General features: G+C 40.4%; 1 protein-coding gene across 1 annotated transcript; it reads left to right on the top strand.

Annotated features, from left to right (window-relative positions):
• On the top strand, positions 30,487 to 52,073 carry RND3 (Rho family GTPase 3). The gene is made up of 5 exons (XM_005676159.3): positions 30,487 to 30,904; positions 31,409 to 31,496; positions 44,267 to 44,376; positions 48,056 to 48,190; positions 50,028 to 52,073. The coding sequence occupies exons 1-5, from the start codon at positions 30,755 to 30,757 to the stop codon at positions 50,277 to 50,279; spliced, it is 735 nt and encodes a 244-aa protein (XP_005676216.1). The 5' UTR covers positions 30,487 to 30,754; the 3' UTR covers positions 50,280 to 52,073.

Here is a 72,089-nt window from a genome sequence, read left to right as displayed (position 1 = left end):
AGTATTCTACCTTAATTGGAATAGCTTAAGAAACAAAGATAAAAGTCAGATTTGCCTTGAAATAGTATGTGCTTTTTTAAGCCCTGGGTCACTATGGCCACCACAAATACAAAGTCAGAAGATCATGAATCATACATGAATGAATGCCAAATATTTTTTCTCCACCTGAGGAGATATGTGAAAGGATAATAGTAGCTTATAAAGTACACCATATGCCCTGTGTAAACCTAGTAATATGTTAAAATATTTAATTGTGAAAAAAAATACCAGAAGGTAAAAAAGAAAAAAGCTTATTTCTTCTACTCCAAAAAACTAAAGTAAAAAAGTCAAAACAGGATACCATAAAAAAAAAAAAAGCAGACATTTCATTTGATCTAAAGAAATGGAACAAACCTACAAATGTGGAAGAATTTCAACTTTTGCAAATGTAAGAAGGAGTGCAGAGTTGTTGAGAAAGAATTTTTGGCATGCCAAATACAAGCAGGGCTTTTTGCCCTATCTTGTGACTTGTTCATCACTCATTCAAAAGCTATTCACTGTTTAACTTCACTGAAAATCCAAGAGGGCTTTACATTGATCTGTACAGTGAAAACCCAATCACCAAAGCTTTTTAAAATCTAATTTTTATGCTGCCGCTGCATCTGTCAGGGTTTTTAATTCAAGGAGCTGTAGCAAAAATATACTCTGGAGGAATTACCCTGCCATATTAGCCCCTATTAATAATGACGACCCTTTAGCTGGCTGATCTGGTGACCTTTAACATATTCTCTACAATATAATCTTTTACATGAACAACTTCCAAATATTGACACCACCATTAATAATAATGTTTGTAGGATAAAAGAAAACCTTGCAACACTGAATTCAGATAACCTGGGTTATACTTCAATTTCCCTCACTTTTCCTTCCCTTTTATGTAGATAATGCCTAAAAGCATATTTCCTAAATTCCAAGCCAGTTTTTTAAGTCAGTGAATCAAATTGCTCAAATTCACACAGTCATTTAATGGTCAGTAACAACTTCTGAAACCTATTTCTTCATCTGTAAAATTAGAAGACTGACTTGATTGATCTTAAAAATCCTTCCCAGATTTACAGTTCTTGTTCTAACAGCAAAAGAAAAACAGAAAAGCTTCAAACAAAGTTGGACGGGAAGTTAATATTTGTAATGTCACACGGAGAGATTAGCTCAGCAATTTCCATTAATAGGAGTCATATGGTGAAATTCCCCAGAGCTATTTGGAAACAAATCTCTGATTGCTTAGAACTGTAGGTAGAGCCAAGATACCTTGATTCTTTGTTGTTATTATTAAAAAAAATTCAAAGTATTCAGAGGTTATGCCCTTTCTTAGGGTGGAGTACCAGAGATACATTGGAGATTATGTTTAAAGTTATGGTTTTCAGATGAATATTGAAGAAGGACTGAACCGAGTAGGAGATGGAACGGAGAAGGATCAGAAACGCTGTAAAGGTCACCGAACTGGGCTATGAATTGGCATGTGAAAAGTATTTCAATACCTCTGGTTCCTTGTTGGTTCTTTTCAATGTACTTAACATTCAAACTGATGAAAGAGGTATTGAGATGTTATGAGCAGTTGCATTAATCATTTTATCTTGAGTTTTGTCGTGGGATAGCTGATGCAAAGTCGAAGGGGATTTGGGGGACTGGGTGCTATCAAAAGAAGTTTTCAAAGACTGAAAAGAAGCATTCTAACATGTTTCCTCCATGAAAAGTGGGAATGTTTGGGTGGAGGGTGTGGGGAGAAAGTGTTAATTTTCCTTTAACATGTGTTTAAAAATTGTTCCTGGAAATTAATGCTAGATGGTTCACATGTCTATAAATATGAAGGATTTCAGATTATTAAAAATAGGACTCAAAATATTAGAATGAATACTTAAAAAAGGAAGTAGTTTTATGTTTCATCTTCATATGATTCATTCTTGAATTGTTCTTTAAAAATACTCAAATGGCTTAATGCTGATAAGACACACAAATTTTGAATAATTTACTTATTAAAATTTTTGAGAATAAAAATGTAAAGTCTGCTAAAAAGTTGAAAATTATATTTAATTCATATACTATTAGTATATACAATGAGGCTTCCCTGGTGGCTCAGATGGTAAAGCATCTGCCTGCAATGTGGGAGACCCGGGTTCGATCTCTGGGTCCAGAAGATCCCCTGGAGAAGGAAATGGCAACCCACTCCAGTACTCTTGCCTGGAAAACTCCATGGATGGAGTAGCCTGGTAGGCTACAGTTCATGGGGTCACAAAGAGTCAGACACAACTGAGTGATTTCACTTTCTTTCACTTTAGTATATAATAAGAATTCAACTGTCAAGGCAAACTGATGTGTGTAAAAAAGAATTCATAGAAATAACAACTAACTCTGAGTTCTCTGATAGTCCATGCTGCTGCTGCTGCTGCTGCTGCTGCTAAGTTGCTTCAGTCATGTCTGACTCTGTGCGACCCCATAAACAGCAGCCCACCAGGCTCCCCCGTCCCTGAGATTCTCCAGGCAAGAACACTGGAGTGGGTTGCCATTTCCTTCTCCAATGCATGAAAGTGAAAAGTGAAAGTGAAGTCGCTCAGTCGTGTCCGACTCCTAGTGACCCCATGGACTGCAGCCTATCAGACTCCTCTGTCCATGGGATTTTCCAGGCAAGAGTCCATAGTTAGTTTTAAATATTCTTTTTCCCCTGTCTCCAACAAATACTTTAAAAAAAACCTATTATAGTAGAATTGCTTATTAATAGGTCTATCTGCTCCTTGTACTGGATGATCTTCATAGTTAAAGGTTGTCTTTCTACCTTAGTGTCGTCTGTGATTATTTGGCTCAATGGCCATTCAATAAGAGTTTACTCAGTAGTTTGGTACTGTTTTACTTTTAATCTAGACAAAAAGAAGCTCAAACAAATACATGATCTTACCCAAGTCTTTAATGCCCTGGATGGTAACATTGGGACATTTATGAATAAGAAACTTAAATGAAAACAAATGACAGTTTGGAAAAAAATACTTGCATCATATATAATCAGGGAAATATTTCTAAGAGACAAAGAACACAAAATCACAAGAAAAACACAAACAGCTAAGTAGGATGATAATAATAATGTAAATGTATGAATAAAAATACACATGGCTAATAAACACATGAAGATCAGCTCCACTAAGTTATCAGAAAGTCAGATTAAAACAATAGTGAACTATCATATTTGCCTGTTTCATGAAACATAATTTTTAAAGGTTACTAATATCAGTGGCTGGTAAAAATGTGGGGAAATGACCTCAGATATTTTTAGTGGGAGTGTAGAATAGTACAGCCCATTTGAGGGAAGGGCGTTTTCAATTTCTCATCTAGTAAAATTTAAAACACATGTGTTCTTTGAACCAGCAATTTCACAATTTGGAATTTATCTTAGAAAAATACTGGTACAAAGAAGCACATGTCTGAATGTTTCTGGCAGCATTTGTTGTATTAGGGAAAAATTGAAAGCAATCTAAATATCTATTAATAAGGTGCAGGTTAAATAAATTGTGGCTTGTCCATCTGCAGAAATCTCTACAGTCATAAAAAAAAACTAAGTGTATTAACAAGGAAGTATATCTATGACAGTGTGTGTGAAAAAGCAAGCTGTGAAGACATATATACGGTATGATTTTTTTTTGGTAAAATATATAATCACGATAAAAACTACACACACTAAAGTTTGAGAAGATGCACAGTGCTAATGGTTAATGACCAGTGGGCATTTTACTTTATACTCTTGCACTGACTGATATTGCAACTGGATAATTTTTTTAAGCACATGTTTTTAAACTGTGAAATGTAGAAGGAGGACTTTTTGTGTTTAGAGTAAAATTTGTAATGTGTACATACACTTCTTTTTCTTAAGTATTTCTAGTGAAGGTAACACATGAGTATGCTTTAAAAATCAAATAATACAGGAGGGCTTTATATATCAGTGTGGATAGTTTTGACTGCAAGTAACAAAAGCCTTGAATCAACCGACTGAAAAAATAAGGTGAGTATTAGCTGACATTACAGTATGTCAAAGGAAGTTAGTCTTCAAGGTTAATCCAGTTGCTCACAGGTGTCATGAAGAACCTGTGTTCTTTCCAATTCATCTCATACTCAGATTCACCTCACTTAAGGCTTCACCGGCCCTGCGTCTCACCCAGATAAGGCAACATCATCAGGAAGAGAATATAGCATATGTTCTTATAGTTCCCTCTAAGGAGTGAGGGGCACTTTTCTCAAAAACGCCCCCTCCTGCCCCCGAGGAGCCTCCCTTTCCCTTTCCACTGGGCGCATACCCAGCAAAGGAAATGTGATTATCCTTGGAGTTTAGATAGAACTGAGTACAAATGAAATCAGGGTTGTCTCAGGAAGGAAAAAGCAGCAAATATATTTGGGATAGCCAACCAACAATGTCAGTTACAGTGTAGTATGAAGAGGATTAACCCTAGCTCCATCACTCATCCTTCTGTAGTCCCTCTCCTGCTGCTGCTGAGTCTCTTCAGTCGTGTCCAACTCTGTGCGACCCCACAGACGGCAGCCCACCAGGCTCCCCCGTCCCTGGGATTCTCCAGGCAAGAACACTGGAGTGGGTCGCCATCTCCTACTCCAATGCATGAAAGTGAACAGTGAAAGTGAAGTCGCTCAGCTGTGTCCGACTCCCAGCGACCCCATGGACTGCAGCCTTCCAGGCTCCTCCATCCATGGGATTCTCCAGGCAAGACTACTGGAGTGGGGTGCCATCGCCTTCTCCAAGTCCCTCTCCTAGAAACCACTTTTTTTTAAGCCAATTTTCTTTCTTTTTTAAGATTTCTTTTGGGATGTGGATCATTTTTTAAAGCTTTTATTGAATTTATTGCAATATTGCTTCTGTTTTATGTTTTAGTGTTTTGGCCATGAGGCATGTGGGATCTTAGCCCCCTAACCAGGGATTGAACCTGCACCCCCTGTGTTGGGAGATGAAGTCTTAACCACTGGACCACCACAGAAGTTCCCTAGAGACCACTTTCAACACCTTTATTCTTTGGATAATTATTCCTGTATCTTTAAATAATATACTGCTATATCTTGATTTATGAGTTTTAGAGTGTATCTATGAAATTTAACAACACCTTCATCACTAATGCAGTCTCCTAACAAACATAATTGTGTTATTTTTACTTCCCTGAAACAGAACCTTTGTAACTCTAAAGGGAAAAAAGGATACACAATTTGCTTGAGCTCATGCTTTTCTTTTTTCTTGGTCCATTTCCCCATTTTGCTGATAAATATCTTCAAAAACTCCTGAGAAAGTTTGGGAGGTTGAGTCTCTAAAGAGTTTATTCTGACACCATGTTTATTTGATAGGCTGGCTTGTAAATCACATTTCCAGCCTCAAAGGTTAGTTTTGTTGTTGTTTAGCCTTCAGGGTGGCTGTTGATAATATGGATGCAAGTTATTCTCTTGATTTTGAACATGAAATATATATCTATGCATATATGTGTATTTTCTCTGGACGCTTTAAAGATTTCTCTCTGTGGGCAATGTTCTGAAATTTCACAAGAATATCACTGATTATGTGTTTTTCATTCATTTTGTATAAATGTTATTGAGCCCTTTCAATCTGAAAGTCCATGTGCTGCAATAAGAAATGCTCTTTTGTTACTTTAAAAAAAATAATATTTCTTTATTTATTTTATTTTTGGCTGTGCTGGGTCTTCGTTTCTGTGCACAGGCTTTGGCAAGCTGGGGCTGCTCTTCGTTGCTGTGCACGGATTTCTCACTGTGATGGCTTCTCTCATTGCGGAGCACAGGCGCTATGTGCGTAGACTGCAGTGTTGTGACTTATGGGCTCTAGAACTTGGGCTCAGTAATTGTGGCCCGTGAGCTTCGTTGCTGCAGGGCATGTGGAATCTTCCTGGATCAGGGATTGAAATCATGCCCCCTGAGTCGGCAGGCAGATTCTTATCCACTGCTCCACAGGGAAGTCCCTTCTGTTACTTCTTTGATAATAGGCCTTCTTAACTAAGTTTACTTTTCTTTCTTTTTGAAACATTCTTTAGACAAGACATTTACTAGATGGGTTGTTTTTTAAAAAATCTTTTCACATACTTTCTTGTAGTGTTTTGACTTTATTTTTTGAAAGAATTTATTTATCTTCTTCTTCTAAGTCGCTTCAGTCGTGTCCGACTCTGTGCGACCCCATAGACGGCAGCCCACCAGGCTCCCCCGTCCCTGGGATTCTCCAGGCAAGAACACTGGAGTGGGTTGCCATTTCCTTCCCCAATGCATGAAGGTGAAAAGTGAGAGTGAATTCACTCAGTCGTGTCCGACTCTTAGCGACCCCATGGACTGCAGCCCACCAGGCTCCTCCGTCCATGGGATTTTCCAGGCAAGAGTACTGGAGTGGGGTGCCATATACTTTCCTATAAACATTTTAATTTTTGTTTTTTTAATTTCAGGAATAATTTTTTTTCTAATTCCAGGAGCTCTTTTTTCCCCTTTGTTCTTTTTTCATATTGTTTTACTTTTTCATGGATGTAATATGCTCGAGTCTACCTAAGGATGCCATTTAGAGAATTTTTCATTCTCTTCAGTTTCCTGAATTCTCTTATTTTTCTCTAAAGTTAAGCTTTTTCTTTATTTCTTTCTCTTTCATTTTGCAGGCTTTCTACAAATCCCTGTTTCTCAGTTGCCTTATCATATTCATGAAAAAGGCAACGTACAATTTTACTCTGAGCTTGAGTTTAAAGATAGGAATCCTCAACAAGCAGTGTTCTCCCAGGGGGAGCTGGCAGGCAAGGGACTCTCAGAGTTTGATGCCCTTAAACAGCAGCATGCAGAGAGTCTTCTGGTTTGGACTGTCAACTGCTACTCCATCAGCCCTAATTTCTACCACTTACTTCAGCTTCTTTACGGAAGAGTGCTTTGGTTCCAGTGGTCGTGGTGGCAGGGACAGTGATGGTGGGTAGATACCTTGATGCCAGGCATTCTGTTAATGGAGATCAACTTGGTGTGCTCAGAATTTAATTTCTCTGTTGTTAGTCCCACAACCTTTACCTTCAATAGCATCTGCCATTCCCAAGTCCTGATCCTTTTCAGGGTCATAAGTCCTTCCACATGAACTCATGGCTGTGTGTTCACTGACAAGCTTCATCATTCACCAGCCATTCATCCCACATTTGTTTCCCCCAAATCTGAAAATCTCACCTGCCGATGCTCACCTCCTCCCAACCTCCTAGCCACCATTTTCCTATTGTTACAGGATTTTATCATCCTTCAATTGATTTCAGTTCAGTTGCTCAGTCGTGTCAGACTATTTGTGACCCCATGGACTGCAGCATGCCAGGCCTCCCTGTCCCTCACCAACTCCTGGAGTTTACCCAAGCTCATGTCCATTGAGTCAGTGATAACATCCAACCATCTCATCCTCTGTCGTTGCCTTCTCCTCTTGCCTTCAAACTTTCCCAGCATCAGGGTCTTTTCAAATGAGTCAGTTCTTCCCATCAGGTGGCCAAAGTATTAGAGTTTAAGCTTCAGCATCAGTCCTTCCAATGAATATTCAGGACCTGACTTCCTTTAGGATTGACTGGTTTGATCTCCTTGCAGTCCAAGGGACTCTCAAGGGTCTTCTCCAACAACACAGTTCAAATGCATTAGTTCTTTGGTGCTCAGCTTTCTTTATAGTCCAATTCTCACATCCATACATGACTACTGGAAAAACCATAGCCTTGACTAGATGGACCTTTGTTGGCAAAGTAATGTCTCTACCTTTTAATATGCTGTCTAGGTTGGGCATAGCTTTTCTGCCAAGGAGCAAGCGTCTTTTAATTTCATGGTTGCAGTCACCATCTGCAGTGATTTTGGAGCCCCCAAAATATAGTCTCTCATTGTTTCCATTATTTCCCCATCTATTTGCTATGAAGTAACAGGATCAGATGCCATGATCTTAGTTTTCAGAATGTCAAGGTTAAGAGAACTTTTTCGCTCTCCTCTTTCACTTTCATCAAGAGGCTCTTTAGTGGAAAAATAACTCCATAAAGAATGAAGAGACAGAGCCAAAGCAAAAACAACACCCAATTGTGGATGTGATGGGTGATGGAAGTAAAGTCCAATGCAGTAGAGAGCATTATTGCATAGGAACCTGGAATGTTAGGTCCCTGAATCAAGGCAAATGGAAGTGGTCAAACAGCGGATGGACTGGTTGGATCTCCTTGCAGTCCAAGGGACTCTCAAGAGTCTTCTCAAACACCACAGTTCAAAAGCATCAATTCTTCGGTGCTCAGCTTTCTTCACAGTCCAACTCTCACATCCATACATGACCATTGAAAAACCATAGCCCTGACTAGACGGACCTTTGTTGGCAAAGTAATGTCTCTGCTCTTCAATATGCTATCTAAGTTGGTCATAACTTTTCTTCCAAGGAGTAAGTGTCTTTTAATTTCATGGCTGCAATCACCATCTGCAGTGACTTTGGAGCTCCCCCAAAAAAGTCTGACACTGTTTCCCCATCTATTTGCCACGAAGTGATGGGACTAGATGCCATGATCTTCGTTTTCTGACTGTTGAGCTTTAAGCCAACTTCTTCACTCTCCACTTTCACTTTCATCAAGAGGCTTTTCATTCCTCTTCACTTTCTGCCATAAGGGTGGTGTCATCTGCATATCTGAGGTTATTGATATTTCTCCCAGCAATCTTGATTCTAGCTTGTGTTTTATCCAATCCAGCATTTCTCATGATGTACTCTGCATGTCCATTCTGAAGGAGATCAGCCCTGGGATTTCTTTGGAAGGAATGATGCTAAAGCTGAAACTCCAGTACTTTGGCCACCTCATGCGAAGAGTTGACTCATCGGAAAAGACTCTGATGCTGGGAGGGATTGGGGGCAGAAGGAGAAGGGGACGACAGAGGATGAGATGGCTGGATAGCATCACTGACTCGATGGACGTGAGTCTGAGTGAACTCTGGGAGTTGGTGATGGACAGGGAGGCCTGGTGTGCTGCAATTCATGGGGTCACAAAGAGTCAGAGATGACTGAGAGACTGAACTGAACTGAAACAGGAGATGGCAAGAGTGAACATCAACATTTTAGCAATCAGTGAACTAAAATGGACTGGAATGGGTGAATTTAACTCAGATGACCATTGTATCTACTTCCGTGGGCAAGAATCCCTTAGAAGAAATGGAGTAGCCATCATAGTCAACAAAAGAGTCTGAAATGCAGTACTTGGATGCAATCTCAAAAACAACAGAATGATATCTGTTTGTTTCCAAGGCAAACCATACAATATCATGGTAATCCAAGCCTACGCCCCATCCAGTATTGCTGAAGAATCTGAATTGAATGGTTCTATGAAGATTCCCTGGTGGCTCAGAGGTTAAAGCGTCTGCCTGGAATGTGGGAGACCTGGGTTTGATCCCTGGGTCAGGAAGATCCCCTGGAGAAGGAAATGGCAACCCACTCCAGTACTCTTGCCTGGAGAATCCCATGGAGGGAGGAGCCTGGTGTGCTACAGTCCATGGGGTCACAAAGAGTCGGACACGACTGAGCGACTTCACTTTCACTTTCATGAAGACCTACAAGACCTTCTAGAACTATCACCCCAAAAAAGATGTCCTTTTCATTATAGGGGACTGGAATGCAAAAGTAGGAAGTCAGGAAATACCTGGAGTAACAGGCATATTTGGCCTTGGAGTACAAAACAAAGCAGGTCAAAGGCTAACAGCGTTTTGCCAAGAGAACACACTGATCATAACAAACACCCTCTTCAAACAACAAAGAGAAGACTCTACACATGGACATCACCCAGATAGTCAATACCCAAATCAGATTCATTATATTCTTTGCAGCCAAAGATGGAGAAGCTCTATTCAGTCAGCACAAACAATACTGGGAGCTGACTGTGGCTCAGATGATGAACTCCTTATTGCCAAATTCAGACTTAAGTTGAAGAAAGTAGGGAAAACAAGTAGACCATTCATGTATGACCTAATTAAAATCTCCTACAATTATACAGTGGAAGTGAGAAATGGATTCAAGGGATTAGATCTGATAGAGTGCCTGAAGAACTATGAACAGAGGTTCATGACATTGTACAGGAGGCAGTGATCAAGACCATTCCCAAGAAAAAGAAATTCAAAAAGGCAAAATGGTTGTTTGAGGAGGCCTTACAAATAGCTGAGAAAAGAAGAGAAGCGAAATGCAAAGGAGAAGAGGAAAGATATTCCCATCTGAATGCAGAGTTCCAAAGAATAGCAAGGAGAGATAAGAAAGCCTTCCTCAGAGATCAATGCAAAGAAAAAGAGGAAAAGAATAGAATGGGAAAGACTAGAGATCTCTTCAAGTAAATTAGAGACACCAAGGGAACATTTCATGCAAAGATGGGCAAAATAAAGGACAGAAATGGTATGGACCTAACAGAAGCAGAAGATATTAAGAAGAGGTGGCAAGAATACACAGAAGAACTGTACAAAAAGGATCTTCATGACCCAGATAATCATGAAGGTATGATCACTCACCTAGAGCCAGATATCCTGGAATGTGAAGTCAAGTGGGCCTAAGGAAGCATCACTATGAACAAAGCTAGTGGAGGTGATGGAATTCTAGTTGAGCTATTTCAAATCTTAAAAGATGATATGAAAATGCTGCACTCAATATGCCACCAAATTTGGAAAACTCAGCAGTGGCCACAGGACTGGAAAAGGTCAGTTTTCATTCCAGTCCCAGAGAAAGGAAATGCCAAAGAATGCTCAAACTACTGCACAATTGCACTCATCTCACATGCTAGCAAAGTAGTGCTCAAAATTCTTCAAGCCAGGTTTCAACAGTACATGAACTGTGAACTTCTAGATGTTCAATCTGGATTTAGAAAAAGCAGAGCAACCAGAGATCAAATGGCCAACTACTCTTGGATCATCAAAAAAACAAGAGTTCCAGAAAAACATCTTCTTCAGCTTTATTGACTATGCCAAAACTTTTGACTGTGTGGATCACCACAAACTGTGGAAAATTCTGAGAGAGATGGGAATACCAGACTACCTGACCTGCCTCCTGAGAAATCTGTATGCAGGTCAGGAAGAAATAGTTAGAACTGGACATGGAACAACAGACTGGTTCCAAATCATGAAAGGAGTATGTCAGGACTGTTTATTGTCACCCTGCTTATGTAACTCATATGTAGAGTATATCATGTGAAATGCTGGGCTGGATGAAGTACAAGCTGGAATCAAGATTGCTGGGAGAAATATCAATAACCTCAGATATGCAGATGGCACTACCCTTATGGCAGAAAGCAAAGAAGAACTAAAGAGCCAACCACCACCTACACAACCATATTGAGAGATCACAGCTTTCAAGATGTTCTTTTGGTCACTGGCATATATAGGATGTATGATGGTATTGTGTGAATAGCTCTTGGCTGGAAGAGTCGGAAATAGTCTCATTTCCGTACTAATAAACCACACCACTGTGGATTTTTGTTTCCTTACCTGTAAAGGGACAGAGTCAGAGGTGATGCCATTTCTACCATTCTTTTCAACTCTATGGCTGGTGTTTCTATAACCCTGACTATGTTACCAAATGGTATCATTTGAGACTTAATAAACATTACTGTAGAAGTGTTTTCTGAGCATGTTGCTGTGGATTTGCAATGCCCTGCCCTTAGTGGGATGGGCTTCATCAAGAATTTTCCTAGGGCACCAAATTAAGTCTAATAATACTTAATAGCAAGGACTCTTACCTAATTGGGACAGTCATGCTCACTTAACTGAGATGCCTCTAGGTGATTGCGTGTTGTATCTACAGAACCGGAGGTGACGGGAGACTGGTGATGCTTTGGGCCTCTTCAAATAATTCTGTTAGTGCCAAGTCAGCAGAGCAGGGTAGAGAAAGCAAACTCTTCTCCAGAAGAGTCATCTTTCCTCTTTGGGAAGAATCAATTCTCCCAGGAGGATTACCCATCAGTTCTCCGGTAAAAATCAATTAGTAAGGGGCACTCTGACTTCCTCATTGATAGGCTGGTCTGGTATGTCGAGTGCTCGAGATAGGTATGTACCACAGCAGATAGTGTCTGCCAGAGAGAGTCTTATAATCTACATTACAAGACAAACCCACATAAAGATGGGAGGCAGGAGCTGAATCTGAGGCTGAGTTAAAGGAAAGGCTTGAAACATACACAAATAGGCACACACGCCTATTAGTCAAATGTTTTAAAAGGCATGAGATTATAGATTCTTCTTTACAATCTTCATAACATAACAGAAATGCTGAATTTAATGCCTGATTGTTTTTAACCATTAGTCATCTGTGCCTTAAAATTGAATGATGTCTCTGTTTCTTTGGCTTAAGTTTTGTTGCCATTGTATCATAAAAATCTTGATTTTTGTTTCCAACATAGTTCATTTTAACTCCTCCACTTGGCCTATAAGACAATATTTTCCTTATAAATAGCAGTTAGGGAAATTTTATAATGTAGAACTTTTTCATTATAAGACCTAAAAGAAAGCATGGTTACATTTTTCTCATGTGTTTGGACACACGGGCCTAGGAATGGTGAACTGATTTCCTGCTGTGGAGATTTTGACTTTCTTTGATATGTACTGATTCTATGTAATAGTGAACATGTCCTAGGACAGTCTTGATACTCCCTGAGTGTTGAATAGTCCACACATGACATTTGTTCCTAATCCAAATAATCCCAAATCACATGTCTCATATAATCACTGCAGTTGCCTATAGCAGACTCACACTCATGACTTTTTTCAGAGGGGTGGAGCCTCTAGATACTTCATTTAACAAAGTTAAAGGTGTAAGTTTAATTATTGCTTTTCAGCAGTTTACATTACATTTGGGCTCAGTAACATAGTTGAGATTTCTTCCACCCAAAGCAGGAATGCTCCATGCCCTTGATTTAACCTCCTCTGAACTAGGCGCTCACCTACACTGTTATTAGCAAAAGTAGTTTACAACTCACTGCTCATGTAGGAACTTACTTCTCTCTACCTGTCTTGCTGAGACACTGAGGCTGGGGCAAGAGACAAGTGGAAGTTAAGCAAACTAACATGCTGAAGTCAGGTGGATTTCAACACCCCAAAGACACCTGAGTGACTTTCTAGCAAGGACAAGCTTTTATTTAGGATGCTTCTTTCCTTTCCTTTGGTACCTTCTCACCCTCATGTCTGATCTGTACTGAGCAGTGAATTGACGTCTTTCACTACAATGGAACTCGATAATTTTGGATATATTAATAAAAATAAAATATTTACTATCTTTAAAGAATCTATGATTTTGATTTAAAATTTTTAATTATTTTGCCCTTGTTATAAAATCTTAAGTTTATGAGACAATGCATGTTTGTTTCATAGTAATTTAAAATACTTTATGTGACATTGGAAAGTTGTCTCTATTTGGAAAGCAGAGCAATTATGTCAGCAGACACCCAATCAATGACAAATGCTGTTTATTAGATAACTGCTAAGAATACATTTTGTAAATTAACCCGTGTAATACTTTATCAGTATTCTGGTCTCTCTGATGATTGCTAAACATGCCAACAACTTCAAGTGTTAAATAAATTGCTTCAGTCCAGAGTCGATATCTTTCTCTTTGTGGCTATATATTATTACATTATTTATTCTCCTAAATAAGGTCATCTTATGACCCATAGAATTCCTAGGAATCTCTAACTCACTTTGAAATTCAGATTTATTGGATAAATTCTTAAGGTCAAAGTTCTGCCACCGCTTCACAGGCACAATAATTTCTTCAACTATAGGTTCGGGTTACACCTTAAATGCAGAAGAGTTCTACATTTATTTTTGGAATTTAAAAGAACCTGGATAGGAGCAAGGATTGTGGATGAGTTACTGAGGAAAGAAAAGTTTAGCGAGAGTCCGAAGGCTGGTCGAGGTTGCAGAAGTGCCTCGGCTAACTTATTTGTTTGTGATTCTCTTTAGACTTTAGTTTCATGAGTTTTACAATGGGGGTGCTATACTGAGTCTCTCTGGCCACATGTGTGTGTTAGTCACTCAGTTGTGTCTAAATCTTTGGGACCCCATGGACTGTAGCCTGACAGGCTCCTCCGTCCATGGAATTCTGCAGGCAAGAATACTAGAGTGGGTTGCCATTCCTTCTCAGGGGATCTTCCCAGGGGATCTTCCTGACCCAGGAATTAAACCCAGGTTTCCTGCATTGCAGGCAGATTCTTTACGTCTGAGCCACCAGGGAAGCTCTGACCATATAATAGGATGTTAATTCCTTTTGCTTTCCATGTAGATTCTCTAAAGACTACAAAACTATGGAGATCTTCTGAACCCAACAACTGGTGATGTAAGAAGGTCATTTTCAGATTTATGAAATATCAAAAGTCTACCAAAGTCAAGCAGAGATACAAAAGTACTTTACCTTTAAGAAATCTAGCAAAGGTTAAAAAAAAACAAATCACATTTAAATAATCGCCTTTTTCATTAAAAAGAAATTTAATTTCTTTTCAAAATTAAGACAATGCCAGTAAATCTCCATATTTATTCTCTACTTTGGACTACATTGTGCCCCCCAAACTCACATGTTGACTCCTAACACCCATTGTGACTATATTTGGAGATAGACTCTTAAGGAGGTAACTAAATTTAAATGAGGTCACAAAGTTGGGCCGCTAGTCTGCTAGAACTGAGGAATTTATAAGAGGAAGAAGTCTCTCTCTCTCTGCCTGTCTCCTTTTTCTCTCTCTCTGTCTCCATGCACACAGAGGAGGCCATGTAAGGATACAGCAAGAAGATGACCATCTACAAACTAGAAAGAAACATCTCACCATAAATGGAAACCATTCAAACCTTGATCTTGGACTTTCTAGCCTCTAGAGCTATCAGAAAATAAATTTTTATAGTTCAAGACATGTAGTCTTTTTTTATGGCAGCCCAAGCTAAGACATTCTCCATGCTTATTAAAAGTACAGAGAAATGAATAAAATATGTCACAGAGGTCCACAGGAGTCCTCAAAATAGTTCTCTAGTGCTATTCTTTGCAAACATTTGACTATCTGGAAATCATGGCATCTAACACTAAGAAAACCCCACTCTACTGGGTTGCAAAAGGAAAGGTCTGACCCTGGGATCACCCTAGTTAATATTCAGGCAATGTATACCACAGGCTTCCCAGGTGGCACTAATGGTAAAGAACCTGCCTGTCGATGCAGGAGACAAAAGAGACACGGATTCGATCCCTGGTGTCAAGAGGATCCCCTGGAGAAGGAGATGGCAACTCATTTCAGTATTCTTGCCCGGAGAATTCCACAGAAGAGAAGCCTGGCAAGCTACAGACCATCGGGTCACAAAGAGTCAGACATAACTGACTGACTTAGCACAACACAATGTATACCACATGTGTAATTTTAAACTAAACAATGGCAAAGTCTATCTATTTACAGACACTCAAGATGATCTCTTAAGATTCATTCTGTCCAAGATAGAGAAGGGTACAGGTGTTCCCTCCAGGGTGGAGAATACTATGGGGTATCCTGTGGGGCTGCAATATCATCACTACCGGCTTTCTTGGATTTGTAGGGGTTGTTCTGCCTTCTTTCAGAGTGAATGAGTATAGGGACAAGTAAAAAAAAATAATAATAATAATACATAAGTCAGAGATGAATGTTACTAGAATCTAAAGAATGTAATTGAGACACCATCCACAAGCACAGAGAAGCTTAAGTATAATTGACTTATCTATAGAGCTCATTCACAGGAAGTAAATGAAGTCCAGAGGAGGATTATTTGAGCGTTTCTTGTTGACCAGAGCTAAATTATTTGTTTTTAAGTGGCAAGAGAATGGGGGCTTCCCAGGTGGCTCAGTGGTAAAAAATCCACTTGCCAATGCAGGAGACATGGATTTGTTCCCTGGGTTGGGAAGATCCCCTGGAGTGGGGCATGGCAATGACGCCAGCTCTCTCCAATTTCACCATTCAATCTCTTACCCAGTCCACTACCCATAAGTCCTCTCTCTGTGGAGAATATGATTGGGCTTAAATAATGTATGCCACAGATTCCACAGGATAGCAAAATATATTATAATATCCAATAACGGGTGCATATTACTTGATGGAAAAACAACATGAATTATGAGATATTTATAAAAACACCAAAACCATTCCAAATTACTGGGTGTTATAGAGTAATTGTTTTTCTTCCTTTGTAAATTATCTGGGATGAGGACAAGTCAAATGATCTCCACATGTGTTCTAGAGAAATAAACAAACTTATTTACTTTCCTTGACTGGTTCTCATTTTGTTATCTCCTATAGAGGTGCATTATTTTTCTTTAATGATTTGGCTGTGTGGCCATTGTCAAAATCACTTGTAAACACTCTTCCATAATGGAAAAGAATCAACCTTGAAATAAACTAAAACAGCTATTTTTCCTTGACTGAAAGTACTGCCTAAGCAAGAATTTTAATTTACTTTCAGCTATCAAAGATATTGTTTTAATTGTAGCACAGAAGAGCAAAGTAACAACAAAAATCAACCTCTGAATTTCTAAGAGGATCATTAAGGTTGTTCCAAGTCTATATGTCTGAAATTATATAATACAGATTTTATTGTTATTTGAACTTTCCATTTAAAAAGCATTGGCCCTATAAGCAAAACCCACCACAGATAATGACTTTTAATTGTAGTTTTTCACATGGTTTGTAGTATCCATTCAAACCTCATGGTAAATGGATATCTGGGTTTTTATTTCCCCAGTAAGCTAGTAGCGAATTACAGTTTTGAACAGTTCATAACTTAACATTTTTAATTTTGACATAGTATTCATGAAGAATTCCATTTGCTGCTGACAAGTAGCGTTGTACTGTCCAATAGGTCTTGAGAATACATTTTGGTCAGCCAAGGGCATGCTTGTAAACTGTCTTACCTAGCACCACAGCCCTTTTCATTTACAGTAAACATAAAGTGGCGAACTTACAGTAAAGGCTCAGCAGGGAGGTGGCTCACTCTGGAAATGGAACTGGATGATACTAAGAACAAGAATGTGTCATTGGTTTCAAGTTGTATTTCTCTTTCCTGGAGTAAGATCTTGCAAGAGAATAATAAAGAGGCACAAAGTAAGGGCAAATAAAAATGATCTCATATGGAAGTTTAGGGATCTTAAACAAGATCCTCCCATCTGTAGAGGTGACCATTCTAGACAGGTGAAACAGATCCTACTTTTTAAAAAACCAAACCTCTGGGGAAGAAATACCATGAGTCACCATACTAATAAAGTAATGGTTCTCGCTATGCGTTTCCTAAATCCCTTCCATAGTACTTCATTGTACATATTCTTTTCTTTAGTCACCCATGGGGATTAAGCCCCTGGTTAAAGGAGACCAAGAGTGTCTGGTCATCATTTTTTAAATAAGAAATTTTCATAGGCTTATGATAGGTATTGTACATAAACATTTTCTTCTCTATAATGAATAATCTCACTTCCTTGCACTTCCTTCTTCTATAATGAATAACCTCACTTTCCTCATCTCCTCTGATTTCAAAATCCCATGTTCATTTGTGAGCTAGAAGAAGCAATAGGCAAAGGATTAAAAGTTAGGGCTCTAGTTACAGTCCTGCCACATATTATGCCTTTGGATGAAACACTTCAACCTTTCTGAGTTTCATCATTAATAAAGTGTTGGACTTTTGGACAGATTTATCTCTGAGTCTAGCTCTAAAATCAAAGTCCTGATACTTCCCAGAAATCGAGCTAGTTCTTCCAGGTTAATTAGCGAATTTAGAACTGGACACAGCATGCTGATGTTAAATATGGAAGTTAGATCACCGTATGACTTGCTTTATTATTATTTCTGAATCTTAGTCTCACAATAGTATTTGTAAGTTGTTGGGCTTCAGTGGTAAGAGAATCATGTGATTATTCATGTTAACCTCAAGACTTTTTCCTGCTAATTTTGTTCATCCTTATTAGCTTTGAAAATATGTTTAGTTTTGTTTTTAAGGGTATCAGCTGAAGATTTACCTAAATAACAATCATTTTGTTTGCTACTGATTATTCCTCCAACATATTATTTCATTATTATAACCTGGGAAACCATGGACTAGTGAACCTTTCCACCTGACAGTGCATCATTTGCTCCCTTAATTATATTTCTCACAAATCACTAAGGAAAATATTTAGCAGTATCAGAGCTGGTGCTGGTCCCAGACAATTGCCACCAGTATTGACTCTGATCCTCTGATAAGTTCTTTCTGCATAGTAACCATAAGTTGTGTGACTCATCCTGAGCCTATGTTCCCAACTGACTTATTTTCCTCTCCCTGTTTATTTGATTATGTTTAGCATGTATACATTCTATTGATATACTTCCTTTGACAGACAGAAAATCAGTCCAAGTTGATAGGATGAATCCTAGGAACCTGCTTAGGTAATATATGACAAAAAGAAACTTAGCATGGCAGGAACATGAAAAAATAAAAGCAACCCCAAAATCATAGCCCAATTGAACTCTATCATTTACTATATTAAATGTAAATGGGATAAGCTCTCCAGGTAAAAACGGAATTATCAGAATAGAAAATAATACAAACCCAACTGTATGCTGACAATATATAGCACACTTTAAATACAGAGTCATAAATAGTTTTAAAATAAAAAGATACGGAGAAAAAACCACCGTCCAGACACTAATCAAAAGAAAGCCACTTTGACTGTATTTATGTCAAAATAGGCTTCAAATAGGAAGTATTACCCAAGATAAAGAAGGATATTTTATAATAATAAAAATTGAATTTGTAAAAAATACTAATATGGCAGTTTTGAATATAATACAGCTAATAACAAAGCTTCAAAGTAAATGAAACACAAATTGACAGAAACATTTAGGGAAATAGATAATCACAATCATCATGGGAAACTTTAACAGCCAACTGTCTGCAGTTGATAAAACAATAAATATTTAAAAAGCCAATAGCAATACATAAGATTTGAATGGCACTGACAACAAGTTACCTAATAGACTTTTCTAGAACACCACGTCTGACAGATGCAGAATATACATTTTCTTCAAGCATATGTGAATATTAAACACAGAGACAATATGCGGTCTATTAAAGGCTTTCAATATACTTAAAAGGATTGAAACCAGAGTATTTTATCTCACCCTAACAGAATTATATTAGAAATCAATAACAAAAAGATATCAATAAATTCCTCCAAATATTTGGATATTAGCAAATATTTCTAAATGATTCATCAGCCAAAGAAGAAGTCACAAGAAAATTTAGAAAATATTTTGAATGGAACAATAAAAACATACAACACGTTGAAATTTGTAAGTTGCAGCTAAGAGTACTTAAAAGGAAGGTCATAGCTTTAAATACCTATATTAGAAAAACAAAAAAATCTCTATAATTAATTATCTACTCTTTCACCTAAAATTATAGAAAAACAAATTAAGCCCCAAGTAAGCAGAAGAAAGGACATAATAAAGGTAAGAGCAGAAATCAATGAAATGAATCTCAAATAATAATAAAGTTAACATTTGGAAGAATTGAATATTGGTTCTTTCAAAAAAATTAATACAATTGAAACCTCTATCAAAAATTAATCAAAAACAAAAGATAGGGAAAAAATACCAAAATTAAGAATGAAAGAAGGCCTAGCCCCATTGATCCTATAGACATTAGAAGAATAATATGAAAAAACTATGAACAGCTCTGTGCCAACAATTTCAACAGTATAGATAAAGTAGATAAATTCCTTGAAAATGGTATTTCCAAAATGGATACAAGAAGAAATATATAACCTGAATAAGAGTATCTGTGTTATAGAAATTGAATTTTTAGCCCTACGTTGGGAGCCAAGGGCTATAGGCTGATGGAAGGCGGGCAATGGGGATGTGGTTCTTCCCACTAATCTAAAATACAATCTGAGTCATAGGCCATGCACTGTAAAGCTGTTCAAGATCTCAGACATCATCTAGGTCAGCTCTCTAGTTTTACAGGCGGAGAAATTGACATCCAGAGAGGTTAAATATTTGCCCATGATCACCAGGCTAGTTAGTGGTAATCAAAATATCCATATTTCTAACACTATGTGAAATCACTATATGGGGATATCTCTCACACTTACAGTTACCCGCTGTTTTCAGAGTTCAAAAGTGAGTGGCCCATTGGCGCATACGTTCTTCAATCTCCCTCAATCCCTTTAAGACTTCATCTGATAGACACTGGAAGCAGCTTTAGAACAGAAGGGAAAGTGCATAACTATGCCCAAGTCCATGAGGGCTGGCTCATGACTGAGAAAGAGAGTTTTATGACAAGGAACTGCATTTCAGTGTCTTCCAGTCACTCCTCCATAGAGGTTTTAAGACCAGAGTGAGGAATGCAGTGCATCATTGAATTGAACCATGAGGTGAATACAACCGTTCATTTGCATTGAGTTTAAACATAGTAATTTCATTGGGCTTAAAAAAACCCAACAATGTGAGGGTCATTTATATTTTCAAGATGTAAGCAAAATTTTACCCTCCAAAATATAACCTCATTGTTTTTACTCCTGTGTAATTTTAGAAAACCTAGAGACCATGTTTTTCTCCTAGATTTCTTTGGAAGGCTGGGTCCACCATCTGATGATCTGTTTATATTTTAATGCTGGCTTTCCTCATGGTAATAAACAGTGTCACAGGGCTGTGTGGAGGGGAATAGTGAGTACTGGGAGCCTGGAATTACCCAAATCATTGACCCTCAGAAGGACTTCCTCTCTTATCCTTGCACCAGACATTCTGGACTATTACAGAACAAGATTTTCTGTTTCCAGAGTTTCCCTCGTCATTCACCTCGATGTGTTTCAGAGTCCTGCAAGAATTTCTGCCAGCACCAGTCAGTTTAGGACGCCTCAGGAGGTCACACAGTCCATGGACGGCTCAGTAGATGAGCTCCAGAGAACTGCAAAGTCTGCTGATTCTCTTTCCTCCAAATCTTTTGACCTGACTTCCAGGCCCTCTGACTGAGAAGTGTAGGCCAGGCAGGATTCCCCAAGACTGCTGAAAATACGGAGAACTCAGCAGGGGAGGTGGGGAGTAACACTGTGAATCTGTGTATGTATATGAAAGGCATCATTTCTGGAACGTTTCCAGGATATATTAATTGGGCAACAGCTAGTCAGCTTTTTGGGAAAATGAATCAAAGTTGAATGCCTTTCATTGTACATTATAATAAATAAGCCTCTCTTTAGGATGCTAATACTAGCCTATCTTTCTAGTTCTTGTTTTTTAATAAAAATAAATACATTCATATTTTCCATAATTTTCTTCTTTTCTCATCATGGCAAGATTTATGATGTATTTTGAAATTTGGTTTTGAATGTCTGTTTTAATTATATATGAACTACCATAAGTGCCCTGGTTCCAATGTGTTAAGAGACTTTAGCGATCTTGTCTAATATGAATCTAGACATCTATGTAGGACTTGATGACAAGGGGGACTCCTGAGAATAGTCATTGGATTGATTCCATAGCATCGCTGTGACAGTGTAGAAGCACCATGGGGCATTTTCAGAAGCAGCATGGAGGCTATAAGCCAGAACAAAGTGCACTGGCATAAATCCTCAGTAAATATTTATTAAGATCAATGGCTACATACAATGTGCTGATGGTAGCCTTTTGCTCTCAGTTATATTTAAGATGAATTACATTATTGATGTATTAGGACCTCCTCTTTGCCTTTAAAGCACAGGACAGGACTCTTTTTTTCCAAGACAACTTACATATCTTTCTAGTTACCAGACACTGCACCAGTGCTTGCTCATAATGCTTGCTTATTCTTTTAACCTATAGCCAGTCTGTAGTGGTTTGGTGACAATGATGTGACCCACAGAGAAGTCTTGGTTAAGTGCCAGAATCAGATAGCTGTGAATCATTTGACCTTTACTCATGTGGACAGTTTGAAGGCACTAATAGTTCATAATCACATTCAACAGCTCTCAATGAGTAATAGCTAGCAATGGTAAAAAGTAGTGCCTCTTAGAGAGGATTCCTTAAAGATCAGGGGGAAGAAGGAGGACCCAGAGGACCCTCAAGATTAGATGTTTATAGAAGGCAAGATTCTTGTTGGCCAGAGGTAAAGGAATAATCTTCTTCTCCCTTATATATGTTTTCAAAAATTGGTGGTTGCAAGACTTTATCTGAACCTTCATTGTCTTAGATATTCTTGAATACTATTTTGGGTACATTTTCCAGAATGCCCTCTTCCCTCAAAGTGGTTTCCTTCAAAGGAAAGAATAAGATTTGGGGTTTTAACTTACACCTTGGAAGTAAAGAATATTTAACTGAAAGCGTCTTTTAGGAAAAGAACATAAGATATATTGAATAATTCAATGAAAGCAAATGAAATAATTTTTCTCCATTTCTGCAACAAAAAGGAAGAGAGAATTTATATTGTCATATTTTTTACAGTCTTTAACAGTCATAAACTCTTTGATAAGTACTGTGTGCTGCGTGCTGTGAGGTCGCTTCAGTTATGTCTGACTCTTTGCGACCCCATGGACTGTAGCCTACCAGGCTCCTTTGTCCATTGGATTTCCAAGGCAAGAATACTGGAGTGGGTTGCCATTTTCTACTCCAAGGGATCTTCCCGACCCAGGGATCAAACCCATGTCTCCTGTGTCTCCTGTGGATTCTTTACCACTGAGTTTATGATCTGAAGTACTAAATCCACTCTGCTGAAGTCAAATCAGTTGTCAAAAGGAAACATCTTTCTTTTTTTTTTGTGTGTGTGTAATAAAGTTTTATTAAAATATAAAAGAGATAGAGAAAGCTTCTGACATAGATATCAGAAGAAGGCAGAAAGAGTGCCCCCCTTCCCCGCTAGTCTTTTTTTTTGTTGTTGTTCATTATATTTCTTTCTTTTTTTTTTAATTTTTTATTTTTTTTTTAATTTTTTAAATTTTAAAATCTTTAATTCTTACATGCGTTCCCAAACATGAACCCCCCTCCCACCTCCCTCCCCACAACATCTCTCTGGGTCATCCCCATGCACCAGCCCCAAGCATGCTGCACCCTACGTCAGACATGGACTGGCGATTCAATTCTTACATGACAGTATACATGTTAGAATTCCCATTCTCCCAAATCATCCCGCCCTCTCCCTCTCCCTCTGAGTCCAAAATTCCGTTATACACATCTGTGTCTTTTTTCCTGTCTTGCATACAGGGTCGTCATTGCCATCTTCCTAAATTCCATATATATGTGTTAGTATACTGTATTGGTGTTTTTCTTTCTGGCTTACTTCACTCTGTATAATTGGCTCCAGTTTCATCCATCTCATCAGAACTGATTCAAATGAATTCTTTTTAACGGCTGAGTAATACTCCATTGTGTATATTTACCACAGCTTTCTTATCCATTCATCTGCTGATGGACATCTAGGTTGTTTCCATGTCCTGGCTATTATAAACAGTGCTGCGATGAACATTGGGGTACATGTGTCTCTTTCAATTCTGGTTTCCTCAGTGTGTATGCCCAGCAATGGGATTGCTGGGTCATAAGGTAGTTCTATTTGCAATTTTTTAAGGAATCTCCACACTGTTCTCCATAGTGGCTGTACTAGTTTGCATTCCCACCAACAGTGTAGGAGGGTTCCAAAAGGAAACATCTTTCATTCCTAAAAACCTGGTCTGGAGTGGTGATCCTCAAATTCTGGGTCTAGATCACTGCTGCTGCTGCTAAGTCACTTCAGTAGTGTCCGACTCTGTGCGACCCCATAGAGGGCAGCCCACCAGGCTCCCCCGTCCCTTGGGTTCTCCAGGCAAGAACACTGGAGTGGGTTGCCATTTCCTTCGCCAATGCAGGAAAGTGGAAAGTGAAAATTGAAAGTGACGTCGCTCAGTCCTGTCCAACTCTTAGCGACCCCATGGACTACAGCCCACCAGGCTCCTCTGTCCATGGGGCTCCTCTGTCCTCTCCTCTCCAGGCAAGAGTACTGGAGTGGGGTGCCATTGCCTTCTCCTAGTGATCCATTATAATCTTTGTTCATGGATCATGCATGATTCAAATTCTATTACAATCCCATCTAAAGCATTCAACTTTTAAATAAATATTACAGACTGAGAAACAGACCCAGACATCTTTTCATAGGTTTGTCATCAAAATTGTTGCCATTCAACTACTAGTTCTAGGCACAGAAAACATCTGTGGATTTTATTTGTTGACTAGTTGGTTTTATTTACCAAAATAGTAACCTTCTGCCCAAACATAAATTGAGAGCTTCTGGTCAGCAAACTGAGGTTATTTAACTTGAAAATCTACTCTGTTTTTGTCTTTCCATAAGTTAATGACTCCTTTCAAGTTGCTCTAGCCAATTATTTCCCATTTCCTCACTTTGAGCTCAGAAATAATAAAAGAGTGGTTACTAAGCGTTTTGTTTATAAGTTTGATCTAACAACAACTGCCTTTTCAGTAAACAAACACTAACCTCAGTGAAGTTTTCACATTTCCTTTGTTAAAGTATTTCAACATAAGGGACAAGAATGTCCACAAAGGATTTTTCCAGAAATTTGATAAGTCATCTGTGACTCCATCTTTTTAGTCTTGGATTAAAATATTGAATGCCCCTTGACCATAGGCATAACCTTAAGGAACTCAGTTCTGTGTATCTCATCAGACTGGCAACGAAGCTCTGGTCATGTCTGAAAGATGGCCTGATTACTGTTCAGTAATATTCTTTGCTTTTCTTCGACTACTCTTGGAACACTGAAAACGGTATATCTTTCGAATACACTACGTTTTTCAAAGACAACCATTTATAAAGAACACATTCTTTTAAAGTTTTTTCTTAGGGAAGTTCCTTAAATAGTTTTCATATTGCACTGACAAACTGATAAAGAGTATATTTGCATGTTTAGTAGTATCAATGAGTCTTATCATCCTGTGTTGATTCTTTGAATGTTAATCTTTTGTTCTAGCCCCAGGAGATCCTGAATTATAAAAGAAATGTCATCAAGAATCAATGACACTGAAGCTTGGAAGGAGCAGTCGGAAAGAGCTATGTGTGCCTTATAATATACAGAACCAAAATTGTGTGACCTGGGTTTCTGAAGAATGCAACAAATTCTTTGTGTAATTCTTTTCTGTAAACAGAGAAAAGGATGATCAGCTGGGCAATGGCTTATTCCACATTCACACAGCTGTGTCATTTCCTGTCAGTTAAAGGGTGAGGGCTAAGTCCACACAGCAGCAGTAAATCGTATTAGCAGCCTGATTAATGAGGAAAATCAGGACCAAATTCTGCAACCTGGGCCAGAGTACCCTTACCAAACAGCCTACACAGCTTATTGCAATGCCCTTGATGGAACAATCAGCCATAATTTTGAAATAAAAGATTCCTTTCCAAGAGGACAAATTCTTCCCAAACAACAAGTTCAGTCCATTGACTTATCAACCTTCTTTCTTCAATTCTTCTTTCTCCAATAATAATAAAATAATCATAATAATAATAATTGCCTCCTATTTGGCTGATGTTACATAAGACTAGCTGAGTGACCATCTCCAAAAAGGGACTGCTGTGAAAGTGGCACCCTTCAGCACACAGCAGGTCACAATTTTTACACCCTGCTATTTTTTTATATTAAACTTCATGTATCTGAAACTACTTCATATCCACCATCGTTCAAAATTCTCAAACAGAATGCCTATGACCCATACTCATATTTTCTGACAAAATGTCTCTGAAGACATCCTGAACGTTTTCTTGTTCTTAAGTCATCTCTTGACTCTGTTGACTGTAAGAGACCTGGGCTTCCTCCTCAGGACACACTTGCTCCTTCAAACCCTCCTGCTGGCATTTTAGGAAAGGCAGGCAACCACGAATAAACAATTAGGATTATGCCTTTATATTCCACTGTGAGCTCAGATCTCCATAAATACACTGGACCTGAACAGGGAGGCAGAGGGGTTGCCTGATGTGTTTCTAAAGAAGAATGTTCAAAAGTAGAGAGCACATGAGTTTCTTAGCAGCCTTCTTGCAGGACTTAAAGGAAGCAGATAATATCATCGCCTTGTAGGGATGAAACTAAGGGGAAAAATTCAGTGTTTGCTCAAGGTCAGACAGTTCATTCGTTTAGCCAGGGCTAAAAGCCAGTGTCCTGACTTGTAGTCCAGTGCTCATAGAAAGAATATAGAGCTATTGTTGTTTATCAGGTCTACACCATCCCTAGATGGCTATTCTCTCTCAATTAGCCCTCTCTCCAGGCCTGGAATCAACACTTTTTGTGTTAGATGGGATGTAGTATGAGAGGGGCTGCTTCTGTGTAATATGTAAAGAGCTCACCAGAGAGGAAAGAATTCTTAAGTTCAAAATTCTTAACTGAATTTTGAATTCAGCTTGAATTTGAGGGCAACTGAATGCTGAATGTACATGATGTATTGAATATTAACCAATCCATATTGAAACGTTTGCCATTTTTTCTCTTCTCTTGAACTTAGGGGTTAATTAGAGAAAGGAGAGAGGAATAGGAAACAAGAAGAATAACAAAAGATAGGACATTAGGTAATGCATGATTCCCTAGATAGGGAATGTCTTCCAAATGAGTGCTTTCCTTAGGGAAAACCTTTCACTGCAGTCTAAAATTTTAGTCTTTCCTAGGACTTTAGGTGGCGCTAGTGGTAAAGAACCTGCCTGTCGATGCAAGAAACATAATGAGATGTAGGTTCAATCCCTGGGTCAGGAAGATCCCCTAGAGGAGGGCATGGCAACCCACTCCAGTATTCTTGCCTGGGAAATCCCAGGGACAGAGGAGCCTGACAGGCTGCAGTCCATAGGGTCGCTGAGTTGGACACGACTGAAGTGACTTACCACACGAAGAACTTTAGGTTTCATTTAGATCTGAAAATCTCATTGAAGATAAACAGTTTCATCAAAGTTTCATAGTTAGTGGAAGGAGAGGTGAAAATTTAGAACTGGAGCCATTCATTCGTTCATTCAAATAATCAAGTCATTACCCTGCTTCATACTCTCCTGTGTCTATCTGTTTCCCTTAGGATGAAATCCAAATTTTATGATCCTATCTATTTTCTTCCTCCTTCAATGGGCCCACTGACTCCAGCCTTCCTTCTGTTCCTTCCACCTGCTGAGTTCTTTCCCTGGATGTAACTTTTCCACTGTCTGTCCCCTTGTTTTCAAATGGACCCTCTCATGGCTGATTCGTTCTCACCATTGACGACTTAAGCTCGTTGGAGAGGTGATGCCAGGCCTCTGGGTTTGATCTCCACCTTCCTATGCTTCGTCACACCATCCTGTTTGGTCTTCACAGAGCTTGGTGCAGTCATTCTTATTTGTGCACTTGCTTACTTCTTTATTGTTTATCTTTTGTCTGGCATATGTATGTGTAAGAGCAGCAGGCAGGCTGGCTTGTTTACTTTTCTATCTACAGTCCCTAGAACAGTATCTGGCATATTGTTACTGTTGTTTACGTGCTAAGTCCTGTTCGACCCTTTTTGCTACCCCATGGACTGCAGCGCGCCAGGATCCTCTGTCTATGGGATTTCCCAGGCAAGAATAGTGAAATGGGTTGGGTTGCTATTTCCTTCTCCAGAGGATCTTCCTGACCCAGGGATTGAACCCATGTCTCCTGCATTGGCAGGTAGATTCCACTGAGCCACCAGGGAAGCTCATCTGGCATACAGCAGGTGCTTAATAAATATCTGTTGAATTAAATGCTAAGTGAATTTTTAAAAAACATTGAGTATCTACTACACACTGAATAATAGAGACTCAAAGTTAAGGCAAGGAAAGAAATCTTACCCTAAAGAAATTTGAAGCCTGGTGACTTCAGGCAGTTGGGTTTCTACTCAATTACACAGCCGCTAAATTTCACTCAGCAACTCACAGATTCCTAGAAATTCAGGTCACCTGATTTCCAAAATTGGTCTATGATTTCAGATTATTCATTAAATTGATTAGGTCTCTCATTTTGCCTGGGCCAGATCCTATTTACAGCTGTTGTTCTGACCATCAGTGGTACCTCCTTTTGCTCTCAAAATTGTCCCAGCATATATGATGAATTATATGGTCATCTTACTGTCAGCCAAGTACTAATAATTCATAACTTATTGTTAGTTAGAGAAGTTTAACTACATAAACTTCATCAGTTCAGAAATGTGAAAGGTCAAATCATATCTCCAGAAAGAAGCAACTTCCTAAGTTAAAACTCTGAGAAAAAAAGGTGAGGTGTGAATCTATTCTCTTATCATCAATTAGTCAGTCCATTAACAAGGCCAGAATTTCCCAATATATGTTCAACAATTCTGAGAAGTGCAACTAAGAGTTACATGTGACAAATAAAGTAAGGTCAAAGATTCTTTATTGTACCAGTAACTACCCTGCAAACTTCATTCGCATTTCCTCATAATTACTATTGGGATTTTACAGATGATGAAATTAAGGCTTTGAGAGGTTAAGTAACTCATCCAAGGTCACACAGATACACTTCTTTATGTTTTCCTGCTCCCAATCACTATGTTCATTATTTCCCAAGCAAGTAAATATTTTGATAATTTGGGGGGATGCTGGGTTAAACTCTGTTAGGCAGGCTACTTTTCTACAGAGCCTCTTACTGTTGTAATATATCAAAGGGCATGGTATATCTTCAAGGAGTGATACAGGCATAGTGTCTCCATCACTCACTGGGACATAAGACCCTTTTTGTGAGGACCCTTTCTGCAGAGCAGACTTTGGCTAGTACTGCTTTAGGACCCCGAGCAGGGCCAGCAATCCCTTTTTCCGTAGGTCAGTTCTCTGTGTATATGAACACAGCCTTACACACCGAGTCTGAGTTATTCTTCCTTTGGGGAGCTCCAGTTTTCTTTGCCCTGAAAGGAAGAAGAGACAATCCTTAGATCCCTGAGGCTTCATGGTCCTAGGGTTCATACTTACATCTGTGCTTTCAACCATCTTTCATTGTGCCTTTTCACTCCCCATACTGAACTTTCTGGTTTTTCACCTTATCCTCTCATTTACAAATCTAGAAATGTCCATCGGGAAACCTATACTTTTTTTTTGGCTGATGTCCTTAGTACAATTTAATAGCTAAAACCTCTGCAAATTTTGTCTGTTGTAACAACATGGATGGACTTGGAGGACACTGTACTAAGTGCAGTAAGTCGGAGAGAAAGACAAATGTTGTATGATATCACTTATATAAGAAACCTAAAAAATAAACTGGTGAATATAACAAAAGAAACAGACTCAAAGATATAGAGAACAAACTAGTGGTTACCAGTGGGAAGAGGGAATTGGGAGGAGCAAGATAGGGTTAGAGCATTAAGAGATACCAGCAACTATGTATAAACTGAATAAGCTACAAGAATACATTGTACAGCACAGGGAAGATAGTCAATATTTTATAATAACTATAAATGGTGCGTAATCTTCAAAAATTGTGAATCTTTATGTTGTACACCTGAAATTTATATGATATTCTAAATCAGCTATACCTCAATTAAAAAATTGTAAAAATAGGTGAAACCTTCTGAGCACTTGGAGCACAGGAAATGATGAGTAAAGAAGGACTTTTAGAGGGAAGAGAGAACAAATATATGGCTATTTTTAGTCCTCTCTGAGACTTTCAGGTGGGGGTGGGGGTGGATGTTGAGGCAGTGGAAAGGGAGTGGTGGGTTGTACCTGCATTTTTCAGCTAAGCATATATGCATTTTCCGGGCCAGTCAAGGGTGCTTTGGTTTTAGGGAAGGGGAGACTGCTTATAAAGGAATTAAAGGGCAGGGTCAGAATCCCTCCTATCCCCTCTTCTCACTGAAACAGGGGCAACCGCTAACCTTGCATGCTTAGGTCCCTAGTGTAGTAGGATTGAGTTTTCCAACGGCTTTTGTTACTCAGCTATGATCATCTTCCACTTTTTTTTCTTCTACTCACAAACCTCCCCTCCCCTCTCTTCCAAACCTTTCCCTCTCCTCCTGAGTCACTGAAACAGAGGTTTCCAAAGCCAGTCTGTTGCTGTGACCCCAGCAAGCCAGTTCCGGCATCTCAAACAACCTGGCTTAGCTATTGTTCCGTGGCCTAAATACCTGATGCAAAACATTTCCTAAGAAAATACAAGCACTTAACCCTTCCCCACCCAAGATTTGCTTTCCGTGTTTCATAACGATGTTTTGGGTAAGAAATGCTTTTGTTTTCATAAATGCTCACGAAGCTTCCGTAGAGCAGCCCCCATGAAAACGTTTATCCAGAAATTCTAATAAAAATCAATATGCACAGACAATTCCATTCCCCACTTCTTCCTGGACTTGTACAGTCCCAATCTTCAGCACAGCGTCACTGGGGTCCTCCAGTCGTCGCCGAGCTTTGGGCTGGAAATCGATCCCGCATGATCACTCTAGAGGGCGCATTGTCTACATTTTCTGCAAGTAACTAGACGGCGCTGTCTCCCAGGCTCCATAAAAGGGGAGGAGGCGGATCAGTTTCCTTCTCTCATTGAGAAAGAGGATTGGAAGGCCGGGCGTATAAAGCCGCGCAGAGAGCGTGAAACAAAGCAGTCGGATCGGAATTGGACTTGGGAAGCGCCGTTTGGAGTCAGGCATAAAACTTGTTGGAGGAGAGTAACGAGCCTGCTCCTCTAGCTCTCCTCGTCCGCGCGGCTCCTCAGGGGTTCCCACCACCCTTGCGGTTTATTTTTATATCTGCTTTTTAATAGAGAAAGAAATATATATATATATATTTTTCCTCTTAAGTGAAAATTCCTGTTTCAAGAGAAAATAAGACAAGATCAATGAAGGAGAGAAGAGCCAGCCAGAAATTATCCAGTAAATCTATCATGGATCCTAATCAGAACGTGAAATGCAAGATAGTAGTGGTGGGAGACAGTCAGTGTGGGAAGACCGCGCTACTCCACGTCTTCGCCAAAGACTGCTTCCCCGAAGTGAGTGTGGCCGGCTGGGGCTGCGGGCGGGCGGCGGGGAAGGGATCCCCGTCTCGAGGTGGGTTTCCCTGGCTTTCACCCTTCACCCGGTTCTCTCTCTCTTGTTTTTTTTTTTTTTCCAGCCGTCTTTCTCACTGCTTATTACTTTCGCCCCGGTTAGTTGCCGGGAAAGGAAAAGTGGGGTGGAAGCGTGGAGGGGTTGGGATGCGCTTGCACATTCTCCTGTTAGCTTCTGAAACTTGTTCGGTCATGTGTGCAGAATCTGGGATTGGGAGATTCGGATCCTCCACTTTTGGAGAATCCGGGTGGGGCGAGAGGGAAGTTAGGGCTTTCGGAAAAGATCTGCGTGTTTAGTGTGAGATGTGGTGCGTGTGGATTTGAGGGGAGGGGGGTCTTCGTTTTTTAATGGGAGAGTAAAGAGACTATTTTCAGAGGGTGTTCTGCAGCTGTCGTGCATTTTAAGATAACCTCTTTGCCCTCTTTACTTCTGTCCATTTTATCCAGAATTACGTCCCTACAGTGTTTGAGAATTACACCGCCAGTTTTGAAATCGACACACAAAGAATAGAGTTGAGCCTATGGGACACTTCGGGTAAGAGAGTCATCTGACCGCGTGGCGCTCGGGCGGGTTTCCAGGCGTTCAGGGGGTGCGCAAAGGGTCTCGGGGCCCCGCGTTTCTGGCACGCTCTCGGCACCCGCCAGCGTCCGTTCTGCGTTCCTCCGTTAACTTTGCTTCTTACGAGGGATTCCCTGATATATGAAAATTTTGCCCCTTCTGAATGGGGGTGGGGGGACGATATTGGGTCGGGCAATAGCTGTGGGAAGAAAAGGAAGCTCGGTCCCCGAAAGGTCACCCCGGGATGTAAAATGCTTGTAGCCGGGTGTCCGGGGAGCGGTTGGCCCGCGGAGCTGTGCCCGAGTCCTCTCGGGGTGGCCAGGGTAGCTAAATGTTAGGGGGGATGTGTGCGCCTTGTCGGTATCAACTGGCTCTAGGATGCGAGCGCCCCTCCAGGATCTAACCTGCTGCTTGGCTGGTAGACTGGGAGCACTGAGAGGGTGGTGGCCAGTGGAAGAAAACCCCCGAAGCCACGCACTTACGTGCGGATTCCGCGCTTGCGGAGAGAGTAGGGGGCGCGCAAGCATCCGCGGCGCTCGTGACGCCTACTGCCAGGAATGCGCTGGCTGCGCGGGCAGCACCCGGCGGGGGTCCCCGGGCCTCTTCTCCTAGCTGCCCGCCTCGGTGCCGACCTGCAGCTCTGAGCTCCCCCGCCCCCGTGATCACTTGGTGTCCTCCGGCCCACGCCATTCCCTCCTAACCCATTGCATCACCCCTCTCCAGTGTGCGAGGCTGCGGGCTGCCCTATTCGCCTTTGACCTTCCCATCCAGTTGAATTATTGGCACGGTGAATTATTTTCTAGTGTCTGGGGTTCAAGGCCGGGTTATCGCCTTCCCACGCACTCACGCACCAACCTGGCACGGAGCTGTAGGGAGGGCCGGTTACACCGCGAAGGGGAAGGCTTCCCCGCGCAGATGTTAGGGGTTCAGTCTGGGTCAGGCGCGGTGGGGGCGGTAACCACCTAGACTCTCCGGCTGGAACCCGGGGACCCGCCGACCCTGCTACGGTGCCTTTTCCAGGAAGGGTGTAGCCTCTGGAGAAGGAGGAGGAGACAGCGGGAAGGCCCGGGGAAGGCCCCTGAGCTTAGGTCTAGGAGTTTAGCAGGGAGCTGGGCTGCTGCGGGTGAACCGAGCCAAATCCTGGGTGAAACTGGCGAGGAGGAGCGCGTAAGTGCCAGCACGCAGGCTTTACTGTCGGGCGGGGAAGGCCCGCTAGATGGACCTGTGCTCAGCTGGGAGGGGCCTCGCGGAGATGCTTGTGGGCTGTGCGAGCTTCCCACCGCCCCCGGCTGTAACCTCTGGAGCCCCGGAGGAACTGAGGCGATTAGAGAGCACAAGGAAGAGGCCAGACTGACAGGGTCGCCAGAGGCAGTCCCTGCACAAAGGCAAGTGAGAAGTCTCGCACGAGCGCCTCTCACGGTTGTTGCCAGGTGCTCCGAGGGCTGCAGTAAGATGCGCTGATTTTGTTTCTCCCCGGAGAGTCGGGCTCTTCCTGGAGCCTCGCCAAGGGTAGCAAAAGCAAGACCTCACCGGATTTTATGCTGAGGATTGCACACTCTCAAAACTATAGGGAAGGTGGTGATAGACGGAATGCTTGTTTCAGGCATTTCCATCGTCAGATTTGTACACAGCCTAGTTCTTAATGGACTCCAATTACCAGATATATCGTGGTATTTGTTATGCCTCGTGGGCAGGACAGCTGGTACGGTACCAATAATTAACACCAACACTCAACCCCCTCTCCCAGTCTGTTTGGACCTAATGCAGGATAAGAGTGATTTAGACATGGGGGTCTGTGAGTCTGATTCGGTCTTTGATACAAGAGCTATGTTTAGATTTTAAGCTACTTCTTACACGGATATCTGGGTACGGATCCTCTCCTTCCCTGAGTCTCATTTCGTCATCTGAAAAAAGGATACAGAAGCAATAATGTGCAGGGTCATTCCTAGCTGTAGACTTCTTGGCTTTGGGTCACCAGACAGGCAAATCTTTTTGTTTCACTGATGTTGGTTGGCTTCAGCTCTTAGTCCCAGTGGATCTGGCATCCCACGCCCTAGTTTTCACCACCCATGAAGCCAGCCAGATTCTGAACAGAGCCACTGCTTCCTGGTGGATTTAGGAAGGAGACCCATTTGGGCAGGGAGGGGGCATGGGTAACCTTAAAGGAATGTTGGGTTATTTACCCCTTCCTTGTCTCAAGCTTCAAGAGTCACGGGACCACCAAAGGAGATTTTAAATTGGGCACCCAAAGGGCTAAATTGACTTTTTTGTTTTTTTAAGAGAAAAAAGACACATGCTTTTCAAAGGCTAGGAAATAAACAGAATGTAGGCAGTTTATAGTTGGAGGCTATGCTTCACATGTGCAGATAAATACCACTTCAGATAGTTTCAAATATTTAATCCAAACTCTACCGTTTGTTGTCTCTGTACACATAGCATCATACCTTGCACACAGTAGTCACCCAGTAAAATCTGTTGAATGAACAAATGAATAATCATATGCATCATTTCCAAGGAGATGAGATTCCCTGACATTTATCATCACTGAATTATCTGTGCACAAAGAATGGCAACTTTATAAACATTGCCTTTCATCAGATTAAATATAATTACCTGAAATGAAGTCTGTTGTGAAGTAATCACTGTATTTTTATTTAATGAAACAAAACATATGTGTATTTAACTAAAATGTGCAGGTTTGAAAAACCTGTGATTAAGAAAATATCACACTGCAAATTTATCCAGTAATGAAATCTTAGGGCAAGTTTAGATTAAGATTTATATATAGTGGATAAAAGGCATAAGGGAATTATTTAGAATCCCATTATGTTGTTTGTGAGGTGAAGTGTGAGTTAATTAAACACAGTCATGAAACACTATTTGGATTCTAAGAATAGACTACTTCCACCAAAAATGGTTTATCATTCATGTCTGATGCCTCTTGCTACATTTATTTTTTCCAACTGCTATCAATTTAACTCTGGAGAAGAGTTTTCCCCTTCTAGAACTTTATGAATGTTAGAGGGAAAAGGAGGCATGTAACTTCTCTTACATAGGGAGAGTGATGACATGAGCTTTGTTCTTTCAGTGGCATTCACATCCTGCTTAGCCTCCTACCAGATATTAGGAGACTCTCTCCCCTTTCTTTCTGCACCTACTATGTGCAGGCCCTCTCTGAGGCCTTAGAGATAATAGTTTTAATTCAAATATTGTCCTATCTGCTGAGGGTCATACACCCAGGTAGGGCAGAGAGTTGGAAGAAGGAGTTTCTCCCCACTTAGTTTGGCCCATATGCAACCTGTGATAAGCCAATTTTGTCAGATTCTTGAACCCAAATGCCCTTTTCATCTGGTTGCTGTGGATTTCCCTTGTCAGGCATCCCTAATGTTGACAGATCCCCTGGATCCTCCTCAGGTAGAAAATGCTTCTAGCTGCCCCCAGCGCACACACCAATTAAAGCAACCACAAGTGGCAATTTGCCAGCTGGTGTCTTATGGCTGCTTAAAGTTATTTCAGTCCCTCTAAAAGGAAACATCATTTGAAAAGATACATGCACTCCAGTGTTCATGGCAGCACTGTTTACAGTATCCAGGACATGGAATCAGCCTAAATGTCCATTGATAGAGGAGTAGATAAAGGAGGTGTGGTACAATATACAATGGAATTTCACTAAACAATGAAAAAGAACAAAATGCCATTTGCAGCAACACGGATAGACCTAAGAGACTGTCATACTGAATGAATGAAGTAAGTCAGACAGAGAAAGACAAATATCATATGACATTACTTGTATATGGAATCTAAAAAAATGATACAAATGAATTTATTTATAAAATGGAAATAGAGTCACAGATGTAGAAAAACTTACAGTTACTGGGGGGTATGGAGGGTGGGCAGGATAAATGGGGAGATTGGGATTGACCTATAATGCTGCTGCTGCTGCTGCTGCTAAGTCACATCAGTTGTGTCCGACTGTGCAACCCCATAAACGGCAGCCCACTAGGCTCCCCCATCCCTGGGATTCTCCAGGCAAGAACACTGGAGTGGGTTGCCATTTCCTTCTCCAATGCATCAAAGCAAAAAGTGAAAGTGAAGTTGCTCAGTCGTGTCCAACCCTCAGCGACCCCATGGACTGCAGCCTTCCAGGTTCCTCCGTCCATGGGATTTTCCAGGCAAGAGTACTGGAGTGGGGTGCCATTGCCTTCTCCGACCTATAATGCTGCTATAAATAAAATAGGTAATCAACAAGGACCTATCTATAGCACAAGGAACTCTACTCAATACTCTGTAATGGCTTATATGGGAAAGGAATCTAAAAAAGAGTGGATATTCCTATGAAGTGAAGTGTAGCATTCAGCTGTGTCCAACTCTTTGCGACTCCATGGACTATAGACAACCAGGCTCCTCTGTTCATGGAATTCTCCAGGCAAGAATGCTGGAGTGGGTTGCCATTCCCTTCTCCAGGCGATTTTCCTGACCCAGGGATTGAACCTCGGTCTCCTGCATTGCAGACAGATTCTTTACTGTCTGAGCCACCAGACAAGCCCTGGATATATGTGTAACTGATTCACTTTGCTGTACACTTGAAGCTAACACATTATCAATCACTATACTCCACACACTATTATCACTATTAACACTATTATCAATCACGCTATACTCAAAAAAAGAAAAAAAAAAAGTAAAAAGAAAAACCCAGGAAGCAAAGCCTTCTTATAAATAAAACAGCATTGTGAATCCTCCTCTTAAAGGGGGGGTATTTTAAAGGTAGTCTTCAGACATAGGTCTATGATTTCTTTATTTTAATGGAAATATTCACTTTTTATTGATGATAAGACAAGCATTTGGTTAAAAGTTGCAGAAATGCTCCTATTGGTTTTTAAATTCACTCAGTGAGTTTCTGTAAAACAGTGGGTAATGGTTTCAACATTTTGATGTGATGAGACCAAAGTAGTCTTGTGCTTCAGATTCTTGGCCACATTCGCCAAGCATAGAAGCAATTTGTAGCATGAAGCCAGTGCCTACTAATAATAGAAATCCACCATTTAAGGATCACCATATCTTTTCCTAAGTGATTTGATTGCAGTGTAATTTCAAGACATGTGATGTAGAGAGTAATAATCATTCATTTCAGCTTTTAACCAAGGCAAGATAATGCACATTTTATCGAAGGCATATTATTAGTTTTAAAAATACTCAATTTAGCTGCTAATATTCCCCCACGATAACTCCTATACACTTTTTTGAATCCTGTCCTGATACAAGGTTCTTTTAGGCCATGAGTGCTAACGTTAACACTTCCTGTACTAGCTTTTAGTAGTATTAACAGGAAAGGTAATATACTTTAACTTTTATACCTAAAGGAAAAGGGAAGAGAAGAAACTCTTGATCACTCATGACCTGACTTTGAGGACAGATTCCTTGACATCCATAAATCTATATTGTTATGTTTGTAGATTATGCATCAGGTTTGAAGAATGGTCTCAGTGATAAGCACTTTTGAAATATTTCTTAACTGGGATGGGAATGTCAGCAGTGTAACCAGTATACAATTAATCCAGAAAAGCAGCGTCAAAAGGGTCACTGGTGCCTTTTTTGTCATTTAATAGGCAAATTAACATTTCAGTACTTACAGAAATAATTGAAACAGGTACACATTTTTTAGAGCTTTTTAATGTGCCTGAACTCTGCTAAATGCTGTCGGAGCTGGAAGAGGGGTGGTGCAAAACCTGGCTAGCATGGTACCTGCCCAGCATGGTACCTGCCCTCAGAGTACTCACAGTCTAATACTTGTTCTTAAGAGGGTGAGCTGGAAGGTTCTAAAGCTGGACTCACTTAACAAGAAGATCCAAAGAAGAGCTGAAGACTGCAGGGTCAGCCCAAGGCCTGATTGCAGCCTACCACAGTTTCTTCTTTATTGCTAACAAGTTGACTCAGTTCTTAAATCTGTAATATCCCTGCCTCTTGAGAACATGCTTATTATGTTAAATGGCTGGCAAGGAAACCAAGATTCTGAAAGCTGAAGCATTTTAACTGCAGTTAACCTTCTTAGGGAAAGGAAGAAAGGAAGAGTTTACACAGAAGCCAAAGAAGCGTGGGTGCTTGTGTTGTGAATCAAAGGCAAAACTGCACAAAACTAGTTAGATCGTAAGACAGTAATGAGCTACTAGGAGCTTAGAATTTCAAAGCCAGGTTTGACTCTTAACTTGAATTTTTTCCTGAAACTCTGTGAGAGATGTGGGTTAAGACAAAACAGCTCTGAGTTAGGATGGTGATATCTGATAAAAAATACCTAAAACTATATTTGGAAAACTGTCTACTATGCAATGGTTTCTGTTTATATCTTTCAAAGTTTATATTTGTCTAAATCTGTTTTCTTGCTAAGTTGCACATTTTTGGTGAGGCATCCAGATTGGTCATTCTGATGCCACCTGTAATAACCAGATGTTTCCTCATTAATCCAGTTCTTTTGCATGTAGATATAACACCAAGGACCAATATTTTTTCCGGTTAGCTCATGGTGCCTGGTGGGCTGTGCCAAATGAATTGCTTATGTTGCCACCCTTTTCTGATGCCCTTTAAATGTCAGCCACTATATCTTGGCAGCCTTACTCAGAGACCCTCTTGACAAAACAGGAATTTCAGTGGCACGAAAGTAAGCTGCCTCAGAAGTCCAACCAGGAGTTGTACACGTTGACTTTGAAAAACAAGCCTGATGACATAGTGTGTGGCATAGCAGCTTCACTCATGGGTTGTTACTAAATAATAATGTAATATTTTTAGATGTATACCTATCTGCTCTTTTCCCTAAAGCTCTGTGACTTGCTATAGTTCCACTTTAAGTAAAATATTTTGATTCTTGTATTTTTAAAGAGTCTCAGTAATATTGGGATTTTAACCCTAAACCTTTATTTAAAGCTCAGAAATAGCAGTCTTATTTCTACCTCTTTGACTTTCCATACAACTTCGTATCTACATTGTTCCCCGAAACTGAAAATATTGATTCTATTTTTATAGCAATAGAGAAATGCCCCCCAAATTTTCATAAAATCTGTTTATAATTTCTGTTGATCTGAACCTATAGAAGAAACAGAATATCCTTCCTGGGAATACTTGTTGCATGTTTGAGGGCCTGATGCTTGTAGTACAAACTGCATGGAATTAAAGAGTTCAAGAGTCTCACACTGAGCCAGACCAAAGGTTTTGCCTGGACTCAGTTCACATTCCTGAGATGATTGCTGATTGGACCATTTACTCTCAAGTGGAGATGGCATCAGGAAATAGAATCTTATAATAACTGGGCAGTTCATCCACATGGTAACTGCTGTTGGGTACAAATATTCTCTTAGTCACAAAAAAATACCAAAAGCAACTGTGGTTCCTCTGCCCCAAATATGCAATATTCCTGATTTTATTGTTCTAGGTAGGAATTTCTTATGGGGGAAAGTGAAGTTTTTCAATTTTAGGTTCAAATATTAATAAAAGAAAGTTGTATTAATGAAATATTCAACTAGATGAGTTTTCAGTTCTCGAGCTCCTATAAAAGCTTCCCAGTGTTTGAACTGGTTTGGCAAAAGGTTCCACACAGCCTCCCTTTTGGGCATTAATCTTCAAACATATACGTTTAATTATGTACATATATGGTATGTTCTATCTTTGTGAACAGATGACTTAAGCAGACAGGTATGTATCTGCAAAAGTAGTTTCTGGGTGAGGCACATTGTGACTATTCTTGGGCTGGAAAGACTGCTCTCGCCCAGAATTAATGCTCTTGAAGACAAGGATGGGTAGACCTGAAGATTCAGAAGCCTTTTAGAACTTTGCTGATGTTTGCCAAACTGCCGAAACTCAGAGAACCTCACAGGGCTCTATTGCAGTCTTCGCGCTGCAGAGCTTGGTCCTTGAGAGGTTTGGGGACACATTTTCTGTATATAGTGTCCTTGTTTCTTTACAGTGTGGAATTTTCTGAAAGTTGATGATCTGACGCTTAAATAGAAAGGACCTTGGAGTAGTACTAGGTACTTAAAGTTACGCACAGTATAAGAGAAATGCTGCATCAGCATGGTAGCTTCATGCTACCATGTGCATGAAGCCTACTTCACATGGTGAGAAAGTTTTATTCAACAAGCAAAGCTCAGTACCTAGACTGACTGAAATGGTTAAAGAAGAAAATGAAAGTGTTAGTCATTCAGTCCTTTCTGACTCTTTGTGACCCCATGGGCTGTAACCCACCAAGTTACTCCTCTGTCCATGAAATCCTCCAAGGAAGAATACTGGAGTGAGTTGCCATTTCCTCCTCCAGGGGATCTTCCCGACCCAGGGATTGAACCCTGGTCTCCTGCACTTCAGGCAGATTCTTTACCATCTAAGCCACCAGGAAGCCCTGAAGTTTGGTACATTTCTACATAATACAAAATCATTCAGTGTTCTTTCTTGCCCTGTGTTTAGTTCTAACTAAACCTTCTAAACCTTGGAAGTTTTTTACGTGCTTCTTTATTTAAAATAAAGAATCTGTAGAACTTAATCTTTTCCTGTTTGGCTTAACAGAATGCTTTAAGACATTTCTGATGGGATGGAGGAGGAGGGGCAGCTACTGTTCCTGTCTCATCGGCTTACTTTCTGCTTCTTTCTTTGGGGTCACTTCTGCCTCCCTGTATTGCTTCTCACTTCACAGGGGCATTCCTGGAATTCCTTTTTGTTTTTTTTTGACTGGTGAGTTATCCCACTCATGCCTGTGATGACACTGTGCACTCTTAAGCTTGGCTTTTCCTCCTTGCTTTGGGCAGTAGTTTGGCTTTATAGGCAAGAATTCCAGGTGCTTGAACACAGAGCAAGAACATGCAAGTTGAACTGGATATTTTCTTTTCCCCTGAAGGTTCTGCTTAGCTGATGAACTGTTAGATTCTTCCTGGTAGGACAGTTTTGCTTTTTGTTTTTTTATCTGTATCAGTTTTCCTTTTTACTCTGAAAAAAAGCAGACCATGGATTTTTCCATTCAAAAAAAGTTTTAACCTTGCCTTATCAAGCCTTATAATAAATAAATGATCTTGTTATTTTTAATGACAAATTATTCTTGTGGTTAGGCAAATTATGCTTATAACTAATAAATGTGGAGATCAGTTTTATTGCTACCTTTGGACACTCTTGGTTGATCTGAAAGCACTGTTCATTAGCAAAAGTAATAGGACAGATCAAAGTGTCATTCCTAATTAGATCTTGTTAAAGCTCTTAAAAATGACTTCAGAACCTCAACAAGCAAGGTGGTTTATTTCTCATGAACCTTAACCTATATATTTTTTACATGTGTGTTTTCATTCAAAATATGAAACTCAATAAAAACAAAAGCAGAATCAAACTTCCATAAGAATGTGGTTTAAGTTGCAGACTTAATTTATTTTAAAGTCAGGCCAATGTCTGCATTTTTTAGATATTTGGGTACAACCACTAAGCATGGGGGGCTTCTTCCCAGGTGGCTCAGTGGTAAAGAATTCGCCTGCCAAAGCAGGAGACATGGATTCGATCCTCGAGTTGAGAAGATCCCCTGGAGGAGGAAATGGCAGCCCACTCCAGTATTCTTGCCTGGGAAATCCCATGGACAGAGGAGTCTGGCGGGCTATAGTTCATGGGGTCCCAAGAGTCGGATACAACTGAGCGACTAAAGAACAACACTAAGCCCTGGAGGCTGCTTCCTTGATTCTAGGAAGCCCATGTCTCCAGCACTGAGGCCTGAAGACAAAGCCACATCCCCTTTGTGGCCTTAAAATGGGAGGAGGGGGGAACCCAGTACACAAAAGGGAGGGCAGGGTGGTCTCTGCAGACATGTGCTGGCTTAGAAGTTAAAACCACTCCTCTGGATTTTCTCTGTAGTTTGAATTTTAATTACTCTGTTTTAGTACCTTTGTAATTCTCCAAATGTCTTTCCTTAATTTGTGTTTGGGAAAGATGATTTTCACTGTTTGGTAACACAGTCTTAGATCAGAGATTAGGAGTGTTTACTTGCCTTCATCTTAGTCAAAGTTTCTGTCCTTCAAAGTTCAGGTAAACTGGAGACGCAGGTGAGCTGGAGACGCAGGTGAGCTGGAGACGGGAAAGTAACCACAAAGTTTTCTTTCCAGTGGGACTGATTCCTAAGAAAGGAGATTTCTGAAGCCTGATTAGGCTTCTGACAGTCTGAATTGTTGCAACGCTGGGACTTTCTGGATTTGGGGTCAAGTCATCTCCTGCTAACTTTGGCAGAGCAGAGGAAATCCTCATGTATATGTCTGGTATTTGAATTCCCACTCTAAGATCTGGAATTTTCTGATTCTATGTTTGGAAAAAGAGATCCCCCAATGTTTATGGCAGAAACTGTGCCCAGGTTAGACTTTGGACTCGAAAACAGAAGCTGCAATTGAGAAAGTCTGAACTTCACAGAACAAATATGGAAATCCCAGTGTGTCTGTGTAGAGTGATAAGCCATCTCGTTTCTGAGTCCTCTCAAAAATGTTGAAGTTGATGGAGTCTTGGTGAATTTTTCTCTTAACCTCAGATAATCTTTTTCCTTGAGTGACTGAAAAGGCAGCAGCTGCAGTGTGTCATTTTCAGAAACAGCCTTATTCTAATAAGTCTTACTGTTTAAAATGGCATGATTGCTTTTTTTTTTTTTTTTAGCTCTAAAGCCTTTAAACTTTGTCAAAATACCTTTCTTTTGTCAGTCTCTGCTTCATCAGGGTCCTGATTCCAGATGTGGGCAAAGAACTGCTGCAGCTCAGGACTGATTCTGGCTTTAGTTGGTCTGTTTTTATTCACACTTTCCTTCCTTATGCCTAGAACATTTCCCTTCTTCCTGGCTTGGTAGACATACCTGGCTTGAAATTGGCACTGCTGGTAAAAAGGCCACAGCATTCCTGGGGTTAACCAGTGGGTACTGGGCACCCACCATATCCTGTGAAAAGAGAATGGTGCACCCTAACCACACATAGTAACTTCGACATCTCAAGAGCAGCCTCCTGAAGATTTTTGTTTTGATAGAAATTTAAAAGATTATTTGAAATGCCTCTTTAGTCTTTCTCTTTCCCTGTCTTTGACTTTTGAAGTTTTGATTTATCAGGGGACAACATGTCATGTTTTTCTGCGAGAAATGGAAGGTGATGTCAAAATGAAATTGGGTTTCAAAAAGACTGGTAGTTTAGAGGTTTCTCCTCTATCCTGGAGTCAATTTTATATATATATATATATATATATATATATATATATATATATATATATATATATAATGATTTTCCTGTTGTGCTTGTGCAGTGTCAGTATACCGAAAATGATTTTTTGAAACAAAATAAATAGCATAACAAACTGTTATTTAATTTTATAATTGGCCTCATGCAATCATGCATCCTTTGGGGTTCTTGAAAGAACAGAAGAAATGCCCTATATGATTAGAAGAGGGTTCTGTGGTTAAATTAATTGGCTGGTAACTTGAAGCTTTAGGATTTAAATTAGGCTGGATTTAACTCAGTCTCATATCCTAGGTGTTACTCCCAGAGATGGAACTGTGTAAAACAGTGACAGAATTCAGTATGGCGTTTATTACATTCTTTCTCTGTAACAGGAAGAGTCTGTACAGGGTTTGGTGATAAGTTTTAAGTAAGCACACTCAAAGGTCATGGCTCCTTGTAACTGGGAGACAGGGTGGTGCGAGATGAGGCTCACGATGGCTCTCTGTGCATAGCTGAACCTACCCTTCCTTCTCTCCCCCACCTCCATGGTACTGACAGAATGGTCTTGAATCTGAGGCTCCTCCCCAGGAAGTAGCTCCAGCTACGGTGCTTCCTGCTTGCACTCAGCTTGCAATAGCAGCCATGTGTGTGTGCTCAGTCCCTAAGTCGTCTCCAGCTCTTTGTGACCCCATGGACCGTAGTCCACCAGGCTCCTCTATCCATGGGGTTTTTCCAGGCAAGAATACAAGAGTAGATTGTCTTTTCCTGCTCCAGGGGATCTGCCAATCCCCTGCACTGGCAGGCGGATTCTTTACCACGGAGCCACCCGGGAAGCCCTTAGCCCAGCCATAACCATAGTTAAGACTTTGATCCCTTACTAAGTGCGGGCACTGCCCAGGTTCACTTAATCCAAGGTAGCTACTGTCGTCCTCTTCATTTCATGAGTGAAGAACTGAAGGAGCAGTGACCTGAAGCTACGTGCCCCTCCCCTGCAGGAGTAGAGGTGGATTTACGCTTCAGGACGTTGGGGTCCAGAGGCTCTGCCTTTCCAGCTGCCTTTCTGGCTCTGCTCTTTGAACTGAAGATCCTGGCTCCTTCCCTTGAATTTAAGTCAAACAGTGAGGCTTCCTTGCCTTGTTGTAGAAAGAAATACAGTACTGTTACAGACGGTAAAGAATCCACCTGCAATGCAGGAGACCTGGGTTCAATCCCCGGGTCAGGAAGATCTCCTGGAGGAGGAAGTGGCAACCCGCTCCAGTACTCTTGCCTGGGGAAATCACGTGGACAGGGGATCCTGGCGGGCTACAGTCCATGGGGTGGCAAGGAGTCGGACACGAGTGAGTAACAGAGCACGCATGACTACACAAAAACGCGAATGAAGTTTCTGACCAGCCCAGCACTACTGGACTTTTGTTTGCTTTCTTTTCCGAGAATTAGAGGTGATGGGAGCCGTGTGACCCTCCAAAGATTTAGCTCCAAAGGGCAAAGTTCATGCATGACTGGCAAAGGGGATTTTCATCTGACAACTTGTGTATCTTTGTTTCTTCTCAGGTTCTCCTTACTATGACAATGTCCGGCCCCTCTCTTACCCAGACTCGGATGCTGTGCTGATTTGCTTTGACATCAGTAGACCAGAGACTCTGGACAGTGTCCTAAAAAAGGTAAGTGCTAGGGAGTGATGACACAGATCAATACTGTCTGCATATAAATTAGAAACATTTGGTTGACTGGGAGCTCAAACACTCCAGTTAATACCCTGCTGTATGTTCTGTAACTAAAACACTGGAAAGGACACTCTCACATTATAAAAGGGTTTCCACTCATATGTGACCTAAGTTTTGATGATGAACCTGCTTAACATTTGATCTCACTTTAAGAAACAAAATACGTTTTTAAGAACCTCTGTGTTATACTTTGGGTAGCAATGGTGCAGCTGACAATAACGATACTCTGTTACTGTTCAGTGCGTCTTCCTTCTTTCATTAACCTGTAGACGGTGCTTACTTTTCAGGTTCATATTTGACCTCGATTCAGGGCTTGAAATGAATGCAGTCATAGCTGTTTAGTTAAAAAAAAAAAACAACTATATTTCAGTAATGATGTTATTTATTAGAAACAGAAATATAATGCATAGGGGAGAAATAGGGCTATGTTTCCAGGCAATAGACCAGGTGACTTGTGATCGGGGTGGTGTTGTACACTAGTAAACACAGTGGCTGTATACAGGTTGTAAGTGATATCACATGGCTAGCGTCCGGAGACGAAGGTAAGGGAGGTTTTGTCCATAGCGAGGGGACCCCAGGCAGCTCTGTGTGGAACCCAGGGAAGGTCAGGAAGAAGGGACCCTGTTGCAGGTGGTCCCTGGTCCTGGCGAGGCCAGGAGAGGGAGGAGACAAGCTAGGACTGAGCCCCAGGATAGCTAGAGAAGGCACATGCCTGTCCAAGGGCCAGCGTGGGGCAGCCTCTAGTTGACTCTTCAGTCCTGGCCTGAATGCTGTGATGTTTCAGAATCAAACCTTTCTAAAGCCCCCTTCTCCTCCAGGCACTTGGGCTTCATCTGAGGATGTGCTTGAGAGCACAGAAGTGTCCTTATATTTAGTATGTTTCTATTAGTTTGTTTTTCCCTATTATGTTTGACTACAGGCCTTGTGTGTCGTGATGAAATTAAGATCTAAGGTGAATCAACCCCTCTCTCCAGCCCCGTCTCTTTACTAAACATGACAAGCACAGTTCAATGAAATACTAATTTCTTAAAAGATGAAAGCCTCTTTTTAGCTTTTTAACTCGTTTCAGTGTTGTGTAACGTTTGTATCTTAACACGAGTGACGTGACTGTCAGATTCCAGCAGGAATACGCCTTTCCTGCCTTCAATGCTTGTGAACAATTGCTAGATGTGAGGCCAGAGTCATCACACAGCGAACAATGACAGAGCAGCTTGCCTCGTGCTTGTCTGTGGATCAAAGAGACCACTTATTTACTGGAGTTCTTACTTGATGGAGTATCGAGTTATGCATAATTTATGGTGAAAAACCCTGCTTCTGTTTTATTTTGCTTTTGTCTGCTAAGACCGAATGAGGAACGACTCGGCCTTAGAGATATTAATGAATGTATTTTATGTTTGTGTGAGGTTTAAGGCTCATGATAACCCCTGCTATGGGTTGTCCAGATTCATTGAATCCTTTAAGTCCTTGAATATCAAAGAGGTTAGAGTGACTTAGAGCTACAGAGATCTTATTCTTTTTTTTTTTTTTTTTTTTTTCCGATTTACCTTCTAGTTCTTACTCCAGGGCTGTCTAACACATGGTTCAGTTCAGTTCAGTCACTCAGTCGTGTCCAACTCTTTGCGACCCCATGAATCGCAGCACGCCAGGCTTCCCTGTCTATCACCAACTCCCGGAGTTCACTCAGACTCGCGTCCATTGAGTCAGGAATGCCATCCAGCTATCTCATCCTCTGTCGTCCCCTTCTCTTCCTGCCCCCAATCCCTCCCAGCATCAGAGTCTTTTCCAATGAGTCGACTCTTCGCATGGTAGATGCCTCTAAACAATACTGGGGGAAAAGGGAGGAAGGAGAGGAAAAGGGAGAAAGGAGGGAGGGAATAAAGTGAAATGAAAGTCACTCAGTCGTGAACTGAGTCACCAACTCTTTGCGACCCCATGGATTGTAGCCCACCAGGCTCCTCGTAAGTCCATGGGATTGTCCAGGCAAGAATAGAGTGGGTTGCCATTTCCTGGACTTTTGTGCAAAGTAGGTATTACTCCCTTTGGTACCCTGGTGTACTTTGGATTAGAGTTTATTGCCCACATTTCTGGATCCAGAGGTGTCCTCTAGAGATCTTTTAAATTACTCATACAAAATGTCCCTTTTATGTAGTATTATAGACATGACTTCATCACCCTCCTCTCTTGTGAATTCCTTTCTGGAAGACACAGCTACATTGTAATCATCTCTGTAACCACCACAGAATTTAGAGCACTGAACACATGTTTGTGAACGTGGGCAGGGAGAGTCAGGCGGAGATTCCTGACCTCAGCATCTCTGATCACTCCTCTTCAACGTGAGAGCTCTCCTATGAACTGTCTCAACTCCTGACTCCCATCCTGATGGTCATCTCCACCTTGAGGAAATGAAACCACAAAAAGTCATCCATTTGTTTTTCTAAGAGGACGACTGGAATTCCCTGCCAGCCATTTCTGGAAGTTCTAAGAGTTCTTGTTGGGCCATGAAACAGCTGGCTAGGGTAGACTACATTAATAACTTACACAGCATAAAACTAACTCAAGGGAATGTGAGCTATAGGACCAGATGTCTCTCTGATAACCCAGGAGATGGGCCATTGCAAATGTCATGGTCTTTGTTGATTCAACCACTCCAATGGAAGCTCCTTAAAGGCAGGAGATTCTGCTGTGTTAACTCTAATCTCCAGGCTCTGAAATCTCAGTAGAGATTTCAATGCAGGGTGACTGCTCTGTCTTTCTAGGTGGGGTCAGTGAATGCGTATCTCTGCTTGTGTTAACTCTTCCCATGCTGGGAAGTACCAGCTGAACATATCCAAGGATGTAGTGACTTGTTAGAATATATAATTTTTCTTGAGTCATGTTTATCTTTCAGAGATGCCTCAATAATTAAGAAATTGCCTTAGCTACTTTCTGATAACACCCAACACGTCTCTTACAGTGGGAATGAGTCACAGAGAAAGAGAACAGATAATAACGTGCTTAGTTACTTAGTCCATGAGATTTTCCAACAAGAATACTAGAGTGGGTGGCCATGCCCTCCTCCAGGGGATGTTCCGACCCGAGGATTGAACCCGCGTCTCCTGTATTTCAGGCAGATTCTTTCCCTGCCGAGCCACTGGAGAAGCGCCATAGATAATAATATGGTTCCCTAATGGATCCATGGGCTTCCCAGGTAGCACTAGTGGTGAAGAGCCCACCTGCCAATAAAGGAGACCTAAGGGACTTGGGTTCAATCCCTGGGTCAGAAAAAAACCCCTGGAAGAGAGCATGGAAACCCACTCTAGTATTCTTGCCTGGAGAATCTCCAGGTTCCTCTGCCACCAGGACAGAGGAGCCTGGTGGGCTATAGTCCAAAGGGACGCAAAGAGTCGGACACGACTAAAGTGACTTAGCACACACACAATGGATCCATACTTAAAAGCAGTAACATTTAATATCTGCTCGGCAGATAAATGCAAGCTTGCTCCTTTTATCTGAAGTGACACTCTCTTTTAAAAGTCCCTTCTGAGTCCTATTTCCAGTGCCTGCCAGTAGAGAAATTGTTTTCCTTTGTATGGATGCCAGCACTCTGTTAATTCTTCATCTTCTTTTCCCCCCATAGTGGAAAGGTGAAATCCAGGAGTTCTGTCCCAACACCAAAATGCTCTTGGTTGGCTGCAAATCGGATCTTCGGACCGATGTCAGTACATTAGTAGAGCTCTCGAATCACAGGCAGACCCCGGTGTCCTACGACCAGGTATGTATATAGTTAGTGTGTACATGTGGATTATGAAGAGTGACAGAAATGAAACATCACTTGTAATAAATAAACTAAAAAGTAGCTACTTTTCTACAGAGTCAACCAAGGGTCACCACCAAGTCCAAGTCCCTCTCCTGAGATGGAGAATGAGCTCTCTGTGTCCAGACTGTGCCCATCTGTGAACAGAGGTGAAAGGGGCTGGTATGTCTGTGCCTCTGGCTTCACAGCAAACATCCAGGCCCCTTCCTGGCAGTCCATTGCTCAGATTAATGTAAAAACTGCCCAGTGAGCATCAAAGTGATCCGGGACAAGATTGGGCCAAAATTATGGTGATATTTTGATTGTGAGTTTCTCAAAAAGCTTTCCTACATTGAGCAATTGACTGTGTAAGGATTCATATGTGTACATGTATACATAAGGCAAATTTGAGAGGAAACCCTTTAAAATGTTCTGCCTTTCAGCAGAAGAATCATGTGATGCTTGATTACTTGAGGGCAGAAACAGTGGCTCATATTCAAAGTTGTATTTCTCTGCAACTCTAACTGGGTTTAAAGTTAAATAGATTTAAGAGGGAATGTGGTCAAAATCAGTAATACTCTTAAAGAGAGTTAATCTTATTTTATACTCAGCAACATAATAAAATACTACAAAAGACCATTGTCAGTAAAATAGAGCACCCCCAAAAAAACGTCTAGTTTCATCATTCCTGCAGGCATTTCTCCCAAGTATTTAGGAAGGAGGAGGATTAGTTTTAGAAGTTCATTCTCTTAAAACTTACAACCAAATTCTAAAGACGGTTCATGTTGAAATAGCTAGAATTCTATTTATTCATTGTTTGACCAATCATACTGTGGTCTTCTTTGTCCTTCATTCCAGTTAACACAACTCTGGCTATTTAAATAAGCTATTTTGATGTAGACATGCTCTTCTTGGGTCCCCTTTTTGTCTGGTCCACATTTAAAAATTACATATTTTATGTCTCCTAAATTATAGATGTGTAACAGTATTGTTCCTTTCCTCAATTTGTTTTGGCCCTTAATCATATAAGTTTCAAAACTGATTCTAAATTCTCTTACGGCTGCTTTTTGTACAGCCTATTAGCCTTGAGTGCCATTTGCTCAGTTGCTCAGTCATGTCTGACTCTTTATGACCCTATGGACTGTACACCAGGCTCAGAAATTTTGCCAGAAGTTTTCCTGGCAAGCATACTGGAGTGGGTTGCTGCTTCCTACTCCACGAGTGCCATTTACACTCAAGAAAAGAAGAGTTGAGTTCCCCATGAGGTGCTGAAATAGGATGGAAGAGCCGGATGACTCTACCAGAGCTGTGTGAAAAATGCAGCATTTACATCCATGATCCGTAGCTTTTTCACTCTTTTCCAGCAGTAAGATTCTCTGGGTAATTCTATACTCTGCTGAAACCTGGAAGACCCAAGTGTCTGGTTACCCTAGGTTACAGTTGGTAGTGAAGATAAAGCACCTCCTAAGACTTCTACTTCCTGGCAACACCCCATACTAACTACCTACCTGATGATTGGGCTGTTTATTGATAACCCAGTGTCATTAGACCAACCTTTGGCACCTCTGGGAAGTCAAACAGTGCCTACTGAGTGATGGCAATTGAATATCTTAAGACTGGTCCTTGACTGCAAATATTTATGCAATAAGAAAGAAGGTAGTTAAAATGTTTAAAAAAGATTTTTTCATCAATACTTGGAAAATTCAATTACATATTAGAAACATTTTGTGATGCATTATAATTTTGAGGTATTGGAATATACTTTCTCACTTTCCCCAGAGACTTATTGCTGATCACAATCCCTTTTGCTTTACAGGGAGCAAATATGGCCAAACAGATTGGAGCAGCTACTTACATTGAATGCTCAGCTTTACAGTCAGAAAATAGCGTCAGAGACATTTTTCACGTGGCCACCTTGGCATGTGTAAACAAGACAAATAAAAACGTTAAGCGAAACAAATCGCAGAGGGCGACAAAGCGGATTTCACATATGCCCAGCAGACCAGAACTCTCGGCAGTGGCTACGGACTTACGAAAGGACAAAGCCAAGAGTTGTACTGTGATGTGAATCTTCGGTTATTTTTTATGAGGACAAGGAAATTAAGTGTAAAAACCGCCACCAACAAAACAGAAAGGTGAAGTCTGAACAAAGTGCACAGCCAAAGTCATGTGTTCTGGAGGCTTAGGAGGCATTTGGAAGGATTATTCATCTTTTTGGAATCCTGTCCTTAGATTTGGCATGTAGAACAAGTGGTGGGAAGTGAGTTCATTGAAGAGTTTTGAAATGTGACTTGAAAAATATGCCAAAAAAGAGAGATTCAGATGGGCTAGAGGTTGAAGAAGAGGAATGCGAGTACCTCCAAGAAGAAAAATCACACTCTGATGGTGCTTGCGTTTTTGTTTTCTTTGTTACAATCTATTCACGGATCTCTACTTTGATTTAATTTTTAAGTGTTTTAATCTCCTTTACAAAAAAGTATATATTAATATACCATCCTCATTGGGGAACTGGCACTGTGACCGTAGCGTTTAGTTTTCTAGAGGATGTGATCTAATTTTCTCCTAGCTCATCATTAAAATGGAAATTGTATCAGGACCCATGGGATATCCAGAGGAAAAGTTGGTGAGGCTTTGAAATCTTGCTGTCCTGAAGATAGTTGAGTGAGATGGTTCTCAAGGAAGGCTTTTGCAGTGTTGCGGGGTGCGCAGACCAGCACTACAAAGATTGACTAGGTCAACTAGAAGAAAAGTGTCCATTTTTATTCAGTCTGATGGTTCTGTTCATCCTTGTGATTGTCATTAAAAAGTGGTAAATTGCTCAATGTGATATTTTTGTGTGCTGTTTAGAAAAGAGGGTGTGTGATTTTCTTTTTTTTTTTTGCCATCATTGATAAAAATGCAAAGTCAAATAAAAGGTGTCTTGGTATGACGTCATAGAATGATCCAAGGGGGAAAAAATGTAGGTACTATTGATATTTTCACCTGATGAGATAACGAATGAAGGATAGTAGCGGAAAGCACAGTTTGTGAGTTAAGTTGTCTGGATGTAAGAGACCAAAAGTACGAAGCTAAAGGCCTATTTTGGGATGAAGCTCCAAAGTTGGCAACATTTGATAATCAGTTGGCTTATTTCAATATCTTTCAATGAACATGATAAGAATGGCCCTCTGTTCCATGCTTTTGAGAATCCTTAGAGGAAAATTATATAGTGTCAGTCCTACACTATCCTATGGCATTTCTAGAGAGTGATTGCTAAACCTCAATCAGATTCTGCCAAGGCCGTGTTCCATACTTGATCACTATTGTTACATAAAATAATCAGCCTTTAAAATAGTTTACAGATATTTTTTGACCAGTTGCTTTTAGAGCTTCTTTCAGAGAAGAAACCAGATCCGACCTTTTTATTGTTGGCGCTTGTTGAAAACGAGCTTTCTTTCCAATGATAAAGCTTCATTTTTGAAGTGTTGAAGCTGTGCTCCCATTCAGTTGTGGCAGGAGAGGAGATTAAGGTAATTACAACACTCAGTCTATGTCTTACAAGCACTTTGTTTTGTCTCTGCAAGAAAATACCATTCCAGTCATTTTCCCCAAGAAATACAGGCGTTTTACCAACATGATATGCTCTGATTAATGCAGCATTATGCTTTGGGCAGTATTACGAAATAGCTGGCAAGTGCTTTCTGTATTTAAATATTGTAAAAAGAAAATAAGTTATAACTGTTATAAAGCAGAACTTTCGTTGCAGTTTTTTAAATGTTGAAGTCACTTTGTATGTTTGTTTGGTCAATGTTTCTGCAGTATTTATTAAAACATACTTTTTTTTGTTTCTTCAAATAAAAAAGTAACCATGTCTTTGTCAAAATGTGAGCTGCCTTTCATTACCTACTTCCTGATTTAGCTGTTTATTTTTCTTTAAAAGAGTTGATTACAGAATCTGGCCTCACATTTCCTGGATGGGTAGGCCTTAGAATTATTTGCTTCTTGGCAGAAGTTGGAATTTCTTGAGGGAAGATACATCTGTGTATATAAAAGTTTTTCATGATGATTTCAGGTCTCATGAAGGAAGTGGAATGTAATTAGAATGAGTAATTTGATCATAAACAGAAAGCGCCACCATACTGCCTAGGATTAATTCTTAGAAAATGTGGGGATTTCCTTCAACCCTTCAGTAATAACAGTATGATACAGTCTTGAGTCCCAGGTTAATTCTGATAATAGGGCTAGTTTGCTTCTGTGGCCTCTGTAGCCCCAAGCCTCAATTCCTAATCCAGCATCCACCTTGCAGGTGTGCTCTTGTTCACAGAGGCCTGTTGTGCAGATGACCCCAGACTCAGCTATTGCAACAATTAAAGAAAACAGAAAAAAAAAAAAAAAAAAAGGCCTTATTTATGGTAGCAGCATTTCTAAATAACACAGAACAGCAGAATTCAGGCTTCCTCAGTGACCTGAAAGTTGTTACGTCAGCATGAAAAAGCTTAGGATCAAGAGAACCATGGTGGCCCATGAACCCAGTCTTTTAGCTGAGACTCTGACATGCAAGTTTTACAAAAATGTCCAGAGATACTCCATGTGGGTATCTCACAGCTATTTAGGAAAATTCAGCTATTGCTACAGTTAAGCCACTTCATATAAAAACTACATCCTTGTGACTTGAAAAAAATTGGAATATAATTTATTTATAATGTATTGTTTCTGCTATACAATGAACCAGCTGTGTGTATACATATATTCCCTGTTTCTTGGGCCCCCCTCCCCCCATCTGCCCCCCCACCCCTGCCAGGTCAACGTAGAGCACCGAGCTGAGCACCCTGTGTTACACAGCATTTCCCCCTAGCTAGCTATTTTACGCATGATAGTGATATATGTTGATCCTAATCTCCCAGTTTGTGCCCCTCTCCCCTTCCTCCCCTGTATCCACACATCTCTTCTCTACGTCTGTCTCTATTCCTGCCCTGCAAATAGGTTCATCTGTACCATTTTTTCTAGATTCCACATATATGCATTAATATTAAACTATTAGCTTTTCTCTTCCTGACTTCACTCTGTATGACAGACTCTAGGTCCATCCACATCTCTATGAAAGGCTTTAGAAATCTGAGATGTAGTGACTTGCTTGAGAATAATCCTCAGAAACCAAGGATCTAACAAGCACGACTGAATAAGTGAAAGAGCATTGACATTATGGGATAGTCTCATAAAATTTTTTTAAAAGCCCAGAATTACCAAAAATATCTGTAACTCATTCTTGTCGGCATGTAGTAAAGGGAATAAAAAGACTTTCCTAATCCTTGGTGTTGAGTAACTTCTTAGGCATAACATCAAAATTGGGCTTGCAAGAAACCCGTTTCTCAACAATGACTGACACAGGAGAAAAAAAAACCAACAGTTGAGTTTCTGCTGATCTTGGCAGTATTTTATGGGCTGTACAGTAATGTTTCCCTCTGGTGAATTGTTCTTTTCCAGTGGCTTTAATTTGTTCAACAGAAAAGAAAAAAGTTGGTCTTCAGCCCTAGGCATGTATGCTTTCCTTTTCTCCTCTGAATTTTTGCTTCAGCAAACATTTATTCTAAGCATTCTGTGAACATTCCTTTCTATTGATTAATGATCATGATTAATGCCTCTTTAAATGCTAAAAGGTAATTTTCAAACTCTGAGTAAGACTTTGTGTCTCACTTCTATTAATCTTTCCCAACAATAGGAATAGTTGCTTAGAAGAGTCTCACCTTGTAGGGAATGTGCCTTAAATGCAAATTTAGAAATAACCCAGGGAATTATTTTTTATTGGAATAAAAAAAGAATAAACTTATCCTTAAGAATCCTGAAACTCTGAATGTTTAATGTACTTGAGACTCCCAAGGAGATCAAACCAGTCAATCCTAAAGGAAGTCAACCCTGAATTTTCTTTGGAGGGACTGATGCTGAAGCTGAAGCTCCAATACTTTGACCACCTGATGCGAAGAACCAACTCTTTGGAAAAGACCCAGATGCTGGAAAAGACTGAAGGCAAAAGGAGAAGGGGTAGCGGAAGGTGAGATGGTTAGATAGCATCACCGACTCAACAGACGTGAGGTTAAGCAAACTCGGGGAGATAGTGAGGGAGAGGGAAGCCTGGCGTGCTTCAGTCTGTGGGGCTACAGAGTCAGACACAACTTAGTGACTGAACAAAAAGCACCATCAATGCAATAATGACATGTTACACCAGACTTAGAATGCTAAGGTATGATGGTGCAAAAGAAGTTTGCAAGTGTATCCTAATGGCTGATATCCATAAATGGTGACTATGGAAGGGCAGTATGAGTGTAAATGATGGTTGCCCATCATCACCATCCTATTTGTATAAGGACTTTAGATTTTTGTGCTGGGTTAGAAGTCCAATAGGGGACTACATTACTACATAATCCATGGTTAGTTGAATCCAAGGATATGGAACTATGGATACGGAGGAAATGTAGATGTACAGAGCTATGTTGGCTCTGAGTTGCATTTGAATTTTCAGCTGTAATAAGTATGGGAGCTCCGTCCTCCACATTGTTCAAAGGTCAACTGTATTATAATATTAATACAATGTATAATACTATGGTTATTATTTTAAAATCCTCCAGTGTTCTAGTCTTCCACATGGATGGTGTAGATGTGGAAGATTGGCAAATTGCTGGTGAGAGAAGGCTTCTTCTTTCCTTAGGTTCCCCAGAGGGGCAGCTTATTAAAAACTTTAGGTTCCCTTCAGCTCTGGACACAAAGTTATTCCCTCTTTGGTTACTGCTTGTTCTTGTTCTTAGCTATGTAATTTCCCTTTCTGCTTTTGCTGCACATAATATCCATGAATATGACTTCCTACAGAACCATAGCATAATAAAAAATAAGTAGATGTAAGCAAATGTAAGGTAAAGTGGTGGACTGAATAATGGCTCCCAACCAAGTCTCCCTCCTAGGCTCCAGTAACTGTGAATGTTACCTTATTTGGTACTTCAGGTGCTTACTTACCAGAAGGACTTTGGGCTTCCCAGGTGGCTCAGGAGTAAAGAATTCACCTACAGGAGGCACAGGAGAGGTGGCTTTAGATCGCTGGGTTGAAAAGATCCCCTGGACCAGGAAATGGCAACCCACTCCAATAATCTTGCCTGGAAAATCCCATGAACAGAGAAGCCTGGTGGGCTACAGTCCAGAGTGTCAAGGAGTCTTACATGACTGAGCATACAGCACGCATCCACTCATGCACACAAAGGGACTTTGCATTTGTGGTCAGTTAAAGATCTCGAGATTGGGAGATTATTCTAGATTATCCAGTTGTGCCCCCATGTAATCATACTTGTAAGAAGGACACAGGAGGAATCAGAGTCAGACAGTAGCAGCATGGCAAGACACTCAGCAGAGGGACAGAGAGAGCTGAAGATTCTGAGCTGATCGCCTTAAAGACAGAGGAAGGGGGCATTAGGCAAGGGATGTAGTTGGCCTCTGGAAGCTGGAAAGACCAAGGAAAGGGATTCTTCCCTGGAGTCTCCAGAAGGAATGCCATCCTGAGGACCTTGTAGATGTCTCACCCTAAGAACTATAAGAAAATAAGTCTTCGCTGTTTTAAGCCACTAAGTCTGTGGTAATTTGTTACAGAAGTGATCAGAAACTGATACAGGCATGTTATCTAAAACCGTCCTCTTCCTTCACCCCTCACATTTGCCTCCTTAATTTTAAAATTTATTTTCCTCAGTAGTTGCAGCACTCTGGCTCTCTATTAATAGTTGTGACATGGACTTAGTAGCTCTGCAGCATATGGAAGCTTAGTTCCCCACCCAGGGATCAAACTCAAGTACCATGCATTGGAAGGTGAATACTTAACCAATGGACCACCCAGGAAGTCCCACAACTGACTCCTTCAAATGATGAGGCCATGGCCTTTGCTCATTGAGCTGCTACTACAGACCCAAATTACTCCTTTTAGGAATTGCCTACCCACCATTCCTAATGAGTGTTAACAACCTCCCCTCTCTCTTCACTTGGTATCTCCCAATGTTCCTAGACCAGAGTCTCACCCCACTGACTTCTTACATGGACAATCTTAGCAAATGGTCCCTCTACTATCCTTGGAGCTCCTTTGGCTAGATGATATTTATAGCCTGATCCTGGAAGACATGGAGGTGTCTTATGAGGTGAAATAGTCAATGTCTGGGATAAAATAAACCTACAAAAATTTTCTATCACAATTTTCCCACAAAAAAATTTTGTGGGAAATTGGAGAAGTCAAAGGCCAAGCTCCAGATTCAAACAGTGAAGGTGAAGTTTAACCTGAACACATGTAGATAGCTAAAGTGTCATAAGGCAGTGAATGATTAGGGGCAGAGGAGCAATTGGGGCTGGTTGGGAAGCACCGTGGCTCAAGGAGTTTGAGAAGTTTTCTTAGAAGTATAGAGATTTTATAGAGAAAAGGGATATCAAAAGTTAGCTATTCAAATGTTTCTTAATTTTTTTTTTTTTTTTGGTATTTATTCCCCCACCCCCGCCCCTCCAGAAGTCTATTTTAACACTTTTCAAAAAAAAAAAAAAAAAAAGGATTTTTGGTCACATTGCCTAGCATGCAAGATCCTAATTTCCCAACCAGGAATTGAACCTATGCCTTCTGCATTGGAAGGCAAAGTCTTAACCTCTGGACTGCCTGGCAAATACCTCTTACTTTTTTAAAAATTTATTTTATTTTAACATTTTTTTAGAAGACATTTTTCTTGAAAAAACTTAGTGAACGCTATCAACACTTTTGCTCAAAAAAATGCACAGGTGTACACATCCATATAAGAAAGGCATGGCATTGCACTTCAGTATTCTTGCCTGGGAGATCCTGTAGACAGAGAAGCCTGGAAGACTATAGTCCATAGGGCCACGCAGAGTCGGACATGGCTGAAGTGACTTAGCATACACATCCATAACACATCACACACAAATCTCGGGAAGTTTACAGGCTTGCTGTGGTAGTCATCCATGAATCTGTGCACTCCAGCTTAGCATTTCCTGTGGCCAGCTCCTGTGGACTACAAACCAGAGACTGGAAGCCCAGCTGCAATCAGGGACTTGTTTGTGGTCTCTAGAAGGAGGCTGATGGCAGAGACGAGTGGGCCTCCTGAGTGCTATTCTCCCAGCCCTTCATGGGTGAGCAGAATGTTGCATGAGGAGGACCAGTTACTCTCTCACTGGAACTGGAGAACTTGGCTTCTTACAAATCCTGATGTGGCACCACTGGCTGAGGCAACAGAACTTTTGCCAAGGCGAAACATTATACAATGGAGATCATTGTGCAAGGGACGCCCTTTGCTTTTGTGGAGCCAGTCACTGATGTCATCAGCAAATACTTTTTCAGTATTCTCCATGAGTCAGAAACTGAGTTCTGTACTGGGCATAGAGAAGGGTGAATTAGACCTTGTCCTTGTGAATGCCAGTCTAATGGGTGAGAAAGACAAAGATAAATACAACCACAATTCAGAGTGATAAGTAACACCGGGGACCTATAAACAGTCTTCTCTCTGTTGTTATTACGCTTATTGAAGTCCTCTGCTCACATCCTAAATTGCAAAGACAGATTCTGAGAAGCATTGGAGGACAAAAAAGATCACATTGCAAACGGTTACTATTTTTTCCCTCTGTAACTGGATGGAGAACAATGACAAGTCTAATTCTGTCGGGGAAAGCCGCATACCTCAGTCTCCTCCAAATGCACTCTCTCTTTTTCCTCAAGATTAAAAGGGAGAAGTCTCGAATGTTCTCCTGATCTCATGTGCAGAAGCTGGAAGGTATGACTTTCTTAATAGCAATATTAAAAGGAGTGACACGTTTTCTTTTTTTCTTAATGTGTGTATTTTATTGAAGTGTCGCTGGCTTACAGTGTTTCAGGTCCACAGTACGGTGATTGGGTAATACACATATGCTATTTTTGAAATTATTCTCAGTTAGAGGAAATTACAAGATATTGGCTATGGTTCACTGTGCTGTACAGTAAAGCTTTGTTACTTGTTGCACATCTATTTTCTTTAATTAGAAATCTAGCATTCTATTCATACTAAGTCAAACAAGTAGGATCAAATGTCATAAATTTTTTCAGTTCAGTTCAGTCTCAGTCATGTCATACTCTTTGCAGCCCCATGGACTGCAGCACGCCAGGCCTCCCTGTCCATCACCAACTCCTGGAGTCCACCCAAACCCATGTCCATTGAGTCGGTGATGCCATCCAACCATCTCATCCTCTGTCGTCCCCTTCTCCTCCTGCCTTCAATCTTTCCCAGCATCAGGGTCTTTTCCAAGGAGTCAATTCTTCACATCAGGTGGCCAAAGTATTGGAGTTTCAGCTTCAGCATCAGTCCTTCCAATGAATATTCAGGTCTGATTTCCTTTAGGATGGACTGGTTGGATCTCCTTGCAGTCCAAGGGACTCTCAAGAGTCTTCTCTGTCACCACAGTTCAAAAGCATCAATTCTTTGGTGCTCAGCTTTCTTTATAGTCCAGTTCTCACATCTATACATGACTACTGAAAAAACCATAGCTTTGACTAGATGGACCTTTGTTGGAAAAGTAATGTCTCTGCTTTTTAATAAGCTGTCTAGGTTGGCCATAACTATTCTCCCAAGGAGCAAGCGTCTTTTAATTTCATGGCCGCAGTCACTACCTGCAGTGATTATGGAGCCCCCCAAAATAAAGTCTGCCATTGTTTCCACTGTTTCCCCATCTATTTGCCATGAAGTGATGGGACCAGATGCCATGATCTTAGTTTTCTGAATGTTGAGTTTTAAGCCAACTTTTTCACTCTTCTCTTTCACTTTCATCAAGAGGCTCTTTAGTTCCTCTTCACTTTCTGCCATAATGATGGTGTCATCTGCATATCTGAGGTTATTGATATTTCTCCCGGCAATCTTGGTTCCAGCTTGTGCTTCATCCCGTCCAACTTTTCTCATGATATACTCTGCATATAAGTTAAAGAAGCAGGGTGACAATATATAGCCTTGAAGTACTCCTTTCCCAATGTGGAACCCATCTGTTGTTTCACGTTCAGTTCTAACTGTTGCTTCTTGACGTGCATACAGATTTCTCAGAAAGCAGGTCAAGTGGTCTGGTATTCCAATCTGTCGAAGAATCTTCCACAGTTTATTGTGATCTACACAGTCAAAGGCCTTGGCATAGTCAATAAAGCAGAAGTAGATGTTTTTCTAGAATTCTCTTGCTTTTTCAATGATCCAACAGATGTTGGCAATTTGATCTCATAAATTTTTTAGTTAGGCAAAAATTCATAAATTTTATAATATATTATACATATACTATATATATATGTATACAAAAGCTTTCTACTATGCTTGATAAAGGCTTGAGAAAGAACATTTAAAAAAAAGAAGAAATGGAGAAATTGAAAAACATAAGCTAAATGAAATGGGAACACTGAACATGAAATAGAAAAAGTGAAACAAACTAGATAAAAGATTATCATATAGGAGTCACACGTTTTCTTAATAAAGACATAAGTTCTACAGTATGTGCGTCTCTAGATAAGAAGGGATACTGATACATATGTTAGGACCAATTAGCTTCAGGAGCAAAAGAGCAATAACAGCTGAGCTGTCCTAAAGCACAGAATTCAGCAATTCAAATCCAGTCTTTAAATCCATAACAAAGGATAATGAAAGTGCCATCTTTCCTTCTCATAACAAGCTATTTTTCTGTGTGAAACTCCCAAAATGCTCACCCCAGGGTCTATTAAACCCACCTTAGGCAGGAGTTACTCATTCTCTCCACAGTGTTAAATGGAAGATGATGGAAAATACCTGTAACGTTGACTGTTCTTTTGGCCTTGCCACACAGCTTGCAGAATCTTAGCTCCTCCACCAGAAATTGAACCCATGCCCTCGGCAGTGGAAGTGCAGTCCCAGCCACTGGACTGCCAGAGAATTTCCCTATGATGTTGACTTAATTTGGAAATAGGTGACTGGAGGAAAAGAAATAGGTCACCTCTATGCTTAAAGATCCACACTCCAGTATTCTAGCCTAGGAAATCCCATGGTCAGAGCACCCTGGTGGGCCACAGTCCCATGGGGGTCACAAAAGAGTCAGACACAACTTAACAGCTAAACAACAACAATAACAATGCGTCAAGAATTATCTAGATTTACTGAAGTAGATTTTCCAGCTGTATGGTTCAGAATATGGTTGGCAAAGCAAAATCCAAAAATAAAACATCCAAAAATGAAACTGTCAACCAAAAGGACCAAAACTTGTCAGGTGGCCCTTTCCTATCATGGTTGCTTTTGTCATATTCTGATGTCCTGCCAAGGTGAGAAGAAAATAGTTTCTGGATAGAATGTTGCCAATTTCCTTGGCATCTCTTGACATTAGGCAAGAGACAAGTTGGGTTGGATTTCCAATTCCCTAATGAAACAAAACAGGTTGAGGGAAGGTAGAGAAATAATAGTTTGTGAGAGAACACAGAAAGAGTAGTAAATAATAAGTTTCTAGACAGCAGATCCCAGATATCTGCTTTTCTTGTCTGTGTTACTGCCTTTAAGGGTTACAATTAGATGGTGATAAAATCTTTTAGATGATAATTTAAATATGGGTCTATTCTAATAAAAAAATTATCAATGATGTTGTTTCTCATAAGGCTGGGATAGGAGAAAGTATCGTTTTAATTCATTTTTATTTACATTGAAAGTGAAAGTGAAAGTGAAGTCGGTCAGTCGTGTCTGACTCTTTGCAACCAGTGGACTGTAGCCCACCAAGCTCCTCCATCCATGGAATTCTCCAGGCAAGAAAACTGGAGTGGGTTGCCATTTCCTTCTCCAGGGGATCTTCCCGACCCAGGGATCGAACCCAGGTCTCCCACATTGTAGGCAGACACTTTAACCTCTGTACCACCAAGATCAAAGGAAGTGATAAGAATGGCTGGATAGAATTCAGTGACCGCTATCCTCCCTGGTGAGACAACAGAAATAAGCCTGAAACTGTGGCTAAATCAAAGACTCTCACAGTCCATCGACCAGTTGACCCTCCAAATGGACCCTTCAAGTGGGTTTTAATCTGATCCCAAAGCATATAGGCAATCATTCTACAAGGAAATTACTTACACACGTAAGACGGGGCTTCTCAGGTGGCGCTAGTGGTAAAAAACACATCTGGCAATGCAGGAGATGTAAGAGACGTGGGCTTGATCCCTGGATGGGAAGATCTCCTGGAGGAAGGCACAGCAACACACTCCAGAACACTTGCCTGGAGAATCCCCATGGACAGAGGAGCCTGACGGGCTGTAGTCGATAGGGTTGCAAAGAATCGGACGTGACTGAAGCGACTTAGCACACACGCACACACATATAAAATATAAACTTTTTTCCTCTCAAATAAAATGGTACATTTTTAATGTATAATCTTTTGCATTTTTTAGTTTGCATGAAAATTAGGGAAAAAGAGAAAAGAGGGCCACTGTTACACTCTCAAATCTTCTGCCAGAAGACTCTTCTCTCTTTCCATGACTGGCAACTGTTGTCTGACAAACACATTCTGACCTTTCAAATCTCAACTCTGATGATGCTGATAGAGATGTATTCCCACCGACATCACAAGGGGGTTAGATGTTCTTATTATCTGGATTTATGATACTTCCTATATCATAGAATATATCACAGTCTAAGGAGGCCGTTTCTGTCTTATTCATCATTATAACCAAACATTCGGGCTGATTTATGGCACATGGTAGGCTTTTAATAAACATGTGTTTATTGAATGGACCACAAAGTTACTAATTCCGTATTTTCCCTGTCAATTTTTAACCCACCTGAGGAGAAAGGAAGAGAGAAAACACGGGCTATGCTAGTCTGAAGCTAAGAGATTAAAACTCACCAAGAACATGTGCTGAGTTAAGCATAGAGCTGGAGAGAGAAAGATGGAAAATGATAGAAATAGAATATGGAACATAATTAACTGTATTTGGTAAAATAAAAGAATCTAGGACATTTTTAATATGACCCCAAGTGAATACATGAAAAAAGTAAGCAATTATGATTTAGAAAATATATTCAGTTTTGGAGTGGGAGGTAACAACAAGTAAGAAAGTCTTCAGGAAACCTGGATCTCACCTGGCATGGCATTTCCAGAGGGACTAAATGCAAAGTGTGATGCTGGAATCAGGTCTCTCAAACAGAAGAGGGAGTCGAAGGGACCATAGTAGAACTTGTTATAAAATAAACTTAAGAAAAATAAGAATATTCTAAATATTCAAAAAGGAACCCCATTACTGCTTTCAAGGAATCTATGTCATTTCAGGATAAGAAAATAAAGTAATAAGGCTGGCTTTCCAAAGATGGTTCATGGAATTCAGCTTTGTTGTTCTGCTATCATTAATCAACTGTGACAGCATGAAGTCAACATTTCTCATTTCTGTTTATGAAACAAATAATAGAAGCTAATAGAAAATATAATCAGAATACACTTTGCTTCAAAGAAGAATTTGCTAATGGGAAACAGTATCAGGAAGGACATTGAGGGAAGTACTGGATTCTTGGAACAAGCTTCTACTTTTGTGAAGGGGAGGTCGATGAAGACTTCCCATAGCAAGATCCCTTCTAGCCCTCGACATTATAATACAGGGCATCATGAGCTCAGAGTATGCACCTCAGTGTCATAGATACTCACAGAGAATCAGGTTCAAATCCCGGCTCATCCACTCCTGTATTGCCAGATATAGATGAAGCTCAATTCTCTCAATTCTCTATATATAGGTACAATAATACCTAAACATAGGTTTGCCAAGAACATTTTAATTTTATTCCTTCTTTCCTTCCATCCTTCCTCCTTTCTTTCTTTCTCTCTCTCTTCTTTTTCTTTTATTGTGAAAAGAGCGCTTATGATGAGATCTACTTCTTAGCATATTTTAAAGTCTATGACGTAGTATTGTTGACCAGAGATACAGTGTTGCACAACAGGTCTCTATATCTTATTCACCTACTTCGCTTAGGTCTTTGCATGATTAGCACTGTTTCAAGAAAGCTCTTCTTAACCCCGTCAACAATGTCACTTTCCTAACAAAACACTCTCGTGGCACCATGGGCCCCTCCTATTCACTCATCACGGCTATAAACTTACATTTTTGTCCATAATTCCTTTTATATATAATTTTTTGATTAACTTGTGTTCTTACCTAGTCCAATACCTGGAACCCAACAGATGCTCAATAAAGTTAGGTTGCTGAATGAATAATTAAAAGAATGAATAGCTGACTCTTGAACAACATGGATTTTGTCTATGTAGATCCACTTATATGCAGTTTTGTTTTTCAATAAATTTGTGCTATTACTACAAGGTCTGCAGTTGATTGAATCGATACATCCAGAAGCGAGAATGGGAGGCTCAACTGTCAAGTTCTTCAGGACTTTTGACTGAGCTGGAGGGCCCCACTAACATGACCCCAAATCCCTGAGGTATTGAAGGGTCAACTGTGTACATGCAAGAATAAAGATTAAGAGACAAGTAATGGTACATGCTTAGCTCAGTGCCTGGCCTTTGGGGTGATGCCATATCCTTTGCTAGTAAAATTATTGCATTGTCCTCATTAGAAATATTATCAGAATTTTTTTTTTTTTTTTTTTTTTTTTTTGGTTTCTTCAAAATGCATGTAACTTCTACAGCTGCTAACAACCTAGTCCAGGAGACATTTTGGAATGTTTAGGAGCTAGGAGACTTCCTAGTACAGTTTCTTCTGTGTTTGCTCCTCCAAAAGATTTATCTTTCCTCATCCTCCAATCTCTGCCCATAACCCCGCGAGCCCTGCAGACGAACGTGCCTCAAACAAGTCTATCCGAAACCACAGGGACCACATCCTTGAGTAACAGATAATTACACAGTAGTGATTTTTTTTCTGGCTCACTTATCTATAATTTTTTCATCCTCCCTGTTTTTTCTCACTGTCTCATAGTTCTTGTTCTTTTAACCTCATGTAGCTGCTTGTGTTTCTGTGTGTTGCTTACCATCCTGATGGCATTCTCACAGTGCCCCAGTGTACTCCTGTAACTGAGTGAGGATTATAGGCTCTTTTTTTTTATTTTTATGGTTAAAGACATTAAAAGTTTTTAAAAAGAAAAGTGGAACCAGTTTCTTGAGAACATAGTTCTCTAAATCTGAATTCCTTTCTGTGTGTATGTGTGCACTCAGTCCTATCTCTTTGTGACCGCATGAACTGAAGCCTGTCCGGCTCCTCTGCCCATGTAATTTTCCAGGTGAAAATATTGGAGTGGGTTGCCATTTCCTACTCAATGGGATCTTCCCAATCCAGGGATTGAACCCTCATCTCCTGTGTCTCCTGCATTGCAGGCAGATTCTTATCTGCTGAGCCATCAGGACTTCATTTTGTCATGTGAATGCATGTAATAAAGATCACTCAGCTGTAAGATCCCTGAGCCCAGGTGCCATATCCCAGTGCCTAACATAGTATCCAGTGTAAAATGAACGTGCTGTGCTGTGCTTAGTCACTCAGTCGGGTTCGACTCTTTGCAACCCCATGGATGGTAGCCCACCAGGCTCCAGGGAAGAGATATTGAATTCTCCAAGCAAGAATACTGGAGTGGGTTGCCATGCCCTCCTCCAGGAGATCCTCCCAACCCAGGGATGGAACCCAGGTCTCCCACATTACAAGTGGATTCTTTACCATCTGAACTGTGTTTGTTCAACAAACAATGAAAAAAATTATTATACACTAGAAACATGGGATTTCTTTACCAAGAAATATATTTTAGCAGTATAAATACACTTGGATGGATTTAAAAGTGAACACACTTAATGCTCTATAGGAATTAGAATAATTGAATTATATTGTAATATAGGATAAGATAGTATATTAAAGATGGAAGAGAATTCTGAATCTCTTCATCATGACCAGAGTAAAGAGTAACACATTTCTTCCAAAAATATAAGCTATTTATGTTGCACTTGGCATGGGGTTTAAATTGTTACTAAAATTATTCAAGCCATTTCTAAAAGATTAGCATGCTGGCTGATATTGCCTGATGGATAAGGACTGTGAGTGTTCTCTGAATTTCTCCTTGGTATTGTTGATAAACATTCACTAAGTATTGATTTAATGGTTGATTGAACTAATAACAGAGGAATTTCCCTGGGTTGATTTACCCACTGTTTTCTCTCCTATCTCCTTGATCCTTCTAATGAACAACCTGGTTTGGTGGAAATCATTAGCTGACATGTCCCCTTTCAGGGAGTGGTTCTACTAGGGCTGGTTAGAGTCAAACCAAATCTTCCGGGAGCATCAATATTTGCTCACATGTCAATATAAAATACTGAAGAAAGTCCTGACTTTTCTTCTTTTCAGATGTGTAGATCTCTGTATAAAACTAAACAGTGAAATTAACCCAGGTGTAACATTCCCACGAAACTCAGGTTCTCTTCTCTGTAAACTGGTAGGAGTGTCTCTTGTGTTCAGTGATTCTGAGAGAATTCCTTTGTGTTAACAACATATTGTCTTTTTAAATCTCCCTGTTGTAGAGGAGTTTGACCAAACCTAGCATCTGCCTTAAAAACTAACCTTAGATCAGAGTTTGCTTTTTTTTTTCCCCCACTAGATGTCATTCAGTTTTAGAAGACCTAGTTAGACAACTATCCCAAGAGATAATTTGCAAAATTGATGGTTATCAGTTTAAGATTTAAAGTGCCTGAGGACAGTGCTTTGGAGAAAATAAGATCGAACTCTTATTCGATTGCTGCTTCTGTGATGATTGCAATGTTGGTGAACTTTTAAGATGTAGAAATCCTAGCCACAAAGCTTGTTCTGTAGATATCTGCTCTTGAAATAAATTAATTTCATAAGAAATCTATACAGGTATTTTTAGTTTTCTAAAATAAGACATAGGAAATCAGGTCCTCTAGAACAACAGCTACATGAAATGCCCATCTTCTCTTCCTCCCACACTCACCCAGGGACTGTAGCTTTGCTTGTTTTCCCATCTTTGCTCATTTACCAGTCTTAATACCCATATCCTTCACGTTTTATTACCTTTATTTACACATTCAATCTTGGCACTTGGCAGTGAATCAGGAGCCAGATGACAGAACTATTTACTCTTGGTACAAAGGTCCTGTAGAAAATACCCACACAATTATCCCCTAAGTCTCCTCATCACCATCACCATTAACATCATCATCAAGACACCACTTGACTCCCCTCATGGCTCCACCTCCATGCCCCGCCCCCCGCTCAGATTCCCTTTTCTGTTTTCTTTTTCCTAGAAGAGTGTTCCTTAATTTTTCCCAGATGCAAAGATTAAAATTAAAATAAAACATAGAAGAAGAAAAATGGAACTAGTTTCATGGAAGCTCATTCTCTAAATCTAATTCCCTTTGTGAGGCCTTTAAAAATGATATTTGTTTATTCATGAATATCTTGCCATATTCCAAGAAGGATTAGGGGTGACTCAGGAGATGCATTTAAAACATGATAACAAATAAATACACTGAAAAAACATGAAGAAAGGAAAATAAATTGGATCAAGACCTATATCACACAGATCTGAAACTGTTTTAGAATAAACCTTAATTTTGGCCTTGATTTTCCTAGTAAATCAAAAAAGAAGGGAAGCTTTCCTTTAAATAGTTTAGGCTGCAAAGGCTATTTGAATAAAGTGATACAGCTTTAAGGGAAGCCCTAATATCAAATAAAATGACATTTAGTAAATATCAGAAAGTGAAGAGGAACTAAAAAGCCTCTTGATGAAAGTGAAAGCGGAGAGGGAAAAAGTTGGCTTAAAGCTCAACATTCAGAAAACGAAGATCATGGCATCCGGTCCCATCACTTCATGGGAAATAGATGGGGAAACAGTGGAAACAGTGTCAGACTTTCTTTTGGGGAGCTCCAAAATCACTGCAGATGGTGATTGCAGCCATGAAATTAAAGGACGCTTATTCCTTGGAAGAAAAGTTATGACCAAACTAGATAGCATATTCAAAAGCAGAGAAATTACTTTGCAGGCTAAGGTCCGTCTATTCAAGGCTATGGTTTTTGCAGTGGTCATGTATAGATGTGAGAGTTGGACTGTGAAGAAGGCTGAGCGCTGAAGAATTGATGCTTTTGAACTGTGGTGTTGGAGAAGACTCTTGAGAGTCCCTTGGACTGCAAGGAGATCCAACCAGTCCATTCTGAAGGAGATCAGCCTTGGGATTTCTTTGGAAGGAATGATGCTCAAGCTGAAACTCCAGTACTTTGGCCACTGCATGAGAAGAGTTGACTCACTGGAAAAGACTCTGATGCTGGGAGGGATTGGGGGCAGGAGGAGAAGGGGACGACGGAGGACGAGATGGCTGGATGGCATCGCTGATTCGATGGATGTGAGTCTGAGTGAACTCCGGGAGTTGGTGATGGACAGGGAGGCCTGGCATGCTGTGATTCATGGGGTCGCAAAGAGTCGGACACGACTGAGCGACTGAACTGAACTGAACTGAACTGAGAGGAAAGAAATTCAAAAATCCTTGGATATTTGTTTAAAATTTCATTAAATTTCCAAGGGGCTTTACTAATTGGTGGCTCAGTGGTAAAGAATCCACCTGCAAGTGCAGGCAACACCAGAGAAGTGGGTTTGATCCCTGGGTCAAGAAGATGCCCTGGAGGACACGGCAACCCGCTTTAATATTCTTGGTAGGAGAATCTCGTAGATAGAGGAGCCTGGTGGGCTGCAGTCCAAAAGCGACTGAGTGTGCACGTACAAAAATTTTCCAAAATTTCTTCTCTGCCTAAAAGGTATTTTTAAATGAACAAAATTACCCTGAACATGTTGATTATCATCTAAGCAACCTTTTAAGAGTAACACGTAGCTGGAACTGTGTGTCATGTAAGCTACGGTTTCTGCCCTCGAGGATGTCACAGTCCAATTGGGAAGGCAGGTGTGTACACATATTTCTAGCAGAGCAAGAGCATATACGGAGGATATACGGAGTTGCTCAATGTGGTAGATACCTGCTGGACTGTAAAAATCTCAGAGACGTGGGATCCAGTCCTGTATCACCCACTTCTCCGTGGCTAGATGTAGCTGAGACTCCATTCTCTTTCCTAAGACATGGTTATTATAATACCTATAACACAGGTTTGTGTTGAACATCTTAACTTCTTTTAGCTCTTAGCATAATTAGCCCCATCCCAGGAAAGCTCTTAACCCTTCCAACCTGTCACTTTTGCTTTCCCCATCAGACACTTTCGTGGTACTACGTATTCCCTTCTTTTTAGCACAATCACACTGTAACCTTATGTTTACATCTGTGATCCTTTATATAATGCATGTCCCAGGTACCTAGCCCAGTTTCTGGAACTAGTAGATGCTTAATGAATGAACACTTGAATAAATGAATGAATATTTCCATGACTAGAGATTAAGGGATGTAACCTAGCAGATACTTAGCTCAGTGTCTGACCTGTTGGGTGATGCCATATTCTTGGCTAGAAAACTTCTCCCACTGTTCCCAGCAGAGTATATCATTATCAATAGTTCTTTAGCTGTGTGTCTAGGAATTCACTACATAGGGTTATGACTGTAACCTAGACTAATTTTCATTCCACTCTATATCTTGTTATGTTGATAAAGTTAAGAGTTCCATTGCTTTCCACTGGTGGATAAATGAGTTTATCTATTTTTATTAGATTATAGTTGTTTTACAATGTTGTGCTAGATTCTGCTGTACTGCAAAGTCAATCAGCCACACATATCCATTTATCTCCTCTTCCTTGGATTTGTTTCCTATTTAGGTCACCACAGAGCATTAAGTAGAGTTCCTTTTGATACACAATCAGTTCTCATTAGTTACCTATTTTGTGTAAGCATCTGTGCTCAGTCGTGACCAACTCTTTGTGATCTCATGCACTATAGCCTGCCAGGCTCCTCCGTACATAGAAATTTCCAGACAAGAAATACTGGAGTGAGTTGCTGTTTCCTTCTCCAGGGAATCTTCCCAGCTGAGGGATTCCCTTGAGTTTCCTGCATGGGCAAGCGGATTCTTTACCACTTGTGCTACCTGGCATAGTGGAAAGTAGTTATCTATTTTAGGGAAATGAATTTAACTCTTGGTATTCAGTTCAGTTCAGTTGCTCAGTCGTGCCCGACTCTTTGCGACCCCATGCATCACAGCACGCCAGGCCTGCCTGTCCAACACCAACTCCCAAAGTTCACTCAGACTCATGTCCATTGAATCAGTGATGCCATCCAGCCATTTCATCCTCTGTTGTCTCCTTCTCCTCCTGCCCCCAATCTCTCCCAGCATCAGAGTCTTTTCCAGTGAGTCAACTCTTCGCATGAGGTGGCCAAAGTACTGGAGCTTCAGCTTTAGCATCATTCCTTCCAAGGAAATCCCAGGGCTGATCTCCTTCAGAATGGACTGGTTGGATCTCCTTGCAGTCCAAGGGACTCTCAAGAGTCTTCTCCAACACCACAGTTCAAAAGCATCAATTCTTCGGCGCTCAGCCTTCTTCACAGTCCAACTCTCACATCCATACATGACCACTGGAAAAACCATAGCCTTGACTAGATGGACCTTAGTCAGCAAAGTAATGTCTCTGCTTTTGAATATGCTATCTAGGTTGTCCATAACTTTTCTTCCAAGGAGTAAGCGTCTTTTAATTTCACTGCTGCAATCACCATCTGCAGTGATTTTGGAGCCCCCAAAAATTAAGTCTGACACTGTTTCCACTGTTTCCCCATCTATTTCCCATGAAGTGATGGAACTGGATGCCATGATCTTCATTTTCTGAATGTTGAGCTTTAAGCCAACTTTTTCCCTCTCCACTTTCACTTTCATTAAGAGGCTTTTTCATTGCTCTTCACTTTCTGCCATAAGGGTGGTGTCATCTGCATATCTGAGATTATTGATATTTCTCCTGGCAATCTTGATTCCAGCTTGTTTCTTCCAGTCCAGCATTTCTCTTGATGTACTCTGCATATAAGTTAAATAAGCAGGGTGACAATATATAGCCTTAGCGTACTCCTTTTCCTACTTGGAACCAGTCTGTTGTTCCATGTCCAGTTCTAACTGTTGCTTCCTGACCTGCATATAGGTTTCTCAAGAGGCAGGTCAGGTGATTTGGTATTCTCATCTTTTTCAAAATTTTCCACAGTCTATTGTGATCCACATAGTCGAAGTCTTTGTCCTAGTCAATAAAGCAGAAATAGATGTTTTTCTGGAACTCTCTTGCTTCAGTGATCCAGTGGATGTTGGCAATTTGATCTCTGGTTCCTCTGCCTTTTCTAAAATCAGCTTGAACATCTGGAAGTTCACAGTTCACGTATTGCTGAAGCCTGGCTTGGAGAATTTTGAGAATTACTTTACTAGCGTGTGAAATGAGTGCAATTGTGCGGTAGTTTGAGCATTCTTTGGCATTTCCTTTCTTTGGGATTGGAATGAAAACTGACCTTTTCCAGTCCTGTGGCTTCCGCTGAGTTTTCAAAATTTGCTGACATATATAGTATATAGTATATATATAGTATATAGTATAGTATATGTACTCAGCAAATATTTATTTAACAAAAGAATGTATGAATGAATGATTATATAAATGAAAGTGGGTGTACAACCTCAAACAATGCTCTCTTACATTTAGGGGAGGAAGCTTATCTGACCAACTGTATCTCAGCCTTACCCATTCATTTTTGGAAAAACCTCACCTTCAGTCACTAGTTTGAATTTTGTAAGCTATTAAACTTGGTTGTTACCTGGTGTCAATGTTCACCACACAAAAGACCAAGGATATACTTATAGAAAGCACTATTGAGAATACTTCTCATTACAATAGAGAGTATAGGGCATCTCAACAAGAAAGTGTTAGGAGTGACTTGTAAGATCTGAGCTTATGCTGGGTGACTTGAAGAAGGATGCACAGAGGAGAGAGCTCACTCTGGATTGAGTGCTGTCAGAATATGGGATTAATTCTATGGTTGGATATCTTAATGAATTTTAAGTAGAAAAAAAAAGAAGAGAGGGATACTAAATCTGTCATTGGTAAATAAGCAATAATCATTCATGTTGTCTGGGCAAGGAGATCATTGATATTTTGTGACATTGATCATGCTCATATTTTGTCAGGTTCAGACATTATTACAGAGTAATTTTGTTTTTGCCTAGATCTATCATGGTCCCAGAGTACCCTGCTCTGATGCTGATGTTCTATGAAATTATTGGTGTTTATTAGGAGAACACCAAGACCTCACTGTGAATGCTGGGCCAGCTGCCAGGTGTTATGGACTTCTTCTCACTGGAAAAGTGACATAAATCACTATTACCATCTATTTGATTTAGGTTGAATTGATTTCTTAGTTTCCTTAGCAGAGTCTAGTAATTAAAAATTAGTCAGAAATGAGTTGCTTTCACAGGGTAGGAGAAGGGGTGAGTTTTGAAACAGGAAGAAGGCAGAAAGGAATGTCTCATTAGAGCAGACTTTGAGGGTGGGAGATTCAAAGACATACAAAACATAAGAAAAATAAATCAGAACCTTTACTCTGTGTTTTGAATTCTTGAGATTGAATTTTAGAAACAGGATTTTGTAAAACGATAACAAATAAAAAGTTTAAATTTAAGTTTTTCACAAAGTTATGCAACATGTTACTGAAATACATAAGAAAATAGTGTAAATGACAACATGGGACTGCATTTCCTACACAGAACGCTGTAGTCAGTCCTAGTTCATAGGTAAAAATTCACTTTTATTTTAAAATATTATTTTAAAAATACTTGGGGTTCACTGGTAGCTTAGACAGTAAAGAATCTGCCTACAATGCAGGAGATCTGGGTTTGATCCCTGGGTTGGGAAGACCCCCTGGAGAAGGGCACAGCAACACACTGCAGTATTCTTGTCTGGAGAATTTCGTGGACAGAAGAGCCTGGCAGG

The sequence above is a fragment of the Capra hircus genome, chromosome 2 (assembly GCF_001704415.2).
Source record: "Capra hircus breed San Clemente chromosome 2, ASM170441v1, whole genome shotgun sequence".
Taxonomy (NCBI): Eukaryota; Metazoa; Chordata; class Mammalia; order Artiodactyla; family Bovidae; genus Capra; species Capra hircus.
The sequence above is the reverse complement of the archived record's forward strand: the minus strand, read 5'-3'. Positions and strand labels throughout refer to the sequence as shown.

Excerpts from the sequence above, each read along its gene's own strand:
- RND3 (XM_005676159.3), top strand. The coding sequence starts at position 30,755 with ATGAAGGAGAGAAGAGCCAGCCAGAAATTATCCAGTAAATCTATCATG. Across the intron at positions 31,497-44,266 it reads GAGCCTATGGGACACTTCGG|GTTCTCCTTACTATGACAAT; the intron begins GTAAGAGAGTCA and ends GTTTCTTCTCAG. Across the intron at positions 48,191-50,027 it reads CCCCGGTGTCCTACGACCAG|GGAGCAAATATGGCCAAACA; the intron begins GTATGTATATAG and ends TTTGCTTTACAG.